Source organism: Salvia splendens, chromosome 22 (genome assembly GCF_004379255.2).
Source record: "Salvia splendens isolate huo1 chromosome 22, SspV2, whole genome shotgun sequence".
Classification (NCBI taxonomy): Eukaryota; Viridiplantae; Streptophyta; class Magnoliopsida; order Lamiales; family Lamiaceae; genus Salvia; species Salvia splendens.
The window spans coordinates 1,271,828-1,330,234 of NC_056053.1; the positions used below are offsets into that span (position 1 = coordinate 1,271,828).

At 37.3% G+C, this 58,407-nt stretch overlaps 10 protein-coding genes across 13 annotated transcripts; 5 read left to right on the forward strand and 5 right to left on the reverse strand.

Annotated features, from left to right (window-relative positions):
* Positions 1–8,917: 8,917 nt before the first annotated feature.
* On the forward strand, positions 8,918–13,991 carry LOC121787716 (protein ROLLING AND ERECT LEAF 2-like). Of its 2 annotated transcripts, none has more exons than XM_042186533.1 (5): positions 8,918–9,043; positions 9,938–11,277; positions 11,799–12,010; positions 12,666–12,889; positions 13,039–13,991. In XM_042186533.1, exons 2-5 carry the CDS (start codon positions 10,071–10,073, stop codon positions 13,763–13,765), a joined length of 2,370 nt encoding a protein of 789 aa, XP_042042467.1. In that variant the 5' UTR covers positions 8,918–9,043; positions 9,938–10,070; the 3' UTR covers positions 13,766–13,991. The 2 variants fall into 2 exon arrangements, with proteins under 2 accessions (XP_042042467.1, XP_042042468.1); XM_042186534.1 differs by lacking the exon at positions 8,918–9,043 and adding an exon at positions 9,054–9,831.
* A 7,598-nt stretch (positions 13,992–21,589) lies between these two features.
* Positions 21,590–24,120, forward strand: LOC121787822 (cytochrome P450 71A9-like). Its single transcript, XM_042186665.1, has 3 exons — positions 21,590–22,006; positions 22,423–22,866; positions 23,500–24,120. The coding sequence occupies exons 1-3, from the start codon at positions 21,590–21,592 to the stop codon at positions 24,118–24,120; spliced, it is 1,482 nt and encodes a 493-aa protein (XP_042042599.1).
* A 737-nt stretch (positions 24,121–24,857) lies between these two features.
* Positions 24,858–25,241, reverse strand: LOC121787823. Its single transcript, XM_042186667.1, has one exon. It carries the CDS (start codon positions 25,239–25,241, stop codon positions 24,858–24,860), a length of 384 nt encoding a protein of 127 aa, XP_042042601.1.
* Positions 25,242–26,636: 1,395 nt separating this feature from the next.
* Positions 26,637–29,195, forward strand: LOC121787954 (phospholipase A2-alpha-like). The gene is made up of 4 exons (XM_042186797.1): positions 26,637–26,920; positions 27,061–27,103; positions 27,195–27,320; positions 28,875–29,195. Exons 1-4 carry the CDS (start codon positions 26,789–26,791, stop codon positions 29,048–29,050), a joined length of 477 nt encoding a protein of 158 aa, XP_042042731.1. The 5' UTR covers positions 26,637–26,788; the 3' UTR covers positions 29,051–29,195.
* Positions 29,196–31,761: 2,566 nt separating this feature from the next.
* Positions 31,762–32,592, reverse strand: LOC121787824 (cyclin-dependent kinase 11-like). Its single transcript, XM_042186668.1, has one exon. It carries the CDS (start codon positions 32,590–32,592, stop codon positions 31,762–31,764), a length of 831 nt encoding a protein of 276 aa, XP_042042602.1.
* A 3,807-nt stretch (positions 32,593–36,399) lies between these two features.
* On the reverse strand, positions 36,400–37,671 carry LOC121787825 (histidine-rich glycoprotein-like). The gene has a single exon (XM_042186669.1). The coding sequence runs from the start codon at positions 37,669–37,671 to the stop codon at positions 36,400–36,402; it is 1,272 nt and encodes a 423-aa protein (XP_042042603.1).
* A 1,062-nt stretch (positions 37,672–38,733) lies between these two features.
* Positions 38,734–39,560, reverse strand: LOC121787826 (glutathione S-transferase T3-like). Its single transcript, XM_042186670.1, has 2 exons — positions 39,061–39,560; positions 38,734–38,743 (listed from the first exon to the last, which is right to left on the reverse strand). Exons 1-2 carry the CDS (start codon positions 39,558–39,560, stop codon positions 38,734–38,736), a joined length of 510 nt encoding a protein of 169 aa, XP_042042604.1.
* Positions 39,561–41,074: 1,514 nt separating this feature from the next.
* Positions 41,075–43,021, reverse strand: LOC121786111. Its single transcript, XM_042184646.1, has one exon. The coding sequence runs from the start codon at positions 43,010–43,012 to the stop codon at positions 41,144–41,146; it is 1,869 nt and encodes a 622-aa protein (XP_042040580.1). The 5' UTR covers positions 43,013–43,021; the 3' UTR covers positions 41,075–41,143.
* A 3,963-nt stretch (positions 43,022–46,984) lies between these two features.
* Positions 46,985–47,650, forward strand: LOC121786050 (mitochondrial import receptor subunit TOM7-1-like). The gene has a single exon (XM_042184565.1). It carries the CDS (start codon positions 47,103–47,105, stop codon positions 47,337–47,339), a length of 237 nt encoding a protein of 78 aa, XP_042040499.1. The 5' UTR covers positions 46,985–47,102; the 3' UTR covers positions 47,340–47,650.
* Positions 47,651–51,245: 3,595 nt separating this feature from the next.
* LOC121786176 (methyl-CpG-binding domain-containing protein 2-like) lies at positions 51,246–55,034 on the forward strand. Of its 3 annotated transcripts, none has more exons than XM_042184742.1 (5): positions 51,246–51,440; positions 52,449–53,109; positions 53,705–53,758; positions 53,864–54,027; positions 54,569–55,034. In XM_042184742.1, the coding sequence occupies exons 2-5, from the start codon at positions 52,481–52,483 to the stop codon at positions 54,766–54,768; spliced, it is 1,047 nt and encodes a 348-aa protein (XP_042040676.1). In that variant the 5' UTR covers positions 51,246–51,440; positions 52,449–52,480; the 3' UTR covers positions 54,769–55,034. The 3 variants fall into 3 exon arrangements, with proteins under 3 accessions (XP_042040676.1, XP_042040674.1, XP_042040673.1); XM_042184740.1 differs by having other exon boundaries at positions 52,453–53,109; XM_042184739.1 differs by lacking the exon at positions 51,246–51,440 and adding an exon at positions 51,868–51,937.
* The last annotated feature ends 3,373 nt before the right edge of the window (positions 55,035–58,407 follow it).

Below are 58,407 nucleotides of genomic sequence, written 5' to 3' on the forward strand. Positions count from 1 at the left end.
AAAATTGGGAATAAAGATTTGTAAATTAAAAAATGAATATTATGATTTTTTACCACATGGTGAATGTGAAATCTCATAACCAACCAAGCTAGAGATCTGTTCTAAAAGTTCTTGACTATTAAATTATTGGCTATTTGGATATGGGTGTGAAAATGTTGAGAGGGAGGAATCTACTAGAATGTGAAACTTCTCCATAGAAAAAAAGACAAACATATATTTTCTCCATAAAGAAAAATATAATGTACAAAAAAAGCACAACTTTCTGTTGGTAAAGATAAAGTAGTAACCCACTATAGAATTAATTTAATTAAGCAATGCAACGTTGTTGACGACGGCACCATGCTACGTGTTACTTTATAAAAGTTGCATTTCTATAAAACGGTGTCGTTTTGAGAGTAAAATTTTAAATTTAATAGTAGAAATAATTGAGCTAGCATAACAATTAAACACATGCATTTTCACATCAAATTCTTAATTAGTTTTCGAGTGTCAAAATATTTAATTAAATTAGATTTATACAGCTTCGGGTAGTTTATGTATTAATTGATCAAAGACTAATGAAATCCCCCATTTTTACCTAACCAAAGTTTATTCAACACATTTTAGGAGTATTAAATAATGAAGATAAAATAATGTGATAATTGTGTCAATCTATATTCCTAGCATGCCTGAATTGTCTTCTTTATTTATTTTTACATTTCTACAATAAGATGTGAAAGCAATTAAACTCGAAGTTAGGTAGTATCTTTGTAATCCGTGATGGTTACATAAAGGTGCATGGCATGCACCATTTCCTAATTAAAATTGAATATATATATGCATATAGGTATCTTGACTCCAAATTCTTTCATTATCCCTCTCAATTTTAAGTTTGAATTCTTTATTGCTGAAGACATAATGATGTTGCGTACGTAGAATAAGTACAAAAATTCCAACATTTATTCACATTTTTATAAGCACTTTGTGCTAGATTTTGAGATACACAATGGAGAATTTTGTATTTGTCAATAACATATTGTAATGAAAGTATCGCAAAATAAGGGAAAGTTGCCTGCTTTTGAGCAAGAAAAAGGGAGTGGCAAAAATGTAGGATGATTAATGACTAGTTAATAAAAAAAAGGCAATTTCACATTGTTGAATTTGGTTTGTTGCAATGGGCTATGATGCCTTCGTTGTTACGGCAACTATTTTCATAGATAAAACACAAGAAAATATAAGCAAACTAATGAAAAAAGTTAGAGGATTTTGCATAACATTTTAGGGCTAGCAGAAGAGCTATGTTCAAAGAAACATATTTTTGCTAGAAGACGAAGAGACGTGCTTTCAAAGGTTTTACATTTCTTCGTCGATTTAGGGCTTATAAGGATTTAGGAGCATGTCATGCACCTTTTCGTATCAAATATGTTTCAATTAGTGGTGGAGCCAGGATTTTGTCGTTGAGAAAGCGAAAAAGAAAAGTATTGGCTCCATGAGTTAACAATTGTGGGTATCTCTCGGTGTCGTCGTTGTCGGAAGCAAGTCCTTATGAGGAGACGCTTATATTTTGCCTTATTTTTTTCATCATGTACAAGATCTTAAAAGCTAGGTGTTTTCGGTTATATGGAAATTAAGGACAAGGACAGAATCAATCACATAAAAAAAATTAATACTACTCCATATCAAATTATTTGTGATAATCTTGGAATATACTACTCCTATTACATAGCACAATGATGAAATTAAGTTTTTTAATAAGTCAAACGAAAACGTTTTACTGTACTACCTAATAGAAAAGTTTGTTAAAATTTGAGTAAAAACACACTTTCAAACAATAATATTTAAAGTCATTGAGTAAATAAAAATTTAATACGGAGTACTATAAATTAATTAAACAAATTAGAATACATTGTTATATATTGCATACAACATTACCTAAAATCAGTGAGTAAATATATACAGATCTTTGAAGTCATTGAGTAAATAAAAACTCTATATATTATGATTACAAAGTAAATATGTAATATTATTGATTATACATGTTTTATTTACATTAAAAACATTAACTAGCGGCCATCATAAAATATAACACACGCAAATCTTTTCCTATAATGTACTTAATTAATATTGTTTGTATATCTGTGAATATAATTACTGAATGTACTTAATCACATTTAAATATTTTTCCTATGAATGAACTTAATCATATAGTTTGTATATCTTTGGTATAATTATTGAATTTACTTAATCATATAGTTTGTATATGATTATTGAATGTACTTAATCATATAGTTTGTATATCTTTGGTATAATTATTGAATGTACTTAATCATATTTTTTTGTTTTATTAATGGTGAGTGGATGATTAAGTGGATGTTTCAATAGATTCCACCATGAGTGGAAGAAAACCATTCGAGATAGAGAAGTGGGGAGGGAAAGTGAAGGTACATTTTGTATTTGATTCTTTTTAATTTTTTGTTTTTGCAAATTTCAATATTTTTTGTTGTAAGTTGTGACGAACGATACATGATGTTACTATACTTAATAGTCTCAAAATGATTGTGGAGAAACCACTTTGAAATGCCGGAATTAATTTGCACAAAGATTTGGACTTATCATTACCACAACAAGGTGAGACACACTATAATGATCCATCTACATACCACACATTAATACTAACATGTTACTCCAATATAGTTTGGCTATCATTATTATGAAAACTATAATAATGATATTTTCTTAGAAGTATCATATATAAAATGATGGTACAAAATAATTGAACTTAGTGGCCTTGTCAACAACTTGAAAATTGAGGGGCAGAACCAAGAACCAGTGGCAGACCCATGAATTTTACACTAGATCCAAACCACATAATCAATATTTGATCGGATACAATTCAGGTTTAGAAATTTCGTATGTTGATTTTTCGATCTAACTTTGAACCGAGAAAAGATCAATAAGAAGAGGCTGAAACGAAGCATCGCGTCTCTTCATGAAGCATTGCGTCTCTTCGTTTTCTTAACTGTTTTAACAGTTTTTTAAGGAGTTTCGAAAATTGTAAATCAGTACTTCGACTATCAGAAATTATATTTCTTGATGAATTTTCTACCCATCAACTTTAATGGAAATAAAAAATTTCCAAGCTGACTTGGGCTCGATCCCAGCCAGGGGCTCTGCCCCTTGAACCCCGCCAAGGGCGGCCGCCCCTTGGACCCCGCTGATTCACTTTTTTAGATGAATATAATTTTGAGGTACAACATGTCAAACTTTATCTTATCACGCAATTTTTTTTATTTTGCTGTTTTGTCTTCTATGTAATAGTAAAATAATTGACGTAATGAAACACATTATAACTTGTAATTTATAAAAAAAAAGGGAGATAATCATTAAACTATCGATGTTTATCCACTTTATCCCATAATCCGTTGATTTGAGATTTTTCACTTTTCTAAGTTGTGAGATCTCAATCTAGTTATGCAATTAAAAAACCAAATTAAAATTGAGCTTCAAATCAGATCCAACCATAATTAAACAGCATTGGTAAGTTCAAGTCTTCAAGATTTACTTAAAGCAAACTTAATATATTAATTTTCTACTAAAAGTTTTCAGTCTGGTGAATGAAAATGATGTTTATTTTGAGATAAGAGCTGAATGAAAATATATGGATTGTATATGTTAAAAAGGTTGTTTAATACTATAATAAATTCATTTTACGTGACTAATTTAGGATAAAAAAATGACAAAAAATATAAATAATAATATTAATAAACTTAGGATGCGTTTAGTTCCACGCTTCTTGACGTTTAGTGTGGGATGACTCGTCTGCCACACATAAAAGGAAAAAAGCTCTTAAAATATTAAATTAGTTCAATGAAGAATAACAATATTAAATTGATAACATTCGCAAATAATACTATTAACTATTAATTTTTTCAGTGAAGAATAAACAACAAATAATCTTTATTTTTTCAAGATATGTTTCATTTTCTATTAATAACACTTCAACTACTATTTTTTTCTCTATATATTTCTTACTTTATTACTATTAATAAAATTCGTGTCTTCCACGACCAAAACTACTTTTCTTGGACATATTCACACTGCTTGCTATACAATTAAATTGAGATCTTCACTCCTCCATTCACATACCATGCTATCAATCATTTTATTAAAAATCATTTTGCTGAAAAAAAACTGATTAAAACTAAAAATAAAATAAAACAAAATCAAAATTAGGAGAACTTAAGGCTCATTCAGAGGGCTGAGTTTGAGGCCCAACTTTGAGCCCAAATAATCCTAGATTTTCTTTTTTGGTTACAATAGTCCTAGATTTTGAAAACCAGTGAACCAATACACGAGAAATTGAGAATCAATCCTCACGTTACATGACTAAAATTCTACCCCTAGCAAATGGATAGTACTTGTAATGTTAAATGTTAAATGTTGAGTGCCCATCCCACATCGGACGTCTGAGAGAAGTTAGAATGTGTATATAATTCATGTCCAACCAAAATTAGTTTAAGGTCTTTTGAGAGTGATCCAAAAATAAATCCGTGCGGGCTTGTTTATCCCTCTAATCAAGAAGTTAAGCTCATTAGTTATTCGGATAGCGATAGCGATTGGGGAGAGACATAGATGAAAAAAAGCACTACCACCTATGGTTTTTATGTTGATAATAAGTCTGCCATACCACTTGCGAAAAATCCGGTGTTCCGTGATAGAAGTAAGCATATTGATACTCGATATCATTTTATCCAGAAGCACGTGAACGAGTGATGTGGAGTTGGTGTATTGCAAATCACAAGATCAAGTTGCAGGTATATTTACGAAACCACTGAAGCATGATCTTTTAAAAGATTGAGAGCACCCGCAGTGGGGCGGACGATAGGCTCCCTGATGCATCGGGCGCGTCATCGTCCGCCACTATGGGTGCGCGGACGATGTCCGATGCATCGTCCGCCCACTGCGGACGATGGCGCAGACGATGCGTTTTTATTTTTTTTTAATTCGAAAAATTCACTTATATAAATACCCCTACACCACCATTTGTAACCTTTCCATTCACTTTTCCACTCTCAAATTACACAATAAAATGAATTCCGGTGAATACTCAAGTCCGAATAGTCCGATGTTTGGGGTGGTGCACGTTGGCCGGGTACACAACCTGACGAATATCGGCTGTTCGACTCCAACACGCAGTACGATCCCGAATTCAGTGCGGATTCATACGGTCTGTCTGACATGGAGCAGTCTCCAACGCGCCCTGCCGCCCCTTCCCGCCTAGCCGCCGCGCCCTCCGCCGCCGCCGCCCTCGCCAGAAAGAAGCGGAACCGGCACCGGGCGTACAAGTTACCCGCTCCGGAAATGAATGAAGAGTACGCCCCGGGAGGACGAACTACCAACCAGATGAAACCCTCGTCCTGGCGAGGTGTTGGGTTGATATTTCGGAGGACCCGGTATTCGCGAACAACCAAAAGCTGTGTACTGGGAGCGCATCGCCGAGCGCTACAATGAGGCGAAGTCGCCGAGCGCGTACAAGCGCCATAGGGAGCAGCTCCGCAAGCACTGGGATCAAGTGAAGAAGTAAGCCAACCTATTCGCGGCGGAGTACGAGAAGTGCTCAAGGGAGCAGGGAAGCGGCGAGAGCTTGAGCGATGTGCGAGATAGAGCGTTGTTGTCGTACTAGTCAATGTACGACGACTTCAAGCATTTCAACATCTGGGCGCTCTTGAAGGACAAGCAGAAGTTCCAGGGCGGGATTCTACCATCGGCTGTGCCAAAGAGGACGAGGACCATCGAAGCCGGTGCTTACACAAGCAGCGAAAGCGGCGCATATCCGGTGGACCTCAACCGGACGATGCACGAGGAGGAGGAGAGTTCCAGCACACTGGTGTCTTCCCGACGTCCCATTGGCGTCAAGGCTGCGAAGAACAAGGGGAAGGCGAAGGCGACATCCTCCTCGCAAGCCGCGGCCGCCCCCCATTGCCGATCCAGACCCCGACCCCGTCCCCGACGGCACTTGCCTATGCGGAGTTGGCAGCGGCCGCCAACCGGAGGACGTTGTTGGACGCACACAACGCCCTCATGCAGTGTCAGGACCCGGCCAAAGCCGAATACCTCCAGGGGATGATCGATGAGCTGCGCCGGAAGTTGGGACTTTTGTAGAGTAGTCAATTTTTTTTCATTTCTAACTCGTGTAAAACTTTTTTTTAATCAATGTAGGATTTGCCGTTTTTAATTTAATCGTGGTGTTTTTTTAATTATTTTGCATTGATATATTTGAAAATATTTAAATTAATTAACAAAACTATAGTAAAACCTATATGGCGGCCTTTAGGGCGGCTTATAGGGCGCCCTACTGTATGTGGAAGGGTAGGATGATAAAATGTTGACGTGGTGGTGCATAGGGTGGGCTTTAGGGCGTCCCTTAGGGCGCCCCATTACTGATGCTCTGAAGTTCATGCTCGGAATGAAGATATTGAAGAATTGAGTTTTAAGGATGATGTTGAGTTTATTAAAATCAATTACTTTACGATTAAAGAATTTTGAGTGTATTAAAGTATTGGAAGCAAGACGTCACCAACTTTGCTAGAATTATCTAGAGCCATCAAGTAAATGCGACATCAAAGAAATATTAATATTATTATACCTTATTGTGATCCTAAATATCGCACAAATATTATTATACTCTACTATACTATTGGTTAGATTTAACTAGAAGCATGGAGCTAGAATACTCTAGCATGGTGCCGTCGGTAACTTAACCGACTTAAGTTTTCTATAAATAAAGGCATTAGGCTTGAGTAATGAATATACAAAAAAGGTGTGCGTGTGTGCACAAGAGCTGTAGTTCAAAGTTAGAAAGGAAGATAGAGTTTTATAGTGGTGAGGCACTTTGTTTGTGTGTATTTTGCATAATCCTTTTGTGAGAAGTTCTTAATCCCCTTAATTTCCATATTTTATCCTCAAGAGTGTTCCTATATCTTGGGTTAAATATCCAACAAAAATGATAAAATTCGTCTTCTCACAAGTGATTACTAATGTGATCTCTAATCAAATACCTAAAACTAATCCCAAACATTCTACCAACATAATCCAGAACAGAACCACATAAGGAAGGGAATGGAGTTGGAATTATGTGACGATTGTGGAAATGCCATGCATTGGGATTGATATAATACTTCAATGGCAGACTAGTTTTGTTGTTATTTTTGTTGTTATTGAGAATTGGAGAGGCGCCACATTTGTGTATGATTATCATGAAGGTAAATTCATGTCAGCTGATTGAGTATAGAGGTAGCTTAGTTTCACTTTAAAACCCTAATAGTCTTGTGTCTGTTTCACTTTTTAGTAGTAGTATTTTTGTAGGAATAATATTCTATAGAATTTCATTTTGTATATTATGATAATGCAGGTAATTGTAAATTTACGAATATGATTCATCTTGATTTTTATCAGGCGTTTTCTATGATTTTCTATTTTTAAGATAATGTGTGTTTAATTAATTTTAAATAGTTTGAATTTTAATTGTAGTTTTATTATTTTTCAAGTAACGGAAATCTAAACGTATTTCAATTGGTCAAGTCAAACTAATTATGATTTAAATGAAATTTGAATGTATTTCAAACGGAAGGATGTTAGTAAAATACTAGTATAAATCTCAATAATCTCTAATTTCATTATCTTTTATTAGATGAATATTAGATAGCCTTATAAACAAAATGATAATTTTAATTTCTTATTACAAATTGAGTCATTTAAAATAAATCAATAATATGGCTCCTTCATTTAATTTATATTTGCAATGGCATTATTGTTAAATAGGTTAGTTTGAGGTGCAATTTCATGGTCCAAGTATATTGGATGGTTTAAGTGGGACATGGTGATCTTTTTTTTTTACTTTATGGCCACTTTCTTTGTTTTGTTAAACTTTAGGAATACACCTCCATTAAGCTATCCTCTTCAAAACCATCTTTAGTCATTACCTAATCACTCTCCCATTTCTTTAATTAAATGCCACGAACACAAACTAAAAAAGAGTATACAACAACAATTGGGATGTTTAAAATACAATAATTTATAGTATAATTTAATGCGACGAACAAAAACTAAAAAGGGGCAAAGAACAAGAAATGGGATTTCTAGAAGACTATAATTCTTAGGGTCGGTTATTCCAAGATTATGAAAAAAAAAATAACTTTTTAGAAGTGGTATTATCTTATCTAGAACTTGGGTGATAATATTTTTAGAATAAAGGTAGAGATATCGATGGGTAGAGTATGAACATTGAAAAGCATTTATAGTGCCAATTTTTATACTCATCCTTATTGTTATATCCCTTTTTGAGTACTTAAGTACCAATCATGTGTTCACATTGCTTATTACTAGTAAAAATTGACATAAAATGGTTATTTAAAAGTAAGAATATATTCTTAGTAAAATATGACATTAAACAAAAAACTACAATTACTACTAACTTATTCGAGTCAAATATCATCATAAAATAAATATATATAAAATGAGATTTACATTTCATTTAATTGTTCAATTAATATTTTTTAAAACTTATGATCCAAAAAAGGAGACTCCTAATATGGAAGAAATACTCCATGTGTATGTATAATTTAACACCACAAAAACTAGCTGCATATGTATGTACATAACTTCATGTGTTTAGGATTCACTAAATTTTCATAAAATCGATCGTATGTATTTTTTAAAATCAAGAGTTCAAAATTGTCTAATTAATTTTGCCATTTTCAGTATAGTAGACAGCCATATTTCACGGTTAAAATAATGAAAAAATATATATAAAATAATTTATATTATTAGTGGCATATCCGAAATTTCGTAGAATAAAAGGGGCAATTTCCTGTAAATGTCGTATTATGCTTTACCTTTATTTTGCTTTATTTCATTTGTTTGTTTTTCGGCCTTACACCTTTAAACAGTTTTTTGACCGTTGCTTTTTCCTCTTTCTCTCTCTCTCTCAATTCTCAACACATACACACACACTCACTCACATACAGCTTCGATCAATCTAGCTAGAAACAACTTTTGCATTGTGGTACGTGTGTTCCCTCATTCCATTCTCATTTCGGAGGCAATTTGTCTCTTTCTAGTTCTTCAAAATCTAGTGTTTATTGGATGAATTGATTCCTGCACATTTCCGTTGCTGAATTGATTGAATTTGTTTTTTTAATATATATATACACAGAGTGGTTTGTTCATAGATTAAACTCTTACTGTTGATTTCTAGCTGCCTTATGTTTTTGCATTTTCGTGAAAACACTTGTGAGATTTCTCTATGTTCTTCACCACCTGTTTGTGAAATTTACTGAAAGAGACTGCGATTCTGTGTTATTGATGTCCATTGGCAGCTGAAAAAAATACAATTTTTTTTTATTTAATGAGACATCATCTTCTCCAATAAATCTGATTTTCGACTTTATGTCAGTTTGAATAGGATTCAATGTGCTGTAGAGTTTAGAAGCATTGTTTCCGGCCTTTAGTTTGTTTACTGTTTGCTCATTGCACCTTTACTGATAAAGACTGTCTGCTACACATTAGCACAAATATGCTTTTTTCTAATCCCATAGGTATTCTTGCTTTTGAAGAAACACTAATTTTCTAACTTTGCTTTCCATTCTATCGAGGTAAACTCAATTGAAACCGCAATTTTTGTTACCGTAGTCTTTGTTTTCTTTATTTAGTGTTTGGCTGGTTGAAAATTCTGGAGCTAGTATGCTTTGAGAACATTGGAAATCATCATTTTGCATCTTGCAATTTATGTTTCTGACTGTTTGGATGGTCGATTGCATTTCCTTTTAGTTTTTACCTTTTCTTGGGATCAAGGTAAAGGATTTTCAAGTCCTTTGATGTTGTTTTGATAGATTTTTTTTATTGGTTTTCATTGCTTCCTAGTAATTATGATGCATGTATTTGCTTTCTTTTTTCTCAGAGAGAGGAATTTCTTATGAATCTGGTGGGAATAGCAAGAAAGTCGCTTCATTTTGATTTGCATTTCGATTCAAGCCTGAAAAACTCTTAGAGGGGATAGAGTGGTTGAGAGAGGGATAAGCCAAAGCCAAGAGATGGGATGTTCTATATCGAAGTTGGATGATGAAGAGGCGGTCCAGCTTTGTAAAGATCGGAAGAAATTCATTAAACAAGCCGTTGAGCATAGGATGAGATTTGCATCTGGACACATTGCTTATGTCCAAGCCATGAGAAGAGTCTCTGCTGCACTTCGAGAATATATTGATGTGGATGGGCCTCGTGAGTTTACTTTGGATTCATTTGCAACACCGACATTCACACCTGTGAAGAAAACAAATCCCGGTTTCATCTCCATATCACCCAATTCCTTCTCAGTGACGCCAATAAAGTCTGAAACAAAATCGTCTTATAAAATAAACTACTACAGGTCAGGCGGGAATTCTTCTGTTTTGGTCGAGGAGAGACCACCTCATTCGCCAGAAACTCATAGAATAAACTACTACAGGCCTGGCAGGACTTCTTCTGTTTCGGTCGAGGAGAGACCACCTTATTCGCCAGAAACTCATAGAGTTGATGCTTATCCTCCCGTACACCATTTTGGAATGGATAGCATGTTTGCAATGCAGTCCTCTCCCATGAACTCTTCGTTTTTCCAGTATTCTCCTAACAATAGGCCTAACTATCCTCCTCAGTCGCCTCAAACATCTCAGTGGGATTTCTTCTGGAATCCCTTTTCTTCATTAGATTACTATGGGTATCCCACCAGGGGTGCTCTTGATCAGGCAATGCTGGACGATGAGAATGCAGGGTTGCAACAAGTCCGCGAGGAGGAAGGCATACCTGAGTTAGAAGAGGAAACAGAATATGAAGAAATTGATGAAAGGATGAGCAGTAAAGAAGAGAATGTTAAACCCTGCAGCAACTTTGATAGAGAGCATGTTGTTGTAGAAGATGTTAACGATAGCGATAGTGACAGTCATGTTGAAACTGAGACTGAGGAAGAGCAGGAATCGGAGGAACATATGGAAGAACCACCATCTAAAGAACGTGAAACTGTAGAAGTGGCCAAAGCTCAAAATATGCGTCAATTAAGTAAAAAGGAAACAGCTGTTGCTGATGGTGAATCAAAAGAGGAAACACCTGGCTTCACTGTCTATGTAAATAGAAGGCCAACAAGTATGGCAGAAGTTATAAAGGATCTTGAAGATCAATTCACAGCCGCTTGCAATGCGGCTAGTCAGGTGTCTTCCATTTTGGAGGCCAACAGAGCTCAGCACTCACCATCAGCCAACGATGTGACAGGTTCAAAACAATATTCAAATATCTTGTAAATTTTTCACTGGAATTTATTGTTGCTTTTATTTGTTCTTTAGTCCAACGTTTGAAAGCATAGTTAAATGTATTCTGCACACCAAATATTTTAGTTCATCCTGCTATATGTGAAAACTTTGAAGTCCATTATTCGTGATCCATCTATAATTTAAGAAACGATGACTGTGATATGAAGTAATTCTAAGATATTAGTCATAGTTTGTGAGATTAATGCATCAATTTGACTGTAAGCATGTTCATGAGATAATACTTTTCTTTCTTTTGAATGCATTAATTCTTTACTATCAAATGTTATCACAGGCGAACATGTGCTATAAGAAGCTTTACCGAATGTGCATTCACTTGAGTTAGTTTATTTTGATGGCTATGTTAAAGAGTTTACCTTTCTTAATGTGATACAATTGGTGATAGGAGTTTCCTGTTTTCCTGCACGTCAAGTCACGTGCTTCCTACAAATTTGATGTATAATTTACTCTTTTCCTTGTCTGCAGCTATGAAGCTTTTAAATCCAGTAGCATTATTTAGGTCGGCTTCATCTCGATCATCATCATCAAGATGTTTGGTCAGTGCTTCAACTTCAAGAGATGAAGGCTATGAAAGCAGCAGTGACTTCTCTGACGATTCCTGCATGTTTTCTGGGAGTCACCAGTCGACCTTGGATCGATTGTATGCTTGGGAAAAGAAGCTCTACAATGAAGTTAGGGTATGCATCTGAAACAAAAAAACCACCTAATTATGCTGGGTTCAAAATTTACTGTAGCTATATATCTTCATGAGTTTCCACCAGAAAACACATTGAAATACATCATCTTGCTAGAAGTAGACTTAACGTTGCTTATAAAGATATTAAGCCAAGAATTTACGACATGACCCTAGATGATCATCAGATTTGAAATGAGCAATGCTGCTTCCAGTCGAACTTCCATTCAAAGTATAAAAAGTTTATCAGTCCTTTTCTATGTCCAAGTTTATTGTATTTAGCTAGTATGGACTAATATGAATATGTGCATTATGATATTGCACATCATTTGTATAGACTTACAAGAAGAAACCTCATGCATTAACAATATCACATGTCATCAACTATAAAGCACCAAGTCATACCCGATTTTCCCATTGCTTTATGATCAATTCAGTCTGCTCGTAGTAGTCAACCTGCTTCATATGTTTTTCTTAAGTAAATGTTCAAGCTCAGGCCTTTAGAAGTAGCGGATTATAATTTTTCTATATTCTAAATCACACAATTATTACAATTGCTCTGAAGGTTCAGAATTACAGAAGCTGCTCTGTACTATATCTTTAATGAGTCTATATTCTTCCTTGTACCAAATGAGTAAATTCTGTATTTGATCACACAGGCAGGTGAGCGTGTTCGTAGGGCCTACGAAAAGAAGTGCAATCAACTTAGGAATCAGGACGTGAAAGGCGACGACCCTATTTCTGTGGACAAGACTAGGGCTTCCATAAGAGACCTTGATACACAGATAAAAGTTTCAATACACTCAGTTGAAGCTATATCAAAGAGGATTGAAACTTTACGGGACGAAGAACTGGAGCCTCAGCTCTTAGAATTGGTGCAAGGGTATGTTTCAGAACCCATTCCTTACAATGACTGGTATTGTAATTAAAGAGAATTGCTTCTCAGATTCATTTAGTCAGGTAGTGTAATTTAAGAGAATTTATGCGGCAGTGATGAAGTGAGTACTTAAAACTGCTGAACTAAATTGGCAGGTTAGCAAGGATGTGGAAGGTGATGGGAGAGTGCCATCAACTGCAGAAACGCACCCTTGACGAAGCTAAGATTCTGTTGGCTGGAACACCTTCAAAGCTGTCGGGGTCACGGAGATACACGATAATGTCACCTTCCGAACCACACAGGATGGCGCGCTCTGCAGCCAATCTCGAGACAGAGCTGAGGAACTGGAGGTCCAGCTTCGATACCTGGATTGTTTCTCAACAATCCTACGCGCACGCGCTTAAGGGGTGGCTCCTGCGCTGCGTCCGCTCTGACCCCGACACAACAAAGTTCCCATTCTCCCCTCGGAGGTCCTTACACGCCCCGCCTATGTTCAACATCTGCATCCAATGGTCCAGGTTGCTGGACACCATCCAAGGGGCCCCGGTGCTCGATGGGATGGACTTCTTCGCAGCAGGTGTTGGCTCGTTGTACGCACAGCAGCTGAAGGAGGACTCACGGCGCCAGTCTGGTAGTGCATCGAAGAGGTTTGGAGGGGAAATGGAGGTGGTGGAGGCAGGGCACTTTGAAGAGGAGGTGGTGACGGCGGAGAAGATGGCTGAGGTGGCCATCAGAGTGCTGTGCGCCGGGATGTCCGTTGCCCTGAGTGCTCTCACGGAGTTCGCTGTCAGCTCAGCGCAGGAATATGCGGAATTGATCAAGCAATGGGAGAATAACAAGCAGCAGCAGCAGCCACAAACAATTCATGGGTCAGAAAAGTAGACAGGAAAAACCAATGTAAATCTTGGAACTAATTGTTAACTAATTATTTGTATTGAAATAGATTAGTTGCTTGCTTTTTTGATCTTTTAGTTCCAAAAAAGAATTAGTTTTGCTCTGGAGATGAAAGTATGAATACCCTTGTTTATACAGTAAAATAGATATAATCACATAATTATTTTGATACCTGTTATACACGCTATTATTTAAAATAAAAATCTATTACTAATCTCTTTCGTTCATGTTCTGATAGTTTTTCTTTGACTGATTTAAAATAAATATATTAATATTCAAAATAATTTAGATATTTTATTTATTTTTTTATTTTTAGTGTCACAAATTAAAAAAGGAATATGAAACATCTTTCATAAGACATCTTTAAAAGGAATATGCTACCAAATTTTGGAAAACAATTTCCATATTTTTTAGAATTATGAGTAGATTTAGCTAGATTCACATTTATTAATTGGCATATATTGCTATCCACTTGTCAATTGGTTGAGCACACAACTCATGTTGATACGTGGCATGTTTATAATAGTGAATACTTTTTTTAAGCTATTTTTAAATTCTACAATATACATCAACCGTAAGATAAAATAACTAATACTGAAAATATAAAAATTCCAGTTTATGTTTTGTTGGGTTTTGGTGTGGCTGGACCAACCATCGGCCCAAGTCATTATTGAGGGCCGAACTCGATTAAGCTCGGCTAACACCGAACTCGATTAAGCTCGGCTAACACCGAACTCGATTAACCTTCTCCAACACCGAGCTCGATTAGTTTTTCAGTTTTCAGTTTCACATCTTGTTTTTCTCCATATATTCGTGTGATTCAAGAAACTAGATAGAGAAGTGAATACACTTTGTGATTCTTGAGCTAGCTAGGTGAGTGATCCACAATCGAGTTGTTTTCTCCGATTGAGTAGCGAGCTAAGTGATAGTGTGTTGTAATCGCCTTCGTTTGCTTTGTATTCGTAATAATATCGTCCCACATTTGTTCGTGAATCTCGCGTCGATTCTGTATTTGATTCTTCAAATTGGCGCCGTCTGTGGGAAAGAAATCGGCGCGATGTCTACGGCGAAATTCGAATTGGAGAAGTTTACGGGCAAGAATGACTTCGGTCTATGGAGATTGAAGATGAAGGCCGTGATGATGCAACAAGGGCTTTGGGAAATCATCAAAAATGGGGAGGCCGACACCGCCAAGGGTGCGGATGAAAAGGTCGATCCAAAGGCTCAAGAACTTCAACAAAAGGCGTATAGCACTCTGATCCTGAGTCTCAGCGATCGAGTCCTGAGGGAGGTTTCGAAGGAGGAGACCGCTGCGGCAGTATGGAGGAAGCTTGAGTCCATCTATATGACGAAGTCTCTTGCAAATCGCCTTCATCTGAAACAGAAGCTTTTCACCTTCCAGATATCAGAGGCGAAGAGCATCTTGGAGCAGCTCGAAGATTTTGGTAAATGCATGGATGATCTGGAGAACATCGATGAGCAGATCAAGGATGAAGATAAAGCACTTATGCTTCTCAATTCATTACCGAAGAGCTTCGAACAATTCAAGGACGCTATACTCCTTGGAAGAGACTCCAAGATCACCTATGAAGAGGTGTATTCGGCCCTGAAATTGAAGGATTTTCAGAGTTCTTCAACAAGACTGCGTGATCAGGCTGGGGAAAGCTTGAACGTGAAAGCCAATATCAAGAAACCTGAAAAATGGAAGAGGCAGGGTTCTGAAAAATGGAAAGGAAAAGGCCAAAGGGAGTGGGATCAGAAGGAGTCCAGGTCTTGCAACTATTGCAAGAAACCTGGGCACATCAAGAAAAATTGCTGGGCCTTAAAGAAGAAGCAGGCTGATGGCAATTCTGATCAGAACACTGCTGACTGTGCAGCAGATTTGGAGCCGGCTCAGGTCATGAATGTGACTGAGAGGCCCATTGCAGGCTCTTGGATCGTGGACTCCGGGTGCTCTTTCCACATATGCAGCCACAAGAATTGGTTTGAGAACCTGACTGAAGCACAGGGATCAGTCTTGCTCGGCAACAACCAGGTGTGTGTTGTTAAAGGCATTGGTAATATTCGTTTTAAGGTGCATGATGGTTCTATTAAATTGCTGACTGAAGTAAGGTATATACCTACTATTAAGAGGAACCTTGTATCTGTTGGTGTGCTTGAAATGAAAGGATTTTCTTGTGTATTTTCTGGTGGGAGTATGAGGATTATGAATGGTGGTGCTATTGTTATGTCAGCCTCTAGGATAAATAGATTATATTATCTGGAGGCTGAGGTCATTGTGGGAGATTCCTATGTTGATGAGGAACAGAATCTGGTGTTGTGGCACAAGAGATTAGGCCATGTGGGTGATAAAGGGCTTAAAGAATTGATCAAGAAGGGCGTTTTTGCATGTGATGATAGGGAGAGTGTAAAAATGTGTGAGTCTTGCTTACTGGGAAAGGGAAAGAAATTGCCTTTTGGCTCAGGAAAGCACAACTCCACAAGACCTCTGGATTATTGTCACAGTGATCTATGGGGTCCTAGCCCGGTTAATTCCATAGGTGGTGGAAGGTACTTCTTGAGTGTAGTAGATGACTATAGCAGGAAGGTTTGGGTATGGATCCTCAAGGAGAAATCAGACACATTCAGCAAGTTCAGTGCATGGTACAAGGCAGTTGAAGTTGAGAAAGGGCATGGCTTGAAGTGTCTGAGGACAGACAACGGGCTTGAGTTCCTATCAAGGGAATTTGATAACTTCTGTGTGCAAAGGGGAGTGAAGAGGCATAGGACAGCTCCGGGGAATCCACAACAAAATGGAACCGCGGAGAGAATGAATAGGACTCTCCTTGAGAGAGTAAGATGCATGATTTTTGAATCTGGAGTGCCTAAGAAATTCTGGGCAGAAGCTGTCTCCACAGCAGCCAAATTGATCAATAAATGTCCATGCTCAGCCATTGGTTTTGATACTCCAGATGGCAGATGGTATGGAAGCCTAGGAGGTTATGAGAAGCTTAGGATTTTTGGTTGTAGAGCCTTTGCTCACACAAGGCAAGGAAAGCTAGAACCTAGAGCACTAAAATGCATTTTCCTTGGCTACCAAGATGGTGCTAAGGCATATAGACTTTGGTGCACAGAAGAAGGGAATCAAAAAGTCATCATCAGTCGAGATGTCATTTTTGATGAGTCAATTATGCCATTCAAGCCTACTCTGCAGACAGTGACAACTCCAGAACCTGCTGGGGTCAGTTTTGATCAACTTGAACCAGAACATAGAGCCTCAGATGCTGCTGATTTCCAAGAGCCAATGATGTCCTCAGATGAGGAGAATGAGCAGCCTACTGATAATACTCCAGATGTCTCTGATCCAGAGCCACAAGTTCAGCAATATGCTCTGGCCAGAGACAGAACCAGAAGGGAAATCAGACCACCAGCAAGGTTCAGAGATGCAGATTTTGTATACTATGCCTTGTGTGTTGCAGAGGAGTTGGAGATCTCAGAACCAAGCACCTATAAGGAAGCTATTGGCAGCAAAGACAAAGAGAAATGGAAAATGGCTATGAAGGATGAGATAGACTCTCTCATCAAAAACAAAACTTGGATCCTAGTTCTCAGATCACAGATTCAACAAAGACCTATCTCTTGCAAATGGATTTACAAGAAAAAGGTGGAGGCCTCTGAGAATGATAGTATCAGATACAAGGCTCGCTTGGTTGCAAGGGGTTTCACACAGGAGGAGGGGATAGATTACACCGAGGTCTTCTCTCCTGTGGTGAAACACAGCTCAATAAGGATACTCTTGGCAATTGTGGCTCGGAGAGATTGGGAATTGCAACAACTTGATGTAAAAACAGCTTTTTTGCATGGTGAGTTGGAGGAGACAATCTATATGGAGCAGCCACAAGGATTCATAAGGCCGGGAGATGAGGATAAGGTCTGTTGTTTGAAGAGAAGCCTCTATGGACTGAAACAAAGCAGCCGGCAGTGGTACCTGACTTTTGACAGACAGATGGAGAGACTTGGCTTCAAGAAATCTGCCTTTGATAGCTGTGTTTACATAAGGTACAAGGGAGGTAAAGCTGTTGCTTACTTGTTACTTTATGTGGATGATATGCTTGTGGCAGGCCCTAGTAAGGCAGATGTGAAGCAAGTGAAGGAGGATTTGGAAGAAGCTTTTGAAATGAAGGACTTGGGAAATGCAAAGAGAATTCTTGGCATGGATATCATAAGAGAGAGAGCTGCTAGGAAGTTATGGTTGATGCAGCATAGCTACATCAAGAAGATGTTAATCAAATTTCAGATGATTGACTCTAGAAAGGTATCAACTCCAACAAGTCCACACTTCAAGCTCTCTGTCAGTCAGAAACCAGCTAATGATCAGGAAAGGAAGTTGATGTCTAAGGTGCCTTATGCAAGTATTGTTGGGAGTATTATGTACATGATGTTGTGTACTCGGCCTGATCTGTCACATGCCATAAGCCTGACCAGCAGATACATGGCAGACCCGGGTAGCACACATTGGCAAGCTTTGAAGTGGATAATGAAGTATTTGGTGGGCACACAAGATTTGGGATTGTTGTTCTGCACAGCAGACGGTGAGGATGAGCTCATAGGCTACTGTGATGCAGACTATGCTGCAAATATTGATAGCAGAAAATCCCAATCTGCCTATATCTTCAAGCTCTTTGGTACAGCAATCAGTTGGAAGTCTAATCTCCAATCTGTGGTTGCGCTCTCTACAACGGAGGCAGAGTATATATCCTTAGCAGAAGCGGTTAAAGAAGCTAAATGGCTAAAGGGAATATTGGGGGATTTTGGTGTGGTGCAAGAGGCTGTAACTATCTTGTGTGACAGCAACAGCGCCATTAGCTTGGCCAAGCACCAGACTTTCCATGAGAAAAGTAAGCACATCGACATCAAACTTCATTTTGTAAGAGATGAGATAAGCAAAGGCGTGGTGGCAGTCAAGAAGGTCCACACCTCTGAAAATGCAGCTGACATGATGACTAAACCCCTACCAAGTGCTAAGTTCGAGCATTGTTTAGACTTGGTTAACTTGACTGCAAGAAGATGAGGGAATTTTGGTGAAGGTGGAGTTTTGGCTGGCCGGATGGTGGATGCAGCCAAGGTGGAGATTTGTTGGGTTTTGGTGTGGCTGGACCAACCATCGGCCCAAGTCATTATTGAGGGTCGAACTCGATTAAGCTCGGCTAACACCGAACTCGATTAAGCTCGGCTAACACCGAACTCGATTAAGCTCGGCTAACACCGAACTCGATTAACCTTCTCCAACACCGAGCTCGATTAAGCTCGGCTACCAACCGTTGTATTTGAACAACTCGTTCAGTTACAACGATTAGTTTTTCAGTTTTCAGTTTCACATCTTGTTTTTCTCCATATATTCGTGTGATTCAAGAAACTAGATAGAGAAGTGAATACACTTTGTGATTCTTGAGCTAGCTAGGTGAGTGATCCACAATCGAGTTGTTTTCTCCGATTGAGTAGCGAGCTAAGTGATAGTGTGTTGTAATCGCCTTCGTTTGCTTTGTATTCGTAATAATATCGTCCCACATTTGTTCGTGAATCTCGCGTCGATTCTGTATTTGATTCTTCATGTTTTAATAAAATAAAATAAAATTTCTATGTTGGTAAATTACGAAAACTGGAAAAGTTATTGCTAATCTAAAGAAGGAAACAAGAATCGTTCCATGTAATATTGTGTAATATTAGGAAACAATGAAATTTGCAGTCATATACATATTCAACCCTTTCTCGTTAAGGAAAAATATACGTTGCTATTTACATATTCAACCCTTTTCGTTAAGGAAAAATATCCTTTATATATATGTTCCATTCTCCTCTTTGAAAAATTCTATAGCAATAATGAACGGCGACGTATTGACCTCTCTTGAGATCCATAAAGTCGTTTTCCAAGAATGTCCACTTTACGCACTGGCGCATGAATTCACGCAATTCATGGGAGGAGATATGGCGACCTCGAGGATAGTTAGCTTTGACATGAAAAATGAAGTGTTTCAAACAATCAGGTTGCCGCTGGATTATAGTTAGGATTATGTCCCCACTACTATTTTTGCAAAAGACGAGCACTCGTTCTAGCGCTTTGATTCGTCTACTGAATTATCTACTTTTTTTATCAGATAAGTTTGTGACGATTTATGAGTCGAGATGCGAAGGAAGGGAATTGAGCTGGAATCGTATGATGGTTGTGAATTTGGAAGTCATTACCTTATATGATATAAGTAGACATCCATGGATGCCTCCATCTGGTCGTGTTATTCTCGAGCTTTACAGTGGCGTGTTCGTGTATGATTATCGTTATCGCGGATTCATCCGCAAGCTGTCTGGGCTCGGCAAAGGGTCACAATATTTTGAAGATCGAGGTACCCTCGTTTCACATGCGACTTTTTGTGATTATTATAGTTTGCAATTTAAGAAAGCCATATGTTATGTGGAGGATATGCTATTTGCTTAAAATTATATTCAATTTTTTTTTCCGTTAGATTATTTTATTTAATTTTATGTGTATGTAATAGTTTTGAATCGTTATCATCTGATTTACTATCTTCCGTTGTAGTAGGAATAGTAGTCTTCTTCTTCTATTAGAATAATGTGTTTTACGATAATTCGTTTTAGTTGTTGTGATAATGGCATAATGCATCTATCCATGATTATGGTTAATTTATACGAAGATGATTGATCTTTAATTTTTATTACGGACTTTTTTATTTGATCCATCCAATGCAATTTTGTATATCAGGTTGACCGAGTAATGGAAACTTCTTATGAGGTCGATTTTGCAGTTTATTTAATTTTTTTCACTCAAGAGACCAAATTGTTGAGCTTAATTCAAGTATTCTCCTTGGCTAGTTATCTGGGATTCAAAAGCATGTTTTAACTTTTATATAGATGATTATCATCCTATTAATACTACAACTCGGTGACTACAAATTTATGTGAAATGGGTCTAGCCCAATGAAAGACACGCCAACTTGGCACAGATTACGAAGCCTTACCGATTCGAAAATTATCGTCCAAAATTTATCACATTTCAGTTTTTATCAATTTTGGTAATGGACCTCATATTCCACTAACGTATTCTCACTCACATTTTATTATAAAACTAATACTTTAAAAGTAGGAGCTACATCCTACCAACTTTTTCAACTCATTTTCCATTACATTTTTTAAAACTCAGTGCCGATCAAATTATGACAAAATTTGGGGGATGGAGGAAGTATTTTTTTTATCTAGTACTAGGATATATCATTGATGTATTGTAATCTTCTCGGATTTTACTAGACAGTTGTTTTTCGAGTCTTATAAGAGAGTTGAACCAACTAGTATCCTGAATTCATATATAGCATAGATTCAAATAAGAAGCAGAAATACATTACTCATTAACTTCTCACAAACTTCTCGTTTCTCTCTCTCAAATGTTTTCTAAATCCTAATAGTTGCTATAATAATAGTTCCTCATCTATCCCGTGATGATTTGAACCCCATACCTGTTAATGGATGAACAATGTCTTACCAGCTAGTCGCGCATCATTTTCTAGTCAAGTTAGAGCCGTATTAAAATACATTGTTACACAATTTCTTGCACATTTTATTTTATATTCTCCATGGTTAATTATTTATATTATTCAAACGAAAGTTATACCTGACAATTTTTCTCTAGAGTCTACCGGGGTCGTATACATCCACCACAATTCATGCCATACCCCACAAGATGACAATCTTCAAATTAAATTGCTCATATAACATAAACTTTCCTGATCTTTCTACCATTAACAAACACACACACATCTAAAAAAAATGATCACTGTTGTTATCTTGCTACTATTCCTCCCTCCTTCAATCCTCCTCCTCCTCCAAACAAGAAAAGCTCTACGAGATTCCCGATCGCCGCCCGGCCCCCTCGGCCTCCCGTTCATCGGCAACCTCCTCTCCCTCGACACCTCCAAGCCCCACATCTCTCTATGGCGACTCTCCCGCTCCCACAGCCCCCTCATGTCCCTCAAGCTCGGCAGCGTGCACGTGGTCGTCGTTTCGTCCCCTCGGGCCGCAGAGCAAGTCATGAAAACCCACGACCTCGTCTTCTGCAGCCGCCCGAAGCTCCTTGGCCAGCACAAGCTGTCCTACAACCGCTCCGACATCTCCTTCGCCCCCTACGGCCACTCGTGGCGGGAGATGAGGAAGATCTGCGTCGTCCATCTCCTCAGCAACAAGCAGGTTCATACGAATCTCACATCGTTTCCACGTGAAAGTGTGGAATGACATATAAGAGGGAGTCAATCGTTTATATTTAAACATGGTTTTACTTCATTCGTCCTAGAAAGTTTGTCACTTATTTTCATTTCCGTCCATCACATAAAATTTGTTATATTTCACTTTTATATTTTTTATAATGGACCCACGTTCCAGTAACATATTTTTATTTACATTATAAAAATAAAACTTACGTTTGATTAACTTTTTCAACGCATTTTCAGTTGCATTTCTTATAATCCATGCCAGGTCAAAATATGACAAATTTTATGGTACCAAGAGAGTAGTAAGTAGAAGATTAATGCTAAGTAGTAGGAGAGACAAAGATAAAAGAAAATAATTAAATCTTCAATGGATAGTGAAATCCGCATTATTAACAGGTCCAGTCATTCAGGCCGGTGCGCGAGGAGGAGGTTCTTCGGATGACCCAAAGCCTTGGCTGCGGTCGGGTTGTCGATCTAAGCGCGGTGGTGTTGGGTCTGACGAACGCGTTGATATGTAGGGTCGCGTTTGGGAAGGAGGAACCGAGGACGATAAGGTTTGATAAGCTTTTGATTGAATCCGAGGCTATGATGGGTGAATTTTTTATTTCGGATTATTTGCCTTGGTTTGGTTGGGTGGATAGAGTGTCCGGGTTGATTGGGAGACTTGATCGGATTTTTAAAGACATGGATGGATTTTTTGAGGAACTGATTCAAGAGCGTGTGAATCAGAGTAGGTCTAAGTCGATAAACTCGAATATTCTTGATATTTTGATCCAGATGAAAGAGGAAAATTCTAGCTCGGTGGCTCTGACATGGGATAATATCAAGGCAATACTCATGGTTAGTTACAACTTACATTATTTCTATTTTTTGAGGTTTCTTTCAGCTCTTTAGTTAAAAAAGTAATACAGTACTATAGTCTAATTTAATGATTGTAGTTAAATAATTGACATAAGTACAAAAATAAATTATTAAGAAATCTGAAATAAAAAAAATACTCAATTTCATTACAATGGCACTTTGGACGAATGTACTTATATGATCTAATATGATGATTTTTCCATATTCAGAGAATATCAATCTGGCTACATTTAAATTGATAGAGTGAAATGTATTTGATATACAAATAACTGAAAAATGAGAATTTTTGGAAATAAAAAAAATTGAATGTTCAAGTGATACATATCCACAGGCCATCTAAATTTTTTGGTGAAAACAAGGGTATTTTGTTAACTTTTCTAATATTTTTTTATTTGTCACGATTTTCCCTTATTCCAAATTAGAATTGGTTCGAATCATAACGCCCTCTAACAATTTCTTTGTCGACCTCCTTCATAGTTGTAGTGGTGGATGCAGTTTTTTTTTTCCTATTAGGCTCTATCGTCAAAATCCTTATATTTATCCATCATCAAAGAATTGTTGGTGATTGTTACATTTTCATATTTACTTTGTTGACTCACTCTCGTTTTCTAGGATATATTTGTGGCTGGAACAGACACAAGTGCAGCAACAATAATATGGGCCATGACAGCCTTGATCAAGAACACATCAACAATGAACAAACTACAAAAAGAAATTAGAGATTTAGTCAGCAACAGAAGACAAGTAAACGAGGAAGATCTCCCAAAACTACCTTATCTCAAGGCAGTAATAAAGGAGACATTGAGATTGTTCCCACCAGCACCACTCCTACTCCCTAGACAATCCATGTCTGATTGCAACATAAACGGGTATACCATCCCGGCCAAGACACTGGTCATCGTAAACGCATGGGCGATCGCAAGAGATCCCGACACGTGGGAGAATCCCGATGAGTTTGTGCCCGAGAGGTTCTTGGATTCTCCAATTGACATCATTGGAACAGATTTTGAGGCGATCCCCTTCGGCTCGGGCAGGAGGGGGTGCCCCGGGATAGCGATGGGGCTTGTAACGGTGGAGCTCGCGCTTGCGAACCTTGTTCACTCGTTCGACTGGGAACTGCCGGCCGGAATGACAAAAGAGGATATTGATACGGAGGTTTTGCCTGGTATTACTATGCATAAGAAACATCCACTTTGCTTGGTGCCTATGCATAGATACATACATCAATCATAAAAGTTTTAGATGATTGATTTATATATGGGCATTTAAGTTGTATCTTGTCTTAGTGAGGGACTAGACCGAATTAAGCCTAGTTCGGTATCACGGAATTGAGCATGTGAAATTGAAATTAGAGGTTTCAATTTCCAATCCAATATTTAAAATACATATTTAGAATTGAATTACAATTCTTTCCAATTCCACAATTTGAATTCCATATAAATTGATAATTGAATTTTAAATAATTATAAAATCGATCACCTTCAAACACTACCTTCACAAACACACGCAATGCACACAACACAAACTCTCTACATACACACATTGTGCACACATACTGCACAATTGTTTCAAATTTATATCATCTCAATTATATCATTTTTATCAAATTAAGGATTTGTGATTAAATTATAATATAATTCCTTTAAATTCTGTTCCATAAAATTATAATTCCAATTATTCAATTCTTTGTACCGATCCTATCCTAAAATAATTTTTCATATAATCCACGATAAACACGAAAGCATAAAACATTATGCTTTCCTTGTTCCGAAACATAAGAGAATTCCAACAAAAAAACCGAACAAATGGCATGATTTTACTCATAATCAAAATCAAACATTAAAGCAAATTTCAAAACATTAATCCCCAAGAACAAAATAGGAATCTCATCAAGCAAACTAAAAAAAAAATTTTGAAAAATAAAAAATAATTCAAATTAAAAAAAATGCTTGTTGAGGTTTGATCCTTCTCTAAACGTGTGGCCAATTTGGCGACTCGAAGCAGTGGTCGATGAAATCATCGAGGCTGTAGTCGCGAAACCTTTCCTCGTCCCGGTTGAGGAGGGTGAGGATGTTGGAGACGAGGATGGATTCGCAAGGGAGCGTATAGGCCTGAGGGTTCGTGTGGCCGAACATCCCGTTGGCTAGCTCGATGAGCGCCTGGAACACCGGGAGGGCGAGGTACCCGTACGGGATGTTCATGTTGCGACGCTCGGGCCCCACGTTGATCCCGAGCAAGGAAGTGGCCGATATGCTACTCTCGGAGGAGTAGTAAACGCGCTTCGATTTCCAGCGGTTGAAGATTTTCTTGAGGCGTTTGATTGGCTTCATCACCCTCTTCTTTAATTTCTTCATCACTTACGCCATTAGAGACAAGGAGAAGAGAGTTTTGAGATCGAGAATGAAAATGAGAGTGTCAATATATAAGGAGAGTGGTTAATTAATTTAACCACATTTTTATCTAAATACTATAGAAATGTTTTCGGACCCGATTAACTAAAATTGGTAATGAATGATGTTTGTATTATATGATTGATTTATGTGTTTTTTGTTTGTGAGTTGTGATTTTAGTTAAGGTTTTCATTTTTTTTGTGGATAAGAGTATTTGGATAATATTTGAGAGTTGAACAGTTCAGTTGCGATAAATTTTGGTCAGTCAATAATATTTTTGGGTTGTGGAATGTTGTGGATGGATGTGTAACTGATTTAATTTACCGGGATATGAGTAAATCACAAACTAACTTATGCGATTAAAAGTAATTATTTAAATATCAATTTATTTTTTATTCACACCTATACTCATTCAATTTTCCACAAAAATAGTGAATCCATTATTGACTAAACAACATTTTGTGATTCAGCAACTAACTTAGATATTTAATTGGCAGGAACAAAGTTTGTACTGCATTCTTAAATTGTGGAAAAAAAGACACGTTCGCCGTTTACAATTGGGTTAACTATTTCTAAAATCATGGATTTTATTTAAAGATTTGTTTTATTTAAAGAATTTTAATTTGTGATATATTAACATGACCATAGCGTTTGACACGTAGTAACTGGCATTTAAATTAGGAGTATAATTTTAGTTGTTTTTTTGGCCAATTAGACGTCTTTCAAATCATGCAAAATGAAACACTAAATTTACAACAATTCAGAATTGTTACACGAGACTAAATATTTCGGTGAAATTGGAGATGACATGGAGTCGAATTTCACAACCTCGTAGGCCAGTTATACAAATAATATCATTTAGGTAGACTTGAAATGAACGTTGTGTCCATTAATGTGATTAATTTTATTGATTTTTCTTAATCTGCATATTGAAGACTGAATATCTGAAGACTGATTTTTCTCAAGAATTACTCTTGATATAATTGTAAGTTATAGTGAAATTATGATTTACTCCGTAATAGAGAGTTTGAAAGCTATTTGTATACTTCTAAAAATGGGTCGAATGAAACGGATAACCCATAATTACAAATTTGGTACTATTATAATTATTTCTCCTCTATTTTTTAATAATATTTATCCTAAATGTTTATACTAAGATTATTTTTGGGAGAGATGAAATTTTAAGAAAATTAAAAATTGCACCTTCCTCATTGAAGTGGCCAAAATCAGCCCCTCCATTCCATTATTTAAATCTCAATATCAAATAGCCTGAATAAATTATTCAAGTTGATGAAAAAGTTAAATACTATTCCCTTTTGTGAGAAATGTGAAACTACAAAACAAAAAAACCAGTCACGGGTTATACAAAGAGGACAAACCTCTGTACAACCACAACAATACACACAATTCTCTCTCTCTCTCTCCCAACTTACATCTTTATATCAATAAAAATCAAAGGTTTTGAGGAAATTTAGGCTTCCATTTTCCCACTTTGTTCTAATCTATTTCCAATGGCTTATTCACCACAGCCATCAGCTCAATCACTAATTTTCTTGATTGCTTCTCTTCTCATCTCATCTCTCTACACTGTTCAAGTTCATTCTCTCAACATCGGCCTTCAAGCAAATCCCGGTCTCAGCTTGGTAAGTCGCTTCCCCTCGTTAACTAGATGCTACACCCGATGAAATATATCGATAACGAAATTAGTACACATCCATGGTCCAATTCATTACACATATGTCTATAATTTCTCTTAATTTGTAAATTAATTTACCTATTGCAGTTCAAAGAGTGCAGCAAAACATGTGAATCAATGTTTTGTGACGGTAATTTTTTCTTTTTCGATGTATAATTAAATTTCCTATTATCTCGATTCTTATAGTCACATTTTTTTAAAAAAAAAATTGGTAATTTCAGCTGCTCCATTTTTACGATATGGGAAATATTGTGGGCTTTTATACACTGGATGCCCAGGAGAGAAGCCATGTGATCGATTGGACACTTGTTGTATGCATCATGATCAATGCATTTCAAAGATGGGAAGTAAGTTCTTCAATTTTCTCAATTATTTGCTCAATAAATTAATTAAAGATTGATTATTTCAATTAATCATAGTGGGTAGAAGTATTTTATGTCCAAAAATTGACTGTGGTGTTGATGGTGGCCTCTCACCTTAATTAAGTGGTGTTTACTTCATCCCCACCAAACGGTTTTATTCTTGCTAAAACTAGTTATAACTTATAAAGAAGAATTAAGTGTGTGTGAATTAGCCTACCCGCTTAGTTGTAGAGTCATTATTGCTCAGTGTCAAAAGTTTTAGGTTCGAGTCTTATGCAATTTTTAAATGTGTGCATGTCAAAATTGAAAAAGAAGAAGATTTAGATATTTTGGTCAATTATATGTAATAATTAATTACTCCATAAAACATGAGTGAAGAAGGAATACACATGTACCTCGTATTTTTGGGTGATTTTTGTAGAGTATTTTTGGGTGATTTTGGTAGAGTGGCACATGATAAGTGCTGAAATAAGGGAGCTTATGTGTACATTATTAGTTTGGATTTTATTTAAATATTGAATATTATGGAAAAAAACAATAGATGTTACTAATAGTCTAATAATAGTTGTCAATTATCTTACACCTAAATGACAATTGCTATTTTTTTTAAGTCCAAACAAATGCCATAATAATTTTTGACACGTGGTATAGATAACACGTAAAGGGTTACAAATAGAATAAGATGAATTTGTTATACGACAAAAAAAAACAGGCTATCGATGCCACGTAAACATGCACTTTAATTTTTGTCTTTGACATTGTGATTTTGATTTTTTTGCAAGTTGCAAATTGCAAACTGAATTTCTAGTTCCAACCCTTTCAAAGAGAATATTAAGTTGTTTAATATGATCTCTTAGAGCAAAATTTCACAAATTAAGAAAAAAAATAATACTCCCTCTGTCCCTCAAATTTTGTCACAGTTTGACCGGACACGGATTTTAAGAAATGCAATGGAAAATGAGTTGAAAATGTTAGTAGGATGTGGATCTTACTTTTAATGTATTAGTTTTATAATAAAATGTGAGTGAGAATAAGTTAGTGGAATGTGAGGTCCATTACCAAAATAATAAAAAGTGAAATGTGACAAATTTTGTGAGACGGACGGAAATGGAAAAATGTGACAAAATTTCAGGGAAGGAGGGAGTATCATAAAAAGCTCAATAGTTTCTTGGTACAAAAAAAGTGACATATAACTAATATGTGGCATATTACTACCATATATTCAGTCAAGTTTTATTTGAAACACATTACTTCTTGCGAATTTGTCACTCTAGAACTAACTGCGCTGCCCCCGCGGGCAACACGTTACTTTAACACATTATTGTTATGGTATGATTTGTGGTTTAATTCAGAGTATAGATTACTAGAGTTTTGGTTTCACACAAAATTCGAAGACTTTTCATAATATATCGATAATTTTTTAAAAAAAATCGTGACAGACCTCTCTATGCCTATTTATATTTTTATTTTGGATGAAAAATTATGATTATCCTTGTAATTTTTATGATGATAGTACTCCATAATGATTTGTGGGTGCAGACGATTACTTGAGCCAACAATGCAACAAAGAATTCCTGAAATGTGTGGATTCATTCAAGAAATCGAGAGCACCTTCATTCAAAGGCAACACTTGTGATGTTGATGATGTTGTCAAATCCATTAACAATGCCATGAAAGCTGCTATCGTTGCCGGAAGAGTTTTTGGTAAACCTTAAATAACAACAACAATAACAACGTTATTCTTGTGTAACAAATTTCGATCCCATTTTTCAATTTTAGCCTATGAATATTTCCTATGTATGTTTGTTTGTGTAAGGATAAGATTGGCTTCTTGTTTAATTAGTTTGTTGGAGTTTGTTATTTAGCCTTTTTATCTAAATTAAAAACAATACTCTTCAAATAAGCACTTTCAAAAACGGATGTGTTAACTACGAGCAATTCTGAGCACGGTCAACGTTCTCGGCCTGCAATCTATCAACAATGGCAAGCACCATTTATGTGCTCGGAAAATGGCGGTACTCGGGATATATAAAAAAAGCACCTGTGAAATGGCTAGGTATTGTGAACATTTAATATTTTTACTAATAACGAGCACCATATATGTGTTTGAATTTCCGACCACCATAATTGTGCTCGGAATTAAAAATGTACTTTTGAAATTATTCAACAATCATTGTTTGTTAATTAACAACAATCCATCAACAATGGCGAACACCAAAGACATGCTCGGGATATATAAAAAAAGACATGTAAATTATTCAACAATTAACCGAGCTAGGCATTGTAATATTTATAATTTAAATAATAGCGAGCACCATATTTGTGCTCGCAAGTCCGCAAATTTTCGACCACCATAATTGTGCTCGGGATTAAAAAAATTAATCAACAGTCATCAACAATGGCGAGCACAATTTATGTGCTTGGAAAATGGCGAACACCAAAGATGTGCTCGGGATGTATAAAAAAGGACATGTAAATTGTTCTACAGTTAACCGAGCTAGGCATTGTGAACATTTAATATTTTAACTAATAGTGAGCACCATAATGGCGAGCACAATTGTTCTCGAGCATGTAAATTGTTCTACAGTCATCAACAATGGCGAGCACAATTTATGTGCTTGGAAAATGGCGAACACCAAAGATGTGCTCGGGATGTATAAAAAAAGGACATGTAAATTGTTCTACAGTTAACCGAGCTAGGCATTGTGAACATTTAATATTTTTACTAATAGTGAGCACCATAATGGCGAGCACAATTGTTCTCGAGCATGTAAATTGTTCTACAGTCATCAACAATGGCGAGCACAATTTATGTGCTTGGAAAATGGCGAACACCAAAGATGTGCTCGGGATGTAAAAAAAGGACATGTAAATTGTTCTACAGTTAACCGAGCTAGGCATTGTGAACATTTAATATTTTTACTACTAGTGAGCACCATAATTGTGCTCGAAATTAAAATAAAGACTCGTGAAATTATTCATGGAATATATGCAATGCATCGTTTTTCACTGATATCACCGAGCATTATATACGTACTCGGGATTTAAAAAAATACTTCAATTAAGTTGCCAATGGCGTTGCGTTCCATGTGTTGTCTTATTTGTAATTAATTACTCTAATTAAAAATCATATCCTCACAAATTTAAATCATTATATTATCATATATAGATGCAATATAGTAATTGATAACTTTCACATGGAGTTAAGAGGAACACCGTTTTATATTTACTTTAACAGATCAGTGCACTCTCTTCACTGTTGTCTAATTATCATATACACATCCCCCTATGAAAACAGATCCCCTGGATAACATATATTTATGACATAAAAGTATATAAAAGAATTGAAGATTGGAGCATGATAAAAGTAAGAAACTGGAAATAAATTGATTTTTCATAATATATATTTATCCGCCAATGAAATTTGCTTATAAAAGTTTTTTCTTTAATAGCATTTTTAACGTCCCTTTATAATTTAAAAAAAAAATGAAATTGTGAATAATGAACCTTATTTATAGCTCAATTTAAAACACACACACAAATGCATAAACTGCAATTAGATATGGAAATCTTGACACAGATGGAATTTACAGTTCTAATTAATTTTTGTGTCTCTGACTCCCATTCCATATACTCCATTGAACAACTTATTATCAAGCTTTATTGCAACAAATTAGAAAGTGATATTAGAGTTGATAAATTTTGAAGTAAGGTATATATATAATTTAGAAAGTTAAATTTTTTAAAAATAAATATTAAGTTAATAATTAAATTAAAATAGAACAAAATCGACATTATCTCCACGGCTTCTTCTCAACAACAAGTCGGAGGAGCCACCCCAAACTTAGCCACCAATTTCTAACAGCCTAAGGCATGCACATACAAAAATGAGTGCAGTCATATGCTCCTTCAATAAGAAACAACTAAGAGAAAAAGTAAATGATTAAATGTATTGATCCATTATGCAGGATTTTCCATGTGTGATCACATAAGCATGCAGTTTCTTTAGAAAACTAGTAATATCTTACAGATTTCCAGTATTTTGGAAGTAACTAAAAATCCAATAAATCTAAAGAAAGCAGAATTTTACAGCAATAAGGATGACCTATTTGATGCAGTATTAACAGTTCATAGATTTCTAAACCATCTTCTCATTTTTGTCCCATGAAAAGGTGTATATGTGCATGACTTTTTTATATGCAAAATACATAAAGTATTTGTATAATAAAACTCCAAAATTCACAAGCATAGCAAAGTTTCTGCCCTCAAGCAGTCTGCTTTCAAATTATCAGAGTTTCTATGTATCAACCACAACAAAAATTCGCATGTCACGAATAAGATTTATCTAATCACTTTGTTTTATTTATGCGTAGTTGTTGAATAATATCTCCACACATTGTAAGTAGCGAAAACATGCAAAATATCTTCAAGCTTCAAAATCCTCCTCGAACCATGGGTGCTTGAGAGCGTCTCTGGCTGATATCCTATCTGACGGATCGAACGCCAAAAACTTCTCGAGCAGATCCAATCCCGATTCACTGAGCCTCGTCGCGCCTAATAACGAGGCAGACATGGACATGTACATCCGTACTAGGTTGGTCTGTGGCCAGACCAACCTACGTATGCACTCAAGCTGATGATCATCCGAACGCCCGCGAAAGAGGGGTTTATCCAACACAAACTCCGCCATCATGCATCCCACGGACCACACATCCACCCCACTCGTATACGTGTCCGAATCATCAAGAATCTCGGGAGCCTTGTAAAACATCGTCCCGACCCCACCGCCCCACAGGGACTCAAGCCGGGCCGAGAGGCCAAAATCGCATATCTTGGCCCTATTCTTGCCCCCGAAGAGGATGTTGGCCGGCTTGAGATCCCTATGCACGAAGCCCTGGTCGTGGAGAAAAGCGACGCCGTTTAGTATTTCGAAAATCAGGGTTTTGATCAGTTTTGGCGGGAAGGGGTTTTGCAATTTTTCCCTCGCTGTCTTGAGGTCCGATTCTACGTACTCCATCACGAGGATGAGGGCGCCGCGGTCGGCCAAGATTTTCTTGAGCCCGACGATGTTTTTGTGGCGCGGGAGGGACTCGAGGACGTCCATCTCCATCAGGGCGGAGTCGCTGAGGAGGCCGTGGGCGGCCTTGATCGCCACCGTCTCGTTGGTTGCTTCGTCGCGGGCTTTGTACACCACTCCGAAGGATCCTTTGTTGATCACCTCGAGAATTTCGTAGCCGGAAACCCTGAACTCCGGCATGATATCCGATTTTTAGTAGAGCTACAAATTTGTGTTACAATTTGTGGTTTAATGGAGTTTGGTGATTGGTTTATATATATAGATAGATCACCATACTAATCCTACTAGACCTCAATTTGCTATGTCGCCGCAATTTAGTTTTTTTTTTAAATTTTTACTTTTATACATCGTTTTGGTATCTATACCATAACTATATATTACCTTTAATTAGTTTTCTTAATCTCTTTTTAAAAAATTATAATCTAAATAATTGTAGTACTAGTACCATTTATTAGCAAAACGTGTAATAGGAATGTTTCTTAAAATCATGTGAGATCCAAAATACGAATCAGATTTATCTTATTATTTTGTTATATCTATGCGTAGCTTCCAAGTTCCAAGCTTTTATTTTTTTTAACGCAATAAACTTAAAATAAATTTTGTTGGTGTAGTTCAATGGTAAATTATAACTTCAAATAAAATTAGATATAATAATTAGTACTCGAAAACCAGAAGTTTACGAATTCGTGACCACATTTGCTTGAATATTAAACTTTTTAGTCACTGAATTATGAATTTAACTAAATAAAGCTATATCTAATTATTTTTCTTTTGTAATGTTGAATCTGTAGTGATTTTTTAGGCCTTGTGTTGATATCATTTTGTATTAGTCTCTTAGTATCCCTTTTTAGTCTTCTAATCATGAAATGAGGATATATAAGAGCATCCACAACGGCGAGCACAAGCTCGTCCGTCCGTCCGTGCTAGTAGCGCGAAGGAGTTGTCCGCCGCTGCGCTCTTGTCGCTAAGGAGTTGTCCGCCGCTGCGCTCTTGTCACTAGCACGGCGCTGCTCGATGCATCGAGCACGTTCGTGCCAGCGAGCAGGCGACGTGGCAGCGTGTGATTGGTCAACGGCATAGCCGTTGGCAATTTATATTTTTTTAAAAAAATCAGATTTTAATTAAAAAATCCGATTTAAAATAAAAAATATATTTTTCCACTTCCCAAAAAATTATATCCGTTTTCTACCCACTTTTAATTTATTTTTCAATTTTTCCCCCATAAATACACATTTTCATCTATAAATACCCCAACTTCCACACCAAAAATTCACACCACATTACACAATTATCATCCAAATTCTCTCATTTCCATTCTCAATTCTCATCAATCTTTCATTCACTCGTACTCTTAAACAGCACAATGTCCGGCCACGGCGATCACCCCCTGGGCTCCCACAGTTGGAACCCCGATTAGTTCGGTTCACAACCGTTTCCTAGTCCGGAAACGGAATATTCGACCCCTCCTCAAACCTAAAGTTCGGGAGTTCCGGGTGGCTACCGGCCTTATCCGATCAACGACCAAGATTCCCCTGAAGGGCAATACGGGTGGACACCCGAGCCTAGAACGAGGTCGAGCGGCCCCTCCCAAACTCCGACTGCTCCTACTCGCGGTATCCGCACACCGCACACTCCGGCGGAGATGGAGCAATTGTTCAAGGCGTTATTGTCAATCTCCGAAGATTTGGAGGTTGGCACGAACCAATCCAGCGATCATTATTGGTAGCGCATCTATCGCCGGTACAATGAAAAGTTCCAGGGGTATTACCTCCAGGAAGAGCGGTCGGTCGGGGAGCGGCCGGAGCGAGGTCGACATCATCAGTTCCGCCTTGTCGACCTACCAATCCATGAACTACAAGTCGTTCAAGTACCTCAACATTTGGCAAGAGACGCGTAACATCCTCCTCTAGCGGCTTCTCCAAAAGGTCAAGGTTGGTACCCCTATCCGACGCCGGCTCCGAAGACGTGGCTAGCCAACTTGCCGGAGCTAACTTGGGTAGCCTCGACGCCGGCCCGAGCGGTTCCCGAACCCGCTCCCGTTCCCTATGCGCCACCTCCACCCCCCACCAACTCGTTGTGGGGATTTTGGCCCAACTCAATATGGCCGATAGGTCAATTATGATCCCCCGCAACTTCGATTGCATGAGTCCATGATATTGGGTCTCCAAAAACAATTGGGCGTAGTACCATCGGATGAATAGTCTTCCACGGGGGTATTTTTAGCCTTTAATTATGTAATTTTTAATTTTTAGGAGTTTAATTATTTAATTTTTAATTTGTAGGAGTTTAATTATGTAATTTTTAATTTTTAGGATTTTAATTATGTAATTTTTAATTTTTAGGATTTTAATAATGTAATTTTTATTTTATTTATAATTTATAATATTATTTCGGTTTTTTAATGAATTTTAATATTATGGAAATGTTTTTATTTAAATTGAATAATAGAATGGTGAGACCTTGTGCTCGTCCTTGAGGAAGAGCACTGATGTGAGTGTTGTGCTCTTGCCTAAGAGCAGACAGAAAAAGTGGGGTCGGACCCACATTCGTGCTCGTTGGCAAGAGCACTGACAAACTCATAGTTTAAGATGGTTTTGTGTGTAATTAGATGGTGACTTTGATGATTCAAGGTGTTTAATATAAGTTTTTTCCCACACATACACTAATTAGTGAGTCAATGAGTTTTGTCGTAGTTTTGTGATGAAAACAGGTTGAAACGGATGAAAACAGATTAAACGAGCCGAGACAGATTTCGAGGAAAAGTCCAGTAGGTTCACCCGGTCGGGTGTTTCCCGACGGGAGAATCTTGAATAGGCCTAGAAAAGGGTTGCATATAGCTATGGGCGTCATGAGGTACGAGGGGTTGATGCAGATTAGACCCTTAACTGGCCCATAAAAACTAGCTGGTTCGAGATTAATGACCGCCTATTATGTTGTACTCGAAGAGAAAATAACGTGTAGAAAGACAGTGTCTTCTGATTTGTTGCAATTGTTGTTGTGAGTGTGAAGATTTCGGAAAGGCAGAGAATTTGCAGACAGCTCGGAATCTCAGCAGACACTGCACCGGCAGATGCATCAGAATCTCTGGCAACACATCGTCGTCCATCGCTATGTGTTCAATTGTAATGGTAGAATTTGGAGTCGAGAATAGACCTAGTATATGTGAAGGCCGAGAGAAAAAGAATAATCAACTATGTTAATAAAGAGATTAGATTTTAGTTATTGCTATCATATATATAGCTGTAGAATCAATCGTGTTAATTCAGGGAATAATTTCCATGTCGTTACCATATTGTAGTAGGATATTCAATAAAATCAATAATTTCCTAATTCAATTGATTAGATTTTAGTTATACTTACCATAATACACAATATTATTGCTTTAGGTCCAAGTCCTTACCATATTGGAATTGGATTAATTTTTCAGTCAATACAATATTAAACGATTTCAATAATCTCCAAAGTGATTATTTAGTTTTTACATATATTACATTAGTTTATAACTTTAGATGATGTGATAATGTGGTAATCTAAGTGACACGGCTTGGTAAGGGCTTGTTTGATAACAAAAGTGAGATACAAGAAGATTTAAAAAGTAATATAAAAAAATGCAGGTTTTGTGTCGAGATAAGCTCAAACGAGGATTTTTTTTTTGTTATTGGTTAATAGACAAAAATGAGCAGCTATCCTACTAAATTTGTGAGATGCTAACTAATTTATTGATATGTTAGCCTACAATTTATTTGTCAAAATATTCAATTAATTTTATAAAAATAAAAATCAGCAACACAAACTAAATAAATTACCACAATATTCAAATTGATTTCACAAAACTCTTCGACACAAACTAACTTCAACACTTAATCAGAAAGTAAGTATTACGTCATATAAGAAAGTAATAACCTTTATTTATTTGAAGCTATTACAATGATAATCAACTAAATTTTTATTCGTAGATACTATGCTTTTGAATTTTCATTAATAGAGTTAAGAAGGAGGAGTAAGATCATGACCATGGTGCCTTGGAGAATGAGTATGTTGAGAAGCATTGATAGAAGCATGACCATGATATTTTGAAGAATGACCATGACCACAGTGTGTTGGAGAATGAGCATGTTGAGGAGCAGTGTTAGGATCATGATCATGTTGTTTTGGAGAATGAGCGTGTTGAGGAGCAGGAGCTGGAGCTGGAGCATGACCATGGTATTTTGAAGAATGAGCATGTTCAGGAGCAGGGCCACGATGTTTTGGAGAATGAGCATGGTCGCAGTGTCTTGGAGAATGAACATGTTGAGGAGTAGGGGCAGGGGCATGACCATGATACTTTGGAGAATGAGCCTGTTGAGGAGTAGGGGCAGGAACATGACCATGATGTTTTGGAGAATGAGCATGACCACAGTGTCTTGGAGAATGAACATGCTGAGGAGCAAGGGCAGGAGCATGACCATGTTGTTTTGGAGAATGAGCATGTTTAGGAGCAGGAGCAGGGGCAGGAGCATGACCATGATATTTTGGTGAATGAGCATGTTGAGGAGCAGGGACAGGAGCATGACCCTGCTGTTTTGGAGACTGAGCATGTTGAGGAGCTGGGACAGGAGTATGACCATGATGTTTTGGAGAGTGAGCGTGATCACAGTGTCTTGGAGAATGAACATGCTGAGGAGTAGGGACAGGAGCATGATCTTGGTGTTTTGGAGAATGAGAAGGGGTAGGAGCATGACTATGGCCTTTTGGAGAATGAGCAGGGGTAGGAGCATGACCCTGCTGTTTTGGAGACTGAGCGTGTTGAGGAGCAGGGGCAAGAGCATGACCATAATGTTTTGGAGAATGAGCATGATCGCACTGTCTTGGAGAATGAACATGCTGAGGCACAGGGACAGGAGCATGGTCTTGATGTTTTGGAGAATGTGCAGGGGTGGGAGCATGACCATGACCTTTTGGAGAATGAGCATGTTGAGGAGCAGAGGCAGAAGCATGACCCTGCTGTTTTGGAGACTGAGCGTGATGGGGAGCAGGGGCAGGAGCATGACCATGATATTTTGGAGCATCATCATGAGGAGATAGAGCGTGGTGTTGGTGGGAAGGAGGGCAAGTATGCTCATGTTCGTGGTGAAGAGAGGGAGCATGATGGTGGTGGTGACGTTTAATTTGTGAATCAATATTCCACATCACGTCACCTTCTAGTTCACGAGCGAGGGAAGGGGTATTGGTGATAGCCAAGAGCCCAAGAAACAACACGAGACCATAGACATTTGACATTTTAATTTGTTAATTTGCAGTGTTGCTTGGGAAATTAGTAATACATGCACTGCTTTATATAAGAGTTAATGTCTTATATTTCCCCTATTATTGCCTCTTTACTTTAGATACTTTCCGTCTTTGGAAATTTTGACTCATACAATGATATTTTTTATTTTAATTTCTAAATATAAAATGCGATTAACATATTTGGATTGCCGGCAATAAGATCTCGACTTATTTAGAAAAGAATACATAACGTCTATTATTTAGTTTATTGTACTTTGTCAAGTAAGTTTAATGGTCAATGATATGATATTCTATTATTATCATTTAATGGCTGACATCAATTAAATTTCCCAAAAAAAAAATTTATTTTCTTATTATATTATAATTGAAAACATTCAATTTGGTGATGGAACATAATTATTTAGATCTATATAAAAAAGATAAAATTAATTGATTTCTTATTTTATTTTGATGGCTTTAATTCCATTCAATTTGGCATAACGGTTTTTGTTATTCGTCCACTTTTTTCATTTTTGGTATTCATAAATCAGATAACATTCCATTTAATAATATTAATGATTAATTTGATGTAGGTAATAAGGGTGTCCACTATAAGGTGGACACGCCCAATAGCCCCGCCCCAGTTTTTTGTCCATAGCCCCGGATTTTTGTCCATAGCCCCAAAATTCTATTTCCGCCACTATAGTGGACACCTCCAATAGCCCCCAAATTTTATAATCAATTTTCATTTTAAAATATTTTTTATTTTAATGAAGTGTAATTTAAATAATTGCAGTGTAAAATAAATAGAAAACGAGGTAATTAGGGCCGAATATTCGTTGTATTGGAAGGTGGTAAAATTATACAACGAATAATTAAAATAAAATACAACTACAAAACTCCGCCACCGTCTACTCGGTGTCGGAGTCGGCTTCCTCGTCTTCCTCTTCTTCGTCTTCTCCTCCTCCTCTCTCGCTGCTGCCGGCCGCGGTATCCCTAGGCGCATTATCAACCAACCCCAGTCGAGTCTCAAGCCGATTGATGAGCCTCTTGTAGGCGTTCCTGACGTACGGGTCAGTTTCCCCTGCGTACGACCGCAGTGCGTCTTGCAGTTGTTGCATCAACGTCACGTCTATGGTATTGGCCAATACCTCGTGGGGTTGCACATAGGGTTGCACATTGGACGGTCGGACTGATCCGGACTGGGGGAAGCGCGCCTCGGACGCGCCTGCCGAGAGGCGGGAGGCACCTCTACCCCCTCGTGCACTGCGGATAGAGGCCTGTTGTCCCATGGGCCGTCGGCGCCTAGTGTGAGTGGCGGCTGGCTCTTCGACTTGTTCGTTGGACTGCTCGAACTCGTGCGAGCCGCTTCCACTGCTGTAGTCGCCGGTAATGTTTTGCCTTGTGCGCTTTGGCCCAGGCGCTCCTCCTGTCTCGAGCGCCACGATCGACCGGAATTTCGGGCAATCCGCGAGAACAAGATACTCCTCCCACGACTGGAACTTCGGCCAGCCCTCCGTGTGGAATTGGCCCTCAGACAGGACCTTAACATCAGCTGCGCTGCGGCCACTCTCAGCGTGACGAAGGTTGTTCTCGTATATCGACGCGAACCGCTTGGTAGCCCGGAGAATCCTACTCCACTTTTTCCGTATCTGTTCGGGGTCGCGACTCTCGGCGCCTTCGGGTTTGAGCTCCTCGTATGCATCAGTTACGCGCCTCCAAAAGCTCCCCTCGTGCTGATCGTTGCCAACCACTGGGTCCGAAGTGATTGCATCCCAAGCCTTCGCCACGGCAACGCTCTCGTCCTTGGTGTATAGCTTCCCCCTGTTGGACCCAGAACCAGATCCACCGCTACCGCCAGTGCCACTGCCCTCGCCACTCGCCGTTGCGACCACCGCCATGGCCGGAGCCCCGACTGCCGCCTCCTCCCCTACGGCCTCCACCCCTTGAACTGCCGCTACCTGCTCGGGTCGGAACGGGCGTTTCCACCCGTGCTGCCGGTGTCTCTGGGATGCCGGAACTCAGCAGGCCCATCATAGTTTCAAATGCATCGTGATCTGCTTCGGTGATGGGAGATTGGCTGGCCTGGAAAGGGGAACCCGGTCGCGTCTGGTGAAGCGTGTCGAAGGTGGGTCTGTAATCTCCAAAAGCGGAACGACTCAGATTCCGCTGTAAAGATGGGGGAGTTGGAGAAGACCTCCACGACTGAGATGGATGAATGGGTGGACTCGATGCCCACGGTGGGGGAGATTGATTCCAATTCCATGTCTGGGACGGAGTCGCATATCCGCCAAATCCCGACCCCTGACCTGCATATCCGCCAAATCCAGCTGCATGGAAAGGATTAGCCGACTGGTTTGACGGATTGCTGCCATATCCCGATTCCTGAGAGTCGGGTGATTCGTCGTCTCCTCGGTGCATTTTTTAGAGAGCTGAGATGTTGAATGATTGTTGTGGAAATGGTAAAAATAAGTGGGGAATGGTTGTATTTATAGAGGAAAAAGGAAAAATAAAAAATAAAAAATTTTGCACGCGTCGACCGCCGCGCCGGAAGCTGCGGTCACTATGACCGCCGCGCCTATAGGCGCGCCTCACCCCCACCAGCCGCGTCCTCGCCCCGCACGCGGCGAAGCCGTTTCCGCCCCCCTCCCCCGTCCTCAGGCGCGGCGGCCACCCCAGCCACTATGACCGCCGCGCCTCCCGCCTCGCCCCACACCCCTCTTCGGCGACCGCCGAGCCGCTCCCATAGTGGACACCCTAAGACACACAATGTTCATAATTACTAAAACATTTTTTATTAAACAAAATTCATTTATTTTTAAATTATAGTAATCATTATTTTTGAATAAAGGTATTATATTTAGAGAAAATATTATTATTCTATTGAATAACACCAGTAGTATTGTTCTATGAATAAGAGTTGGAGTATTATTTTAATAAATAAAAATTAGTTTATTATTTTAATGTACAAAAGTTATTATTCTAATGATTAAAGTTACCATTCTTGTGGATAAAAGTTATTGTTTTTTTCGGATAAAATTTATCATTCTAATGAATAAAATTTATATTCAAATAAAACTTATTGTTCTTGAAAACAAATTATATACTCCAGGAGTACTATTTTTTTTAATGTACAAAAGTTATTGTTCTAATAATTGAAGTTATTGTTTTTATAGATAAAAATTACTTCCTCCGTATCTAAAAATTTGTCACATATTTTTATTTATGTCCGTCCCACAATTTTATCACATTTTATTTCTTGGAGTACTATTTTTAGTAGTGAACTTACATTCCACCGGCGCATTTTCCCTTAATTTTTATTATAAAATAATATTTAAAAGTACGACTCAAACTCTAATTGTTCGATAATTAACTAATCAGAATATCAGATAGTACTAGATTTAATAAACTAAATTGCTGCGACAATGATATTTTTTCTACTGTAACACAAATCAATATTACTACATGCAAATATGTAACCAAATCAATCCAAGACAACCAGTTTCTCATATTTTTTCCCAGCAATTGCTGCATCCATCACCTTCACTGGATCCATAATTCCTCCCTCTTCAAGAAATATTTTCATCAAATTCTTCGAGTATCCGCTCACTAGCGCCACCCCTTCCCGATTCCCTGGCACCGGTGTCGCCCTCGAGTCCCTCAGATTCCAAAACACAATCTCCGGCACACATTCTCCGTATCCCTTCTCCTTAAACTTCCTCACTATCGCCTCATAATCCGTCTCCCAAGGATTCGCCGACGCCTCATCAAATTCCATATCACTAAACACAAACAACCTCTTTATCATCTCCTCCGCCTTCAGCTTCCCTTTCACCGCCACTTCAAGTATCACATCAAACACCTTCTGGAAATCAGTGTTCAATCCCCAATCCATACGTTCAATAAACTCAGTCTTCGATTTCAAGCTCTCCCCTTCCATTATATGAAGCTCTGGTGTTTCGCTGAAAGTGATGATCTTCCCCTTCCATGGCTCCTCGCTCAATTCCGATACCAAAATCCCTAGCGCCACCGATACCTTCATCGGAATCCCTTCCATACTCATTGAAACATCACTGATTGCAAGGCAATTGCTCAATTTCCCAATTTTCGACATATCATCCACCATTCTCCTCCACTGCAGCTCCGCCACTTCGCCGTCCTCTTCATCATTCAACGATTCGATTATCTTGTGAGGAAGCAATGCGCCAGCTGCAATCGTGGCTTTGCCGGACTTCACCTTTTCGAGATACTCGCCAAACCTTTCTTCATCGTGGTTGGAGAAATGAGTCTTGTAGTTTTTCATCGCCACGGAAGCGACTCTGTTGTAGGGCAGAGATCCCCAATCGTTGGCGCCGATGTAAACCTCCGGCAGCTGCAATGCCTTCTTCAGCGGCACGAGCACCTCCTTCCTCAGCCGATCCCTCACCCGATACGCGTAATATGCCTCCTCCACGCCTTCATACTCCGGAAACTCCGCCACCGGAAACACCTTCTTCGCTATGGTTTCACACAGCAGCGTGATTTTATCGAACGACGAATCGAGAGAGGGGCACCATTTCGCGGCGAGGCTGATTTTGTTCAATTCCCCTGATTTCAACATCTCCATATCCAATCTCAACCGCTGCGCGAAGAGATCGGAAATGCAATTGTGGAGGAATCGGAAATCAGCATCGTGATTGAATCTCTCCACCACTCTCCTCGCTCTCTCAATCCTCCTCTCTTCAGGCGTCGAATTAATCCCGCCGTGAAACGCCTCCATCAATTTTGACAACCGCTCGCCTCTTCTCCTCTTCCCCTTCCCCGTACGCATCCGAGAATTCCAGAGCTCTCCAATCTGTTTGGCCGATTTTCGCGCCTCGGCTCCTTCGAGGAGACGGAAGAGGATCTCGAGCAAATCCTTGAAATAGCCGAAATCGGCGAAGGCGGCGGCGTTTCCAGCTAGTGTTTTGGGGTGTTGCTGGTGCAGCCACAGCGCGGCGGTGAAGAAGCTCTCTCTATCGGATTTGCCGGTGCCTTTCACTCCGCGGAGATTGCAGACGAGTTTCAGAGCCTTGAGCGGATCGTGATCCCACGCGAGCTTCAATCGATTGGTGAGGGACTCCGGCGGCGTGTCAGGGACGACGTGGAAGAAGAAATCCAAACAGGGGTTTCCCGACGATAGAAGCGTCGGAGAGTTGTTTTCCGTCACCACTCTCAACGGGGATGTAATTGTTGCTGTTTTGTTAAAATCCGCGATCATAAGGTCGATGAATGCATCGCCCGTGGTGGTAGGGGCGGTGGCGGTGGAGGCGGAGGCGAATTTGGGTGGTTGTTGATAGATCTCCGGTGGTCCGATGAGAAGAACGGCAGCCATGACTGAGGTTTTGACAAATCGATAGGATTTTAAAATTTTAAATATTCTCAAGCGCAATAGCACGAATTTATACCCCTCTTTGACCCAATAATTTTTTATTACTTGCTATTCACCAAACTAATTTATGGGTTTATCATGATTATAACATAGATATTGATGCATTTAACAATTAACCCTCGTTGCTTTGAATATATTTTAGGATCAATTACAGATTTTACATAATGATTTTTCTCTATAATTATATTTTATCTATTGAGTAATATCATTGTGCTATTCTTAGTAAAGATAAACGAAATTACGAAAATCAAATTTAATGAACATCTTTATCCAAAAAATGCATAGTTTTCTAATATTCACAAAATTAACATGAATTAAATGATATTTTCAATCAAAATTTATCCATAATTATTCAAATTTTAAACTGAATTCCCACTTTTTTCATCATGATACATTTTATATTCTTTGTATCAGGCCATGAAAAATAGAAAAAATGGAGTGAAATATACTCGAATTAATTTTATGAGCTAGTATTATTATAATACATAAATCACGTCAGAGTGCTTCGATTAACTATTTCCCCCCTGAAGTATGAAGGACGTAAAAAAAACATTTTCCCATTTTGTTTTTAAATAGTTTGAAATTTCAAAAGTTCCTCCTTATTAAGAACTAAAAAATTAATGATTTATTAGTACTAATTAACTTAGTAACGGGACCAACTGCTTGTTATAACTACATTTTGATATTTCATGGAGTAGTAGTAATTTGATGAGTTTCTATTTTTATCGTATAAAATGGCAATAATCTTGCATAGATATAAAAAAATACATATAAGTGACACACAGATCTAAACAAAAATTATATCGACTACGACCGCCATTATAGGTGGGACCCGTCATATTCATTGCTTCTATTGTAGTACGAAATATACAATATATTTAAAATTCACAAAAATCAAGAAAATGGTCATATAGAATTATTCATGGTTATAATTGTTAGTACTACTATTTTTCTTTATTACTCTTTACATTAGTATTTTTCTCTTTTTTCTTTTTTATACTGCCATTTTTCATTCTAATAAGTACATTAGTACATAAAAGTTGTTACAAATTACTAACGTAAAGGTTTCAACAAAAAGTTATACTAATACAGTATTTTTATTTTATTGTGTTCGCAAAAACTGATTAATAATAAAATAACTCTTTGTTGTTCTATAAATACCAACTGTAACTGTGATTTTGAAGATGGCCAAAAGACTTAAAAATGTCAACCCACTTGAGAAATTATACATAGTTACTACTACAAGATACCAATGCTTTTACCATTTAGGCATTGATTACTACAAGTAAGTTCGTTATCATGACTTCATAAATATTTATGAATTGTCAAGTTACAAAAAAACACTTCACGTTTCTTTTGTTATTTCTTAATATAAATACAAATTTGACATATATAATGTTGTGTAAAATGTTATTTAAGGTAACGGCAGTGTAAAAATTGGTATTGGTCTATTGGATGTGAGAAAAACGGCAGAGTAAAAATTGATATTGGAATTGAGAAAAATTATTATATGATCCATGGCTTTTTTATCTTAGTTTTTACCACGTAGTATTTTTTTATTATCTAAGTTTTTACCACTTACTATTTTTTTATTTTTTCTAGAGCCATTTTTAGAATTTAATTATAAAATTCACTCCATCGGTGACGACAGTAAACTCCTATCTCGACAATGTTAAATGGGCTTGGGCCATCATTTAATACTTATAGCACATCCATTAACCAAGCCCACTAGTATAACCCATGCCCAACTTTGTGTTTTAAGAGGACTAACATAGGCCCGTCAGCAAAGTAAGCACGGCCTTTGTGGTTTAGGCTGTTTGAGGTACAACTTTTCACCGGTTGTCTCGAACCTTTGCTCGTCTTCTATCGATTTGAGTCTTTTTGATTAATCAAAAAATAAATTATTAATATTATCAAACTAAAATTAATTATTGTTATTGTTTAATAAAGAATAATATGTATAACAAATTACAAAGCCATTATAGGAATCCTTAATGAGGTGGGGAGAGAGTGTCGCGCCACAAGGAAGAAGTGCGGTGTGCTACCTCCGCATTGTTGGGGCAACGGATGGTGCGCATTGTTCGGGAGACGCCACACCACCGTTGTGGTAAGACACATTCTCATATTCATTTAATTTTCCACAAATTAATTTATTTATTTTAATTTTTCAAATTGGCTGCTACTATATTTTTAAATTAATTAAATTGTTATAATAGAGGTAAAGGCGTATTAGGAAGATATAGAAAGCAATGCAAGAGTGTAAGAACTTGATATCGCGTAAACAATGAATTAAGAGGAGTGATGCAATAAATGTCCGGCCAAGGCGATCACCCTCCGGGCTCCCACGGTTGGAACCACGATTGGTTCGGTTCACAACCGTTTCCTAGTCCGAAAACAGAATATTCGGCCCCTCCTCAAACCCAAAGTTCGGGCGTTTTGGGTGGCAACCGGCCATACCTAATCGACGACCAAGATGCCCCCGAAGGGCGATACGGGTGGACACCCGAGCCTAGAGCGAGGTCGACCGCCCTCTCCCAAACTCCGACCCCTCCTACTTGCGGTGTCTGCACACCGTACTCGCCGGCGGAGATGGAGCAATTGATCAAGGCGTATTTGTCAATCTCCGAAGATCCGGAGGTTGGCACGAACCAATCCGACGATCACTTTTGGTGGCGCATCTGTCGCCGATACAATGAAAACCGACCGGAGGGAACAATCGAGCGCAACGAGAGTATGGTGCGCAACGCCATCTACCGAGCCAATGAAGAAATTAGCAGTTTCCAAGGGTATTACCTCCAGGAAGAGCGGTCGGCGGGGAGCGGTCGGAGCGAGGTCGACGTCATCTCTGCCGCGATGAACACCTACCAATCCATGAACTACAAGGCGTTCAAGTACCTCAACATTTGGCAGGAGACGCGGTCGCATCCGAAGTATAGGGGAGGCGTAACATCCTCATCTAGCGGCTCCTCCAAACTGTCAAGGTCGGTATCCCTATACGACGTCGGCTCCGAAGACGTGATTAGCCAACTCGCCGGAGCTAATTTGGGTAGCCCCGACGCCGGCCCCAGCGGTTCCCAACCCCGACCGCAAGGAAGGAAGAAGGCGGCGGCCAACCGCCGTCGCGCCTCGACTCCATCCGGCGATGCTCCCGAACCCGCTCCCGTTCTCGTGCCCTATGCGCCACCTCCACCCCCCACCAACTCGTTGTGGGGGATTTTGGCCCAACTCAATATGGCCGATAGGTCAACTATGACCCCCTCGCAACTTCGATCGCACGAGGCCATGAGATTGGGCCTCCAAAAACAATTGGAGGTAGTGCCGCCGGATGAATAGTCTTCCACGGAGATATTTTTAGCTTTAATTATGTAATTTTTAATTTTTAGTATTTTAATTATGTAATTTTTAATTTTTAGGATTTTAATTATGTATTTTTTTATTTTTTAGGATTTTAATTATGTATTTTTTATTTTATTTGTAATTTGTAATATTATTTTGTTTTTTTAATGAATTTTAATATTATGGAAATGTTTTTATTTAAATTGAATAATAGAATGGTGGGACCCTTGTGCTCGTCCTTGCGGAAGAGCACACATGTGGGTGTGTGCTCTTGCCTAAGAGCGGGCAGAAATAGTGGCGTCGGGTCCACAACCGTGCTCGTTGGCAAGAGCACGGTTGTAGGTGCTCTACGATCTAACGGCCGCATCTTTATAACATGAACTCTAAAAATAACAAAAAAAAAATCAATCATAATTACTCCATTGCATATAGTATTAATATTTTAAATATAAATTTAAAATTCTAACCGTTTCCTTAAGATTAAATTTATATTTTCGATAATAATCAAATTGGTGATTATACAAATATAGAAATCTTCTCGAACATTTAACCCTAGGGCATTCCATATCCCATATATAATTGCATCATCAAATCAGAAAACAGAGTATAAAACCAAAATATCACCGATCGCCGCTCCTTCAAATTCCCCCTTTTCGATTCAAATCAAAACCGGAGCCCTAAATCCCACCGATCGCAGATGGCTTCGAGGGTGTCTCTGAAGGCCGGAAAGGGAAAGGTCGTCAGGAAATCCGCGGCGGCGGACGAGGAGGAGGGTTCCGTGGCGGCGGCCGGGAAGTTCGTCAAGGAGTGGAGCACCTGGGCCATGAAGAAGGCCAAAGTCGTCACTCACTACGGCTTCATCCCGTTGGTCATCATCATCGGCATGAATTCGGACCCCAAGCCATCTCTCTCGCAGCTCCTCAGCCCCGTGTAAAATCAATTTTGCCATTTGGGTATTCTGATGTTGGATTTCCCTAGCTGTTTCCGTTCTTCGCTGTTATGTCTATCAGCCGACTTCACAATTAGCTACTAGTTTATATGCTTTTGTTATTAGATTTGCGAATTTGTGTTATTGATGGTTATATGCTGTTAGTTAATCAAATTTGTTTGGGCTTCTGATTTCAATAGTGTTGATTTCTGATAATAATGCTGAATGTTGATTAGCATAAAAATTGTGTCTTGAATTTTATTTTGTTTACATTCACATTTGTTTTGAGAATAATTATTGATACACTTGAGAGTGGAGATGCCTTGTAATCTAAATCTTGGTGGAATACTTGTAATGTGATGGTATCTTGATTTCAATTAGTATTGCTTTCTGGTTATAATGTTGAATGTGGATTAGCATAAAAATGGTGTCTTGAGTTTTCTTTTGTTTTCTTTCACATTTGTTTTGAGAATAATTCATGATATAATGCTTGATGGATTGTTAGTAATCTAATTGTATCTTGATTTCAGTTAGTGATGCTTTCTGATAATAATGTTGAATGTGGATTGGATCAGCATAGGAATGGTTCATTTTTCATATGTTCTCTTTCACATGTGTTGTGAAAATAATACATGAAGCATTTGAGGTTGATGGAATGTTATTTTTGAGTATACATGATTACGGTTTTGATTTCGATCTAATGGCTCTGGGACTTGTTTTTTTATGTTTTCTTATATGGATATGTAATTGCTGAATTTTCATGATTTGTTTGTTTGAGTTCACATAATTGGGTCAAATAGATTTCCTTGAAATCTAACATCTTCAGTTGCCTGCTACACTGATGTTGTGTCTACATGTTTTAATGTCCACAGACAGTAATGTAGTGACTATGTTCACTCCACCCCTTTTGTATCAGCAGTTCAGATTTCATCTGAATTGCTATCTTACTATATAGTATGTGCTCAATATTTGTTTGGGTCTCTTTGGATATAGTATGAGAAGTGTGTTTGATTTATACATTCTGGAGTCATATTTTTTCATGAAATTTAAGCTCTTCGAGTGACTGCTACACTGGTTTTGTACTGTTGTTGCTATATCTGAATTGATACTTTTGATCTCTCCTGGCACATAGTTGGAGAATCTGATGCAAAGTATACCAAAAATCTTGTTCTTGGAGATTTGGGGCATCAGATTGCCTGAAGAATCAGTGATGATATACATATCTTGCATCTGGATTCTAGAGTTCTTGTTTCCTTGATTCTATACAAGGAAATCTAGAGCCAAATGTTGATGATATACTATTTCTTTGATTTTTATTTCCAATTCTACATGTCATATGTATCTAATTTGCTTTAGGATTTGAGATCAGATCATGTTGAATTCATATGATTAATCGTCTTCCCATCATGTGTTAGATTGAGGAATTAACTGGTAGTGTAATATTTATTACTAGTATATGTGTATGGTCATAAAGTGATGATTTGTACACTAATTCTTTAGTCCCAAACATATATAAATATATCATATAGCATTATTGAATTATGTTTATGTTTTTGGTTGATTTTCTCAAGAGTAGTAGTTTCATGTAAAAAATTATTTTTGAAATTGCAAAGTACATCAATAATTTTTTTTAAATGTATGACTAAATGATTTATGACAATTTGCCTCTTTTATGGAGTAATATATATTGACTAAATTTCCTGGTATTTATGATAATTTGGCTTTTATAGAAATATACTTATGAATGTATTAAATGTAAATTACTGGCATTTGTATTATATTTATTGTTCCACTCGGCAAACATTAGTTCATTATACAATAACGCTTTAGGATTTTTTTTAAAGAGTGAACTATATAAGTGGTATTTTTTCTTTCACTTTTGTACATAAATGATACTTAATCTTTATTTTATATTGTTTTTTGTACCCCGTGATAAAAATAATCTCAGGTTTCAAACATGTGATATTTTGGTTATGAAAGTTTTTTTTGGAAATTTCAATTAAATAGTATACCAAATATGAGATTTTTTTTTCTTCCTTTCTTATTTCTTTTTTTTCTGCTTTAGTTTCTTCTTCTTTCTTTTTTCTTCATTTTCTTCTTTCTTTTTAGTATTATATCTTTCTTTCTTCTTTCTTTTTTCTCCTTAATTATGTTTCCTCTTTTTTTATCTCTTCTTTTTCTTCTTTCTTTTTTCTTAATTTTCTTCTTTTTTTTAGTATTTTATCTTCCTTTCTTCTCTCTTTTTTCTCCTTAATTATGTTTCCTTTTTTTCTTATCTCTCTTTTTCTTCTTTCTTTTTAGTGTTTTATGCATACATCTATTTACATTCATAATATAAATCAAGAACAAAAACACTTAATTAAATTAATTATTTAAATTAATTAAATCAATTGAATATTTTTTGTTAAATTATTTTATACTCATTTAGGGTTGAAACACCTAACTAAAAATATTCAACTCTATATATCATGATGTGATTTATATGTATCAAAAATAATATAAAATAAAGATCAGATATCATTGTGCGAAAGTGAAAGATCAAATACCATTTATATAGTTCACTATTTTTAAAACACCGAATATCAGGAGAATATCAGGAGGTCGAAGAGTATATAATTTTGATATGTATTTTGCCTTCTAAATATTGCCTATGGATGCGTTAACAAAACGAGTCAAATCATATTTTGATGCAAATTACATTAATTGGTCTCTACTTTTACATGGGTTTGATTCTAGATTTAACTTTCTAGCCAATGTTCAATGTTGAAATTCACAGTTAATTGAGGACTTTTGAAATTCATGATCAAGATTGGTATCCTTCATGCGATTAGATATGGAGTACTATTAATAAACATCTACAACTAAAAGAACTCTTGCTCATCGTGAGGCGACGTTTAAATTTCTATTTATTTATCTACTATTAAAAAAACTCATAACTCTTACTAATATGGTAGGACGTATTATCAACAAACATATGCAATTGTAAGAACCTTTTAATGTCGTCGCATCAACTTCTAAGTCAATTACCTAATCGCCAAATATTTAATAATGTATTGACAACATAGGAGGACATTTTACGCAATGGGGATTCAGAAAAACGAAACTATCAGTGTTCAGATACAATAAAGGTCGTCGCCGATGTTGAAAGGCTGAATCGATGCTGCAGTCATCATTGACAAATGGAAAACGAAGAAGGTTTAGGGAGGAGCTCGCACACCACGGAGTCGGCCTACAATTTCCGCATTAATGGAGTTTTTCGGCCCTATCAAACTGGCAGTGGGACCGGTCGACCTCTGGGGGCCCACATGGATCCGTAATTATGGTGCATGGGCATGCATGCATGGCGATCGAGAAGCCAACAATACGGAGCGCGCGGCCGTTGAGGCGGGAGCATTTAAATGTTCGTTAGTCGTTGAGCCAAAGTTGTTAGAAGTTCATTAGGCGAGTGACGTGGCGCAAATTAACGAACCTAACTATATATCTCGAATTGTAAACCGAACACGCATCTTAAAAATTCGAATAAACTTCCGCTTTGCCGCACATTCTATCTATTCTCAATCGTGGTTAGATAATCTTGATCGTCGTTCTCAGTCCCTACAGCCCTAACGAAATTCCGGTGACTCTCGTAATTCAAACCACATTGCTCATGTTACTCTAATGGTATTTAGAAGATACTAAAATTTTGATGAAGTCTTTCCATAGTTTATTAAGATTTTGGATATCAAGTAACATAATTCATAGTTTGATTTTACCATCAAAAGAGATTTAGCCATATTATTAGGATGATTTTCTTTACTCCTTTGGCCTCTCCATTTCTAATTTAGTAATTTCAGATAGTTTTGTTGGTTTTGTAAAATTAAAAGGAGTAATATTTTTGCCTCGAAATACAAATCTGTTATAAAACGTATTGATCTCTCTCTCTGTCTCTCTATCTCTCTCTGTCTCTTTCTCTCTCTCTTCCCCATTTTCTCCTCTCTCACACTCACCTCTCGAGGAGGAGAAAACCTCTGCAGAAGCTTCACTCCCGCAGCGAATTGCATTGGAATCATGGAGAAATCGTTGCTTTTCTGCACATAATCGGTTCAGATCTCGCCAATTCCCCTCAGTGTAATTCATACACCTCTCTTTCACTTCAGTTTATCTATGCAATTGCTTTTGTAATTGGCTAGATGTGCGAAATTCTAACGACTTATCGCCCTAACTCGTGTTTCTCTGTTTTGCTTAATGTCTGGATTTTTCGTGAACTCAGCTCAAGATGTTTGTGTTTACATGTAAATTGATTGATCGCGGATCTTGTTTTTCTGAATTGTTTTTAATTCTTAAATAGAAAGAAAAATGATTTGACATGTAATTATTCTTTTATTTAGCTTGTGAGTTGTGACGGCGTGTGGAGATGGATATGTTTCGAGAATATGTAACTTGTACTCCAAAATTCTTTCTTTGTTGTTGTGTGATGAAAGAAAAAATTATTTCACATTGAATTCTTATTTTATTTAGCTTTATATTTAGTGTTCCAAGGTTTTCTAGTGAGTTTTGAGGAAAATGATATATGTTCCACAGATTTCGATTTGCATTTTTCTGTGTTGTTGAATTCTGGAATCCTAGTGAGTCCTCATCTGCTACTTGTGGTTATCTTGCCATTTTGTTTTTGTGCTGTTTTGACCTTGCTGTATTATGATAAGATTATGCTTATTAAAGAACAAGGTCTTGCTGCTTGCTGGTTGAAAGATGTATGCTTGCATTTGATTTTTCGAAATGCAAAAAAGGTTGTCGTCTCTGATGTTGAAAAATAAAATAAAAAATATTTGTTCGTGTATCATGATTATCCATTTGATGGAAAACTCTGGTACAAGAGTTTGGAATAAACAAAGTTGATGATTTATGGCATGCTATGGTGCATATTTTTAACAAACTTTGGTGTTATCGATAAATTAGGTGAATGGTTCTGTGAAATGTGTTCTTTCTGCACCAGTAGTTTTTGGAGATGGTTCTGCGAAAAAAGATTCCATGTATTCAACTTCTAGTAGATTAAATGATCGTGATTTTTGAATGCTCTTATAAACCTATCTCTACATACATGTGATATCATTTAATGATTGTATTGTTGGTGATCAGGCAGTGAAGAGAGAAGCTCAAGGAGAAGAGTAATGGAGCCACATTCATTAAAAGTTACAATCAAGTTGAAAAGTGATAAACCTTCGAACAACTCTTTGGCAACTGATGATCACCTGAGTGATGTGGGTGAGAAGTCCAGAGCCCTAAATAGTTGTCATCCAGGCAGTCTGGCAGCCAATTCTCAAGATCCAGTTGATTTTAGTTCTGCGGGAGGGTTAGAAAATCAAACCAGGAAAGATGAAGAAAACCCATCTGATATTTCTCAGTACCAATTGGTGCTTTATAACCCTAGTACTAATGGATCTGGTGAAGCTGAGTTCCCAGGTCCGATTAATGCTCGACCTATATCCTCTCATAGACAACATCAGAGAACTCTATCTGTGGGAGCTTTCACTGTTCAATGCTCCAACTGCTTCCAATGGAGGTTCATTCCGACAAAGGAGAAGTATGAAGAAATACGAGAGTCTATTATGAAACTGCCTTTCGTCTGTGAAGTAGCTAGGGAATGGCGACCTGACATATCATGTGAAGATCCACCCGATCTAGTGCAGGATAAGAGTAGGCTTTGGGCAATTGATAAACCTAGTATTGCTCGAACCCCTGATGGTTGGGATCGGCTTCTCAGATTCAGAGGTGAAGGAAGCAGCAAGTTTGCAGATGTGTATGTATTCTAGTTCACAGTCTATTCATTTTTAATTTCTTTGGTTGCCAACCCTTATTAGCTTGATTTAAGTTCTTTGGAGCTCTGTTGAAAGTAAAATATACGTGCAAGTGGTCAAAGAGTTTGGATCCTTTTGAAAGAAGTGAGAAAGTACTTGCCTTCTTTTAATTAAAATACCATCTTAAAACTGAAAGTTTGTGTTATTTAGCTGAACCAGATGCCAACGATTCTGTGCTTATTGCTTAAACATAATTGAAACTGCCCTGAGTGGAATATCATTGTGTGATTCTAGTGTTAATGATCCTCACAGGAACAATTCGGGACTCCTGGTGATTCTTTTATGTCATAGAATCTAATCTCTTCACGTATAAGGTTGTATAAAACATGCCCTTACAGTATTTTAATTTGCCTAGAATTTTGAAAGAGGACATAAGGTGAAATCATAATGATTCTTGAACAAAGTGAAGCTGTGAAGCTTGATTTACATATGCTTGCTACATAATTTGTTTTGATCAATAGTAGTTGATGTGGTGTTCATGATTATAGTAGTAAACAATTGATACCTATCTGGTTTTACCTCTATGAATCTTTGCAGGTATTATGTTTCACCATCAGGCAAGAGATTTCGTTCAATGGTGGAAATTCAGAGGTATGGTATTTCTGAGGTCTCAATGGCTTTGTTGTGCCATCACTGGAGTCATTGACACTTTCCTCACATTTCATTTTCTGCTTTTATGATGTGCTAAATGTCAAGGTACCTTGAAGAGAACCCGGTGTACAAAGAGCAAGGTGTTAGCTTGTCACAATTTTCCTTTCAGACCCCTAGACCTTTGCATGAAAACTATCTCCGGAAGCGTTCTAAGCCTACAAGTGATGCTGGAGATCTTGGGATGTCAAGATTTCCTTATCCTTCAGAAGGTAACTTTAAACTTTACTTTTAACTTATACGTACTCATAGTTCAGAACATTGGAATCAGGATCCTTTAGTTATCTCATTTTTTCTCTGTTTGGGGTGGAGACTTTTTGGGGTTATCATAGACAATCTTTGTCAGTTCTGAATCAGTCTCGTATTCTGATAGCCGTCTTTGTCCTAAAAGCATACTTATATGTTGGAGGTTTTATTAAAATGAATTCAGTAATAACAAGTGTCACTTGAACAAATGAGTCTATAGTTTCTTGTTGTTCGACAATCTTGAACTTGCATAAACTTTATGGCACTTCTGTTCAAGTGCTGAGGACACTTGTGCATGGCAAGCGACTGTGAATTAAATTTATTTGCTTCGAGCAGTCTGAGAACCGTGCAAATATTTTTTACTCACAAAGGTATGGTTTTGGACCAAGATCCCTATTCATCATTATTCTTCCTGCTAGTGCACTTGACTATAACTTGGTTAAGAAACCATCATCCCTTTGGTTGTGACAATGTCTATACACTGATACCATTCTGTTTATGCTGCAGATCTGCCCATGCCATGGTATGCACACACAGACTTCCAGCTCACTAAACCACGCCCATCGGCTGACTATCCAGAGTCACCTGATCTGAAGCCGAAAACTCAAACAGCAAAGAAGCAAAAAACACAATCCAAAAAGAGTGTGAATGGTGATTTATTCCGTAGCCCGACATCTTTCAATGTGGAAGATCCCAAACAGCTTTGAACGGACTCGCTCGTGATGAAGTGCTAAGGTATGCAAGTTTTAGTGGTTCCCGGGAAGAGGCATCTGGTTTACAGAATATTTCCGACCCTTGGCAATTTTGTACATCGCTGGTCGGATGTAGGTTGTATCAACAAAGAAAGATAAAATTTTCATAAAAATGTTGTATCATTGTGAGGGTAGAGATTATAGAATGTTGGCCCATGGGGGCTTCTTTATTGAACATTTACTAAATTGTGGTAGTTCCGTTTTTCGTATTATAAACTTTATTCATTCGTTGGTTTAGAAAAGAAAAAAAGATCGACTTGAGCTATATGTATTTATGGCTCGTAATTCTTGTTTCCATCTTCGAAGCAGTATTATTTGGTGTTCGATTTGCAAGATAAAATAATACCAAGATTTAATTTAGGATTGAGTTGTAAGATTATTTTAGTCATAGGGGGTTAGCTATGACTAATTATCACATGATTATCCATCTAGGATTGAGTTGTGAGGTTGAATATCATGAACCGAACACACTACAAATTTAATCCCGGATACAATCTTGCAAACCGAACACCCCTAGCATACTGTTTATTCACTTGATTCATGCTATGTTCGGTTTTCTTTCTCTTGCGCGGGAATGTTGTAAATTAATCGAGCAATTTGTGTGCTGCTTTTGGATGTTAACTCGATAAATGCTCATTCTGTCGATCGTGTTCTTTTAGTGAAGCTTGTTTGCTAAACAAGACAAATCATGGTAACAAATCAAGTTTGAGTGTAATAGGATTTGGCTAAGGTCGTTTTGATTATTCGGTTTGCAAGATTAAATCTCATGATTAAATATGTATCATGTTTGGTTCATAAGATTGAACCCTTCAACTTAATCCTAGATTGATAGTCTCGTGATAATTAGTCATAGCCTCCCTCCTCCAACTAAAATAATCTCACAACTTAATCCTAGGTGGATAGTCTCATGATATTAGTCATGACAACCGAACGCCAAGAATATTAAAACTGTAGGAGTATTGGTATTGCAAAATATTATTCTAGTTTTGTCTTAATCAGAAAAACCTCGTACTTGTGATCAGTGTGCAACAGCCGAATACACTGGTATGAAAGAACCAATTTTTACAAGTAGAAGATATTTTTTGGCTCAACTCTTGACTACCACTAGATAAGGAAAATACATTGTCTCGTATATTTTCTAATGTACCAGAACCATATCATCTTAATTAGAAATTATAGCTCAACATGGACTTTGAAGAATTTATAGCATAATAATTAAGTTATTTTTCATAGAGTTTGATGACAATGCATATCTTAATTATGATTAATTTTATGATATCTTCTACGCCATGAAGTTGGGTTGTAATAGTAATAGTCATTTCAATGCAAGACAAGAATAATATAGTACATACAATAACTAACTACAAAAATTATACTCATGATATAAAGTAAATCAAGTTTATCTTTAGTAATTCAAAATGGAATTTTGGTATCATTGTCCAATACAATCCAAATTAGTAAGTTAAAAACAATAAATATCAATATATTTATAATAAGGAGTAATCAAGGTCTAACTAATTTTAAGTGTATAACTATAGAATAAATCTCAGCCACATATCTTATTACTCCAAATTAATCCTATGACTTAAATAATCTTTCAGATTTTTCTCAAAATAATAGCCCAAGGGTATTTTCGGAACTCATAAAATTACCGTAAATTGTGTGTATGCGATTTATACAATCTAAACCAAATTCAGCTTATGATTTCTTCCATAGATTCACAATTTGTTCATCTTCCATCCAGATTTCTGATTTGATCTTCCTAATCAAATCGCGTTTTTCCTGAATCATCCAGATTTCTAATTTGTTCATCGTGAATCGTCCAAATTTGTGAATTGATCACATTTACGATTTTTCTCCATCACGATTCAACAATTTCTGATTTACTCATCCCGATTCATTCCTCCATCGCGATTGGTCAGCCACGATCCATTACTCCAGCTCGATTTCTTTCTGATTCATTCCTCCAGCGAGATTGATCACCGACATTTGAATTTATGATCACATAGATTAAATTCCGCAACCATCGTTGGCAGATTATTCTGATTCCGAATTACAACACCAATTCATTCACGTAGAATGAATCAAATCGAGAAACAGTTGAAGTGAAATTTACAACATACCTTCAGTTTTGTCCTTTTTTTCATTAGTTTCTACATAGTGAACCAATAATTCACTCTTTTTTTTCATTAGCTTCTGTAGAAACAAATTCAACAGATAGAAAACAAATGAATTTTTGAACCAGATTCAACAAATCAAGAACTCGATCCAGCAAATCAATAACAAATAACAAAATATACATAAATTTGAAAACAAATCAATAAACAAAATTCAACAAATAAAAAAATTACAAATTACCTTTAGTTTTCGCCTCTTCTTCATGACTATCTTCCTTACTGTGGGAAAATATGAAAAATCGACTAGACCCTAGCTATGGAATCATGAAGAAATCGCAGAATTGAAGAGGAAATCCCATCACTTTGGAGAGAATTAGAGCGAGAACGAAATCTGGAAATGGGGAAGCAAATTGAACCCTATTTCATTTAAACTATTAAAAAGTCTATTATGCCCCGCATTCTTATGGTGAGCTGAATCATTCACATAGTGAACTAATTCTGCTTCAATTTTGAAAATCACATGGCTAAATACCAGCCCTTGATTTTTTAATCTTATGGCTGAGATTTATTCTCTAGTTATATACTTAGGGCTCGTTTGGTAACTATGTCATGTTTCGACTAGACATGATACCATTATGATAGTAATCATAATTTCGATTAGTTAATTTACATATATTGGGTGTTTGGTAGATTAAGATAATTGTGAGTTATCTTATTGTAGTGTTTGGTACAATAAGCCACAAGCAAGGATTAAAATTATTAATGCTAAAATTATCCTCATTAGTTTAAGTTAATTACTAAATTCCTAATAATTCCTATAAAATTATATATTTTTGTTTAAAATTAGCATCTTTTCAAGCTAAACTCCTTACAAAAATTAGCATATTTTCAAGCTGAAATCCTTACAAAAATTAGCATATTTTCAAGCTAAACTCCTTATCAAAAAACATATATTTATTTTGGTATTCTATTTTCGTGAGCATTGATAATTTTGGACAAATTTTATGAATAATCACTGATTATTTTGGACATATTCTATATGAAAATATATTATCAAGTGCCAAATTTATAGGTTCAAATTTTTTGAAGTTTAAAGTGTTTGTGGATTGAATAAAATCGTATGTTTTTGTTTAAAGCAAACACAATTGCCTTCAAGTAGTACGTAATTATAAGTATAATATAATATAACGTAAACAAAGTGAGAACAACAAATTGACATCAACAAAAATCATAACATGATTTAATAGGAAAATGACGTCTTTCAATACAACAACTAAGTAAAATTGATGGGTTAGAAATTTTGATGGGTAAAATTGTATTTTGCTAAATTAACTAGGCTTCCATGATAAATAACATAGGATTTTGGGTAGTTACAAATATGGTTAAAATATAAGATTTTCAGTGGGCTTTGTACGGGCAAGATACAAAACACGGGCTACTATGTTTGGTAACATAACTACCAAACACACAAATAAAC

Excerpts from the sequence above, each read along its gene's own strand:
- LOC121787716 (XM_042186533.1), top strand. The coding sequence starts at position 10,071 with ATGGGATGTTCTATATCGAAGTTGGATGATGAAGAGGCGGTCCAGCTT. Across the intron at positions 11,278-11,798 it reads ATCAGCCAACGATGTGACAG|CTATGAAGCTTTTAAATCCA; the intron begins GTTCAAAACAAT and ends CCTTGTCTGCAG. Across the intron at positions 12,011-12,665 it reads AGCTCTACAATGAAGTTAGG|GCAGGTGAGCGTGTTCGTAG; the intron begins GTATGCATCTGA and ends TTGATCACACAG.
- LOC121787822 (XM_042186665.1), top strand. The coding sequence starts at position 21,590 with ATGATCACTGTTGTTATCTTGCTACTATTCCTCCCTCCTTCAATCCTC. Across the intron at positions 22,007-22,422 it reads ATCTCCTCAGCAACAAGCAG|GTCCAGTCATTCAGGCCGGT; the intron begins GTTCATACGAAT and ends CATTATTAACAG. Across the intron at positions 22,867-23,499 it reads ATATCAAGGCAATACTCATG|GATATATTTGTGGCTGGAAC; the intron begins GTTAGTTACAAC and ends CTCGTTTTCTAG.
- LOC121787823 (XM_042186667.1), bottom strand. The coding sequence starts at position 25,241 with ATGAAGAAATTAAAGAAGAGGGTGATGAAGCCAATCAAACGCCTCAAG.
- LOC121787954 (XM_042186797.1), top strand. The coding sequence starts at position 26,789 with ATGGCTTATTCACCACAGCCATCAGCTCAATCACTAATTTTCTTGATT. Across the intron at positions 26,921-27,060 it reads CAAATCCCGGTCTCAGCTTG|TTCAAAGAGTGCAGCAAAAC; the intron begins GTAAGTCGCTTC and ends TACCTATTGCAG. Across the intron at positions 27,321-28,874 it reads ATGCATTTCAAAGATGGGAA|ACGATTACTTGAGCCAACAA; the intron begins GTAAGTTCTTCA and ends TTGTGGGTGCAG.
- LOC121787824 (XM_042186668.1), bottom strand. The coding sequence starts at position 32,592 with ATGCCGGAGTTCAGGGTTTCCGGCTACGAAATTCTCGAGGTGATCAAC.
- LOC121787825 (XM_042186669.1), bottom strand. The coding sequence starts at position 37,671 with ATGTCAAATGTCTATGGTCTCGTGTTGTTTCTTGGGCTCTTGGCTATC.
- LOC121787826 (XM_042186670.1), bottom strand. The coding sequence starts at position 39,560 with ATGGCGGTGGTCGCAACGGCGAGTGGCGAGGGCAGTGGCACTGGCGGT.
- LOC121786111 (XM_042184646.1), bottom strand. The coding sequence starts at position 43,012 with ATGGCTGCCGTTCTTCTCATCGGACCACCGGAGATCTATCAACAACCA.
- LOC121786050 (XM_042184565.1), top strand. The coding sequence starts at position 47,103 with ATGGCTTCGAGGGTGTCTCTGAAGGCCGGAAAGGGAAAGGTCGTCAGG.
- LOC121786176 (XM_042184739.1), top strand. The coding sequence starts at position 51,883 with ATGTTCCACAGATTTCGATTTGCATTTTTCTGTGTTGTTGAATTCTGG. Across the intron at positions 51,938-52,448 it reads TGTTGAATTCTGGAATCCTA|GCAGTGAAGAGAGAAGCTCA; the intron begins GTGAGTCCTCAT and ends GTTGGTGATCAG. Across the intron at positions 53,759-53,863 it reads TCAATGGTGGAAATTCAGAG|GTACCTTGAAGAGAACCCGG; the intron begins GTATGGTATTTC and ends CTAAATGTCAAG.